The following is a 72,089-nucleotide window of genomic DNA, read 5'->3' on the forward strand; positions in this document are numbered from 1 at the left end:
CTTCTTCATGGCTGCATAAAATTCCGTTGGGTAGAGATACCACATTTTCTTAATCCATTCGTCAGTGCTGGGGCATCTTGGCTGTTTTCATAACTTGGCTATTGTGAATAGTGCTGCAATAAACATGGGTGTGCAGGTGCCTCTGGAGTAACCTGTGTCACAGTCTTTTGGGTATATCCCCAAGAGTGGTATTGCTGGATCAAATGGTAGATCAATGTCTAGCTTTTTATGTAGCCTCCTGTGTCACAGTCTTTTGGGTATATCCCCAAGAGTGGTATTGCTGGATCAAATGGTAGATCAATGTCTAACTTTTTAAGTAGCCTCCAAATTTTTTTTCCAGAGTGGTTGTACTCGTTTACATTCCCACCAACAGTGTAAGAGGGTTCCTTTTTCCCCTCATCCTTGCCAACACCTGTTGTTGGTGTTTTTTTTAACAAAGAAAGCCAGCATCAGACACAAATGTCAAGTTCATGCAATGGTTATTAGATTTAATTTGATAATGTTTTATTTCTCTTGAATTTATATTTTATATTAACTTCTATTTCATGATTAATGATAATGGCTTCAAATTCACATTAAGAACATAATAGTTTCCTCAGCATGCTTTGATTTAAAGAAAATATATGTAAATAATGGTATGGGTTTTTTCAAGGTTATATGAAAGTAATAATGGTGTTTTTTTTTTTTTTTTTTTTTCCTTTTTTTTTCCGGTGCTGGGGACCGAACTCAGGGCCTTACACTTGCCAGGCAAGCGCTCTTCCACTGAGCTAAATCTCCAACCCCGTAATAATGGTGTTAAATGAAGTTTGAAAATTAGTACTTTATTCCAAAGAGTTGTTATCTGTAATCCTATAATTTACATTTATGTAATTTTGTGTGTGTGTATGTTTTAATGACAGACAGAATTCTATTGTGCTCCCAATATTTCCTGATGTACATGCTCTGTACCATTCTTTTCCCTTGATTGGAGGAGAAACCTGGGACTCTCATAGGATATTACAGAATATCATAGGGATTTTTTTCAGATGGAATTAATATCTTAATATCACTTGACTTTTAGTCAATCAAAATGAAGATTATCCTGGGTGAGCCTGACCTAACCAAGTTATTCCATAAAAGTGACAAGCAATAGCAGCAAATGCTTTCTTGCTGGCCTAGCAGAAGTAGACAACTACATTGTACAAGGAGAGAGCCATAAGGCACAAACCTAAGAGTAACATCTATGGTCTGAAAGCAGTCTATAACCAACAGCTAGCAAAAATACACAGGCCTAAGTCACACAGTCACAAGGAAAAGAATTTTGCCAGCAACCAGTGATGCTGGAAGAGGACTCTGAGTTCCAGGTAAGATTGCAGCCACTGGAGATTCCAAGATGGTGGCTAGAGGGAAGAAGCAGAAAGCGTGCCTCCTAAAGTAAAATCTTGGAGAGACACTGGAGACACACCTTATAGGCAAAACCACCAAGAAGAGGCAAAACTTTGACCCCTCCACACCTCCAGCCTGCTCAGAGCATCTCCACTTCACGTTAAACAGAGAAACCAGGAGGGCCGGCACCCAGATGGCTTGGGAAGACGCAGACCACAAGGTGAGCTAAGCAGTATGTGGTACTCCCACAGACAACCCTGAGCCAGATCAGCATAGCCCCTGGACAGACCGACCTCCACCCAGGGTAAAAAGAGAAACTGAGTAATAAGCAATAAGAACAATAAAGACACATAGCAAAGAGGGTGGGGTGCCCTGAGCGCCAAAGGGGGGGGAGGAGAATCCCTCACAGAACTGTAAATAAACAAGGTGGGCCTGGCTGGAGAGGGCAGGAGCAGGGGCACGCGCCCAGCAACCAGGAGTGGGAAAGCTTGTAAAAGCAGTGTGGGAGGAAAACTCCACAGGAGAGGGGGGAAGACCCACTTCCCAGTGAGCTGTAAATAAACACGCCAGCGTGAGAAAGTGGGTGCAGTGTCACCTCCCCTAGTGTGCTTGGAAAGGGGAAAGCTTGTAACAGAGGTTCTCGCACAGGAGAACTCTGAGTAAACAAAGCCTGCAGGGCCAGGTGAGTGCTAAGCTCACCACTGAGATCTGCATAAATAACGCCTCCAGCAACAGGAGGCTGACAGCAGTGGGCAGGCAAGCCACAGCCAAAGATAGGCATTCACAGAACTGTCTCCAGACTCTTTTTTTTTCTTTTCTTTTCTCTCTCCCTACCTTTGATGAGACAACAACTGAACTACGCATGCATGCTTTAAAACTTACTGAAAATGTATTGCATTTGAACTTGGGACACTTTGTGGGATTTTTTTTTTGAGTGGTTTTGTTTTATTTTATTTTCCCCTTTTGATAAGACAACTACAGAACATCTGAGGCACCATCTCCAGGACTGGAGGCTGAGGGACGAACACCAGAATTATTAAGACTGAAACTTTATTGCATTTGAACTTGGAGGTTTTTTATATATTTTTTTCATTTATTTATTTTTTATTTTTTTTATTTTTTATTTTTTATTTTCAATCCTCTCTCTGTCTCTCTAATGCCTTTTCAGCTTATGGTTGATTAGTACACTGTCTCTCCCTGTTTATATCTTTGAAACTTTTTTTGTTTGTTTCTTTGTTTTGTTTTTTCCTACTTGTTTATTTGTTTTTCCCTTTTCCTTTAACTTCTTTGCTTTCCATCTCCTCTCACCCTTCCACCCCAGCAGCACAGCAGCTAAAAGATAGCATAGATAAATGGGACTTCATAAAAGTAAAAAGCTTCTGGTCAACAAAATAAATGGTCTCTAACTGAAGAGAACACCCACAGAGTGGGAGAAAATATTTGCCAGCTACACATCAGACAAAGGAATAATAACCAGAATATATAGGGAACTTAAAAACTAAATTCTCCCAAAACTAATGAACCAATAAAGAAATGGACAAGTGAACTAAACAGAACTTTCTCAAAAGAAGAAATTCAAATGGCCAAAAAGCACATGAAAAAATGCTCACCATCTCTAGCAATAAAGGAAATGCAAATTAAAACCACACTAAGATTCCACCTCACCCCTGTTAGAATAGCCATCATTAGCAACACCACCACCAACAGGTGTTGGTGAGGATGCGGGGAAAAAGGAACCCTCTTACACTGTTGGTGGGAATGTAGACTAGTACAACCACTCTGGAAAAAAATTTGGAGGCTACTTAAAAAGCTAGACATTGATCTACCATTTGATCCAGCAATACTACTCTTAGGGATATACCCAAAAGACTGTGACACAGGTTACTCCAGAGGCACCTGCACACCCATGTTTATTGCGGCACTATTCACAATAGCCAAGTTATGGAAACAGCCAAGATGCCCCACCACTGACGAATGGATTAAGAAAATGTGGTATCTATACACAATGGAATTTTATGCAGCCATGAAGAAGAACGAAATGTTATCATTCACTGGTAAATGGATGGAATTGGAGAACATCATTCTGAGTGAGGTTAGCCTGGCCCAAAAGACCAAAAATCGTATGTTCTCCCTCATATGTGGACATTAGATCAAGGGCAAACACAAGAAGGGGATTGGACTTTGATCACAAGAGAAAAGCAAGTGCACACAAGGGAGATATGAGGATAGGTAAAACACCTAAAAAATTAGCTAGCATTTGTTGCCCTCAACACAGAGAAACTAAAGCAGATGCCTTAAAAGCAACTGAGGCCAATAGGAGAAGGGGACCAGGAACTAGAGAAAAGGTTAGATCAAAAAGAATTAACCGCCCTGGCATGATTCCGCCCTGGCATGATTCCATCCTGCACGTCTGTTCTCGAGAACAGTAGTCGATTATCTCTGTCCTCCTTCTCTCCCCACCTGAGAGTGTGGTACCGCCCCATGGAAGATTCGATGGACATGGACATGAGCCCCCTGAGGCCCCAGAACTACCTTTTCAGTTGTGAACTAAAGGCTGACAAAGATTATCACTTTAAGGTGGATAATGATGAAAATGAGCACCAGTTATCCCTGAGAATGGTCAGTTTAGGCGCTGGTGCCAAGGATGAGCTGCACATCACGGAAGCAGAGGCAATGAATTATGAGGGCAGTCCAATTAAAGTGACATTAGCAACCCTGAAAATGTCTGTACAGCCAACGGTTTCCCTTGAGGGCTTTGAAATTACACCACCTGTGTTCTTGAGGTTGAAGTGTGGTTCAGGGCCTGTGCATATCAGCGGCCAGCACTTAGTAGCTGTGGAGGAAGACGCAGAGTCAGAAGATGAGGAGGAAGAAGATGTGAAACTCTTGAGTGTGTCTGGGAAGCAGTCAGCCCCTGGAGATGGTAGCAAGGTTCCACAGAAAGTAAAACTTGCTGCTGATGAAGATGACAACGAAGAGGATGAAGATGATGACGATGAGGAGGATGACGATGACGATGATTTTGAGGAGGATGAAGCTGAAGAGAAGGCTCTGGTAAAGAAATGTATACGAGATACTCCAGCCAAAAATGCACAAAAATCAAACCAGAATGGAAAAGACTCAAAACCACCAACACCAAGATCAAAAGGTCAAGAATCCTTCAAAAAACAGGAAAAAACTCCTAAAACACCAAAAGGACCTAGTTCTGTAGAAGACATTAAAGCAAAAATGCAAGCAAGTATAGAAAAAGGTGGCTCTCTTCCCAAGGTGGAAGCCAAGTTCATCAACTATGCCAAGAACTGCTTCCGGATGATGGACCAGCAGGCTATTCAAGATCTCTGGCAGTGGAAGAAGTCTCTTTAAGAAAAAATAGTTGAAACAGTTTGTTGAAATTCCGTCTTATTTCACTTATGTAAGAGTTGATATCTGGTTGTCCTTTTTATAATGCAAAGTGAGAACTTTCCTCCCGTGTTTGATAAATGTTGTCCAGGTTCCATTGCCAAGAATGTGTTGTCCAAAATGCTTGTTTAGTTTAAAAGATGGAGCCTCCACCCTTGCTCGGTGTAAGTGTGTATGGAATGTTATGCTAGGACGTAGTGGTGGTCAGACATGGAGATGGTGGGAGACCAATACGTGTGAAATAAACTCCATATTTTAATTAAGCAAAAAAAAAAAAAAAAGAATTAACCTAGAAGATAACATACATGCACAGGAAATTAATGTGAGTCAACTCCCTGTATAGCTATCCTTATCTTAACTAGCAAAAACCCTTGTTCCTTCCTATTATTGCTTATACTCTCTCTTCAACAAAATTAGAGATAAGGGCAAAATACTTTCTGCTGGGTATCAAGGAGGTGGGAGGGAGGGGGAGGGGGTGGGGTGGATGGTAAGGGAGGGGGTGGGGGCAGGGGGGAGAAATGACCCAAGCATTGTATGCACATATGAATAATAAAAAAATAAAAAATAAAAAAAAAAGAAGACCTAGAAGGTAACACACATGCATAGGAAATTAATGTGAGTCAACTCCCTGTATAGCTACCCTTATCTCAACTAGCAAAAACCCTTGTTTCTTCCTATTATTGCTTATACGCTCTCTTCAACAAAATTAGAGATCAGGGCAAAATAGTTTTTGCTGGGTATGGAGGGGGTGGGGGGGAGAGGGAGGGGGTGGGGTGGATGGTAAGGGAGTGGGTGGGAGCAGGGGGGAGAAATGACCTAAGCATTTTATGCACATATGAATAAAAAAATAAAAATTAAAAAAAAAAGATTGCAGTCACCTGTACCCTCATCAGTCTTCAGCCTGAAGAGACTCTCAGCAGAGGAATTTGAGAATTTGGGAAATTTTGTAAGAGGATTTGGCAGACTTGATTGAAAGAAAGCATTAAGGGATTATAACACTTCTTCAGATTCTACAGAACCTATACTACCTATATCATTTAGCCTTACTAACCTAGGTGACTACCAACAGAAACTATTCATCACTCATGTGGCAAATAGAAACCACAGAACTTTTGCTTTTCCATTTTTAGTAGTGTAATATTCATTGTACAGGGGGAATTCACTGTGACGATTGTACATTGATTAGATCACCTCCATCATCTCCTTCCCAGGCCCCCTCCCTGCCCCACTTAAAGCAATTTCAAAAGGTTTCATTGTTCTATTTTGCACATGTATATGAAGCCCATCAACCATATTCCTTCACCTTCATCTCCTTCATTCACACTCCCCCGCCCACAAGTACCCCCAACATTGTACAAATATCATTATAAACAAATTTATATGTAGAACATGTTTGTATAGTGTAACTAGTCTATGGAACTTTGGGTAGTTGGGAAAGGAAGAGAGGATAGTCAACGATATCAAAATACATTACACCTGTGCAGGTAGAGGAACTCACAGAACTTTTAAAGGAGTATCAGGAGTCTTTCAGTCCAGAGCTTTCCTCCACTTCACTGTGCACACAACTCCCTGGATTATTTTATGAACACAGAGACTCTGGATCATAGACTGGGTTGAGGCCTGAGATTCTACATACCCACTAGGGCCCCAGATAATGCCAGTACTTCTAATATGAGTAGTAAGTATCAAAACTGTTCCCCTTTTTCCTAATAGAACTTAAAGCAACAGCAAAAGGTTTTCTACCTAGGTTAGGAGAACTATCAAGGTGATACGATCTCCTTCCCATTGTCCAGCATAGCCAAAGCTCACATTCTATTCACGGTCCACTTAGAAAGTTGGAAGACGTTGGGATTTAGCCTTGAAAGAATTTAGATAACAAGACTGAATTTCACAGGCAACTCCTTGGACACAGGGTGGGTCACCATGAGCAACCGGAAGTCTTGTTGAAAGATACACCCAAGATTTGCAGCCTAGTCTAAGCTCTACTCAGACTTCTGAGGCTGTGAAAATTAGTTGGAAGTCTCCACACTTATTACAAGATTCCTGGTATTTCCTGTTTCCAGTCCGGCTGGCAATATCACAAGCATGGCCTCTCTCGTGGTCTGTCATATTTCCACTTAACCCATCCCAGCTAGAATCAAGAAGTGGCAGGCAAAAGATGCACAGTTCAAAACAAACATTGTGGGAGATTTCATTTATGTCACCTCCAAAGAGGTTTCATTTGGTTTCAATTACATAATAAATTCATGAACCTGGTTTTCATTCTTCTCCCTCCTTCTCACCTTTTAACATTTTGGTTTCATAATATTGAGTTTAATTCTAAATCCAGAGACTAGAATTTGGGAGGATTCTATAGATTATCTGTTTGGTCCATTTGCGGTAACCAACCACACTTGTATACAAACAAACTCATGGATTTGACAGAAGTTTGGAATAAACTGACATCTCCAAAGAAAATGTATAGCCTTATTGATTAGTGAGAAAGCTTTCTGTCTCCTGCTGGCTGAGGAGAAGCTGAAAAGAGCTGGAGAAGGAGAAATCTTGGCAAATTCAGGAAAGAAGGAAATTATGGTTAATGAAGAGGTTGAAGATTTAGACTACAAAGATAATAAACTTCTTGGGCAGCCAGACAAACCATTGAATCTAGGAGCTGATTCAAGTAGTGGAGATGTATCCAGACTGAAAGAAGAAAAATAGGAAAAGTTATCTTCAGAGAATAACAAAACCACACCCAATCACAAAGATTACAAAATATTTCATTGTTGAGGCCTAGATAACCCATATTTCTTGTTGAAGTCAGTGAAGAATTTAGCATTATACTTATAGAGACTAGACTTATTAAATGGGTGGATTTTGTGGTAAGGAGAGAGTCGAAGGATGAAAAGGTACTACTTTTAGAATTTGTGGAAGGTGCAGGGTAGTGTTCCCCTACAATAGACCAACTTTGGACGGCAACAGCCAGGAATTCAGGGACCAGAATCCTCCACCAGACATACTTCTCCTCATTGCATCTCTCAGATTTGGAAATAACTTTTAATACCTTCCTACCAAGATAGGGCTATTCCTTGATGCCTATTCCTGTAAAGTCTCTCCTTTGATTCTGAAATAACTGTGTCACTATTCACCAAACCCACCATCCATACCCAGTTTCTAGGCATGGCTCAGGACAGCAGCCCCCAAAGGGTCCTATAACTGAGGGATATATGGAAGGGAGAGTTTAGGATGAATTTTCCCAAAATAGCCACACTGTTCTCTGTAACAATCCCACTTCTAATGCAGAAGAAGTAGATACACACAAATACATAATACACATATACCTTCTACAAAAGATTGACAGCAGTGTATATGGCATTTTTTAAATGCATAAGTGTGTGTGTGTGTGTGTGTGTGTGTGTGTGTCCTCATCAGTATATGTTCACTTCTGTGAGCACCTAAGACAGATGTGGCTGAAAGCATTGGTGGCACACAGAAGAAATGATAATAGTACCAGGAAAGATCAGACATTGAAACAGGAGATACAGAGCACAGAGGAGGTGGGTTGGTGGCTCTAAAGACCAGTTAGAGTGACTAAACTCCCATTGTAGATGGAATGTCTAACACTTGAGAGTGACAGCCCAGATTCTTGGCTATAAATTTCTCAAATGACAATCAAAATGCATTTTAAATTCTGTGTTTTATTTGCATAAATAAAAATTCCATTGACAACATCTACTTCAGTTCCCTGAAGAAGGTCCCTATTTTCCACCCATTTGCCAATATGCCCCTCTGCAATGTGTCCCATCCTGCTCTCTAAAGGGGACTTTCCCTCTTCCAGCATCACATTAGCCTGCCTCTACCTGAACAAAGTAGGGGAGGAAGGGAGAAGAAATAAAATCACTCAGAGAATTCACAGGCCCTGGCCTCTACTTCATTTTTGTTCCATATCTCTGTTTAACTTCAGTACTGTATATTACTATATTTGCCTATTTTCTCAAAGTTCCACCTTCTAAGCCCAGAATGTTTTCACATGAAATGAAGGACAGTTTCAAGGACATTACATAGCCTCTGAAGGTCAAAGATGACACTGGTTTCTAACACAGCCACCTGAGCCTATAGTTAAGCCTTGAAGAAAGGGTGAGAGTAACACCCCAGAGCTGAAGCCCTGTTCCTAGAACCCACACAGCTCCCACAAAGAATCCATTTTATCCACATGAGCCAATGTCTTTACTCCTCGAAACACAGTTGGTGACAAGTGTAGTCTACTCACCCCTAGGATCAAGCCTTCAAGGGCCTGCTTGGCTCTCAATTCTACTTAGAACTAACACAGTACTTTGTATCTTCAAAGAGCTATGCAGACATTAACCAATTATTTTGTTCTTGGCCCAACGCCGGGTTACACTATCAAGATTTGACAAACTCTTTGTACTCTCTGTAGTTCTGTAGGAATGTAGGTTTGTCTATTTCCATCAAAATTGAAGCCAAGCCGAGACCTTCAGCCGAAGGAAGCCTTAATGATTTAATATTTAATACAAACATCCTGTTCTCATAAACTGATCCTCTTTAACAGAAAAAAAAAATGTCATTAGAACACAGCTGAGAAAAAAGGGAAAAGGTTATAAACTTTGAAAAGAGAAAAATAGCTAATGTTTGGAGCTTTTAAAGTGTATTCAACAGACAGACCGTTCGTTGTGCAGCTGTGGTAACTCGGGGGCCAGATCTCACATTGTCTCCTTTCATCTGCTCATTGGTGCCTGTTATTCAAGGTTTACATTTGTTTATGCTCTCCATGATGTGCAGATATTTGCTTTCCCTTTTGAATTTCCTCCCTCTGGCTTCCCTTCCACAACTTCCTTGCCTTTCAGGCATGGAGCTGATGAAGAGTGAGAGAGAAATTAGTTCTAGAAAATAAAGCTGTCTGCTTAAAACAAGATCAGGCGCTATGTAGGAAGCTGCAATCTGAACCTCCCCAGCATACCCTTTTCCAAGCCTAATCACTGACCCAAGGGGACCACCCTCTCGCAAGCCCTTCTACACTGCCTTCTCTATGAGTCATGCTTCAGAGCTGGCCCTCCATGATGGAAATCAAGGCAGTTGGCTATGAATGCCAGAATTTCACTGTGGCAAAAATATCTCCACTTTTCGTCAGACTTCTGAGTATTAGACAACTGGAGAACAACCAAGACCCACCAAATACTGTTTGTCATCTGGTCTTGATTTAAAGGCCAACCACATGGCATTTGCACTTCTCCTTGACTGACAAGTTCCATCAGAGACCAGCCCTGGCTTTCTCATCCTACTTGTCCATGGGACTTTTTTCTATAAGTATAATTTTGGCATTAAAAATGTTCATAAATATTCTACCAGGAAATGGAGCTATATGGTTATCCCTAAAACATAAGAGATCAACCCCCCAAAATTATCAAAACAGAAAAAAATGGAGACAACTTGGGCTTCAAATGGCATTAGCCATCGAGAAGTCATTATTTCATGGTGGGCACTTGGTGATTAGTTTCCACTGTAAGGTTAAGTACTGTTAATCGCTGACATTTAACAAAGAATAAAAGAAAAGAACAGAGGTTTATAAGAATCCCAGAAAAATTTCCCTCCCACAGATTCCCATATCCAGGATTCCATTTAACAATGTATTAAAATCATATTCTCACTTAAGGGCTTGACTTTGCAACCCCAGTTTTCAGTGATTTCTTTCTTCTTAAATCCTTGTGTTATGTAATATCTGTTTATGAATTATATACACCTATAGTATTCATGTCATTTTCCTTATAGTGTTATGTTACTACATTGTGAATGAATATGTTTTATCTTTATGTTTTCTTGGGAAATACAGAACCTGAGACAAGATGTGGACCTAGGCAGTTGATTTGAGAAATGGCCCTATAACTAGGAGTGCAGTAACAAAAAGAATGAAACAGGGAAAAGTAAAAGCTAAACTAAGGGTACATTATCAAGGTCACTGCTATAGACACTAAGGTTCAGTTCCACAGGGCACACTAAAAAGCAGACAAGTGCCTCCTGAAATTTGTCCAATTGTGAGGTGCAAGACTGGAGTATTTATTCACCAGTTGGCATTCCCCCACTGATTGAGCATCACTCCCAGAGGTGTTGATGCCCCCAGTCCTCTGAGTGGCTCTCACAAGCCAAACAAGCTCACATAGATTGGCAAAATCTATGTGATTTTTGGCAAAGTAGAGAAAGGCACACAGCATACCCTTGAAGCAAGATGCTGGTAGCTAGAGTTAAGTGTTTAATCCATGGAACTGTCTGCCTCATGTGGGCCATGAGTCTCTGATGCCAATGCCAGAAGCATTTGTTCTGTGTCTTAACACACCAACCCTGACTGCAAGTTTTTCAGGACTGGAGCCACGCAAGGCACCTAGAACCATGCCAGACAATCAGAAGGAGGTGAAATAAATATTTCTGATAGAAACAAATTCAAAAGCAATTAACCATATATCCCCCAAAGCCTCTTTTCACTTCTTGCATCATTCTTTCTCTTAATTTCACATTGTGATCCTCCTAATTTTTTATATATAAATAACAAAAAAGATATTATAGAAAAGCATTAGAATTTATAGCGCAAAGTCCTGGGTTTTGAGTTTTGGGATGGCTTTAAATTGACATTAGGAAAGTCAAAAGCCTCTCTGAGCTTTTGATTGCAAAACTTATGTTTTCCATATGAGGTTGATATAAAAATGAGCATGTGTATGTGAAGCACTTGGAAACAGAGGAAGTCAGTGCACATGTATGGCACATTCCTCCTCTCATCCTTATGGCAACTGCTTTCTAAGTATTGGCTCTTCCAGTTTAAAAGTGCTGAGCATTTCTAATAGACAGAAAGTCACAGAACATAGAGAAGTGACATAGTTTGGTCAGAGTCCCTAGCTTGCTAATGAACTCTGAGCCATTTCACAAGTTCTGGTGTTAATATACATCTTCTTAGAATATTAGATCTTATCAATCCTCATTTCAGAAAATACTATCATACAAAGAACCCCAAATCAGCCACTCTTCTCAGAACCTTTTCTTGTTTCCCTAAGCCATTTTTTTATATAAATCCAATGCGTCAGTCACCAACTACAAGTTCTTATGTAACAAACCATTAAAAATTCAGTGACTAAAACAATAATGACTATTTTAAAAGGATATTTAATTGATGGTAGATGGATGATACATGATAAAAAACAAACAATATACTATTTATGTTTATATATGGATATATAGTTATTTACTGAAAAATTCTTTCAATTTTTCTGTATGTATATGAGAATTTTTTTCATTACAAAAGGTTGAAAGTAAAACCTAAGCATTTATTTATTTCATAACTACATAGGTTCCTTCTCTCTTTGATGACCCAGATTTACCTTGCTTGGGTTTGCTTATGTATCTGCCCTATTGCATGGTGGACCCACTGGGGAACTGGGTGGTATATAATGGTACTTGGGAAGGCTCTCCTCTGTGTTTTCATTCATCTACAATCTAGTGGGGGGTTGTTCACATGATATCACAGGAATCCCAAAGGACAAGGCAAAATATGCAAGATTTCTTGAGTTCTTGGCTTAGAAATGCCATACTATCGCTTTTATCAAACTATTGGTTAAAGCAACCCATGAGGCCAGTTGGATTTAAGGGCTGGGAAATAAACAGGAAGGATGAAAATTTGGAGCCATCTTTGAAACCTATTCTATTGGTCACAATCTATTCTATATCCGTTCTGCTGGCTGCTAATCATTGTTCCCAAGAAGCAATAGTGCCTGTACAGAATCACAAGCTCATTCAATTTAAATCACTCACCAGCATTTACATGCCTGGGACTTTGAGAGTCTAGAAGTCCTCAAATCCCAGAGGAGAGAAATGGAATTTTAAGGACTATACAACAGTCCCCCCCTTATCCAGTTTCACTTTCCACAGTTTCAGTTACCCACAGTCAACCATTTATACTGAAATAGGGAAGACAGAGCAAGCCCCTCTTACATGTGTTTTCACTTTCTACAGTTTGAGTTACCTGTGGCCAATAGCAGCTTGAAATAGTCAATGGAAAATTTCAGAAATAAACAATTTTTACATTTTAAACAACTTTACTACAGTATACTTGCATAATTGCTCTAGCTTATTATTATTTATTTTCATAATCTTCTACTATGCCTACTGTACAAATTACACTTCATTTCCAGGGACTTCTTGAAGAACACACCATTTCCCCATTTCCCTTCACCTACTTCTCAGGGGCTATATTTTGTATACTAAGAACAGGCAATGGCCCCTTTTTTCCCAGAACATAGGTTTTCCCCTCTACCCTGAAGAGGTTTCAGGATTTGTTGAGCTGGACATCTGTTGTTTCCTGGTCTTCTCATGTTCAGAAGAATTAGGCTGATATACACAGTACAGTCTTGGATCAGAGAATAAACTGACTTTTTGTACTGAGTCCTACAAACATGCCTCGGTTGAAGGCTACAACATCATTAGCATCACACTCACAGACAACCACCAAGAGATGAAAACTGTGCCTGCAAACACAACACTTAGAATACTAGAAAACCTAGTAAGCAGGCTTTGCCTCTTCAAAGCTGAGCCATGTGGAGGCTCTTTCGACAACCTTATGTTACCAGTCTCAGTAAAGAGAAGCAGACAGTGAGAACTGCTTCCTAATAAGGACTGTGGGGTTATTTGTAAGCAAGCTGTGGACCCAAGTCTTTCTCATTAGCCACTTACCAAACTCAAAGACTATGGGATTCATCATTTTTAATTGGCCCTTTCATTACATCATTAGTACCACCCTACTGCTACAACACAGAAAGAGCAGAAAGGTAGACTTTTATGGTGTTTACTGATCATGTTATTTGATTAAGGCTGACAACGAGGCCTGTCTAGCATTCTTAAGAGCTGAGCAGAGTGAGAACCAGGCGTTAGGAGGGTGGGAGGTTAGACATCAGGGGAAAGAAAAGGCTTGAAGCTCAGCATCAATGACATCACAGACTCTTTACCCCATTCTGATTAGAATGAAAGATGTTGGTAAGGCCTACACTAGAATATCCTTAGTTTAAATATATAAAAAGTAATAGAAATACAGTGGAGGGGAGGACTGGGAAGTGAAATATTTGCAACAATGATTCATTTTACATCAAATCATAGGTCAGATGTTGCCAGAGATTCAAATCATACCCACCCCAAGGATAAACCTGACACCTCTGCCCACTGCTTCTCTATTTAGACTAAAAGAGCAGATGCCTTTGCAGCAATTTCCTGAACTGTACACATACCTTGGTTTCTTCACTTGCATGATGGGGGACTAAAGCCAGGTCCTTTTTCAGATGTCTTCTGTTGCTAGCATTCTGGGATCCCTGGCACATATCTAGCACTTGGCTTCTCCATGCAAAGGCCACCCAACCATGTTTCCCAGTGCTATAAGGCCCAACAATAATCCTGGAATGTTGGCAATATTCTAAACTGACCAAGGAGAAAACTGAGGCTTACATGAGGAAGGAGACCTGCCAGAGTCTCTGCTACTCATGGTCAGGTGCAAGGATGAGCAGCACAGGCAGACCCAGCTCCACCCACATCTACTAAGTCAGAATCTGCATTTAAGCAAAACCACTAGGTGACTCCTACCCATGCTAAAGTTTTAAGTCTCAGTGTCCTTGATCACAAAGCCACTAAATATCAACCCTCTGACATTGAATCCTGTACTTTTTCTTCCCATTCCTCATCCAAGAAATTGGCCACTGTTTAGCTCTGCTTATCAACCATGGTTCAGGGTACAAGCAAATCTTGAATACCCTTTGAAATCTCTCTTTGGGTGCTCTTTAAACACATCGTGTGCTACTAGCATAATTCCCTGGATGGCGAGCACTGTGCTCCACCCTGTAGTAATTATTATTTAATCTAAAATGGCAGCATTGCCAGTGGCCTTGAAAGTAAAAAAACATCTTTTCAAATAACATTAAGAATAAGAAGGATACGACCTAAACATGAAATCTAAAAGAGAAACAGAAAGCTTTTTTTTTTTTTTTTGGTCTGAGTAAAGATGTTTTTAAAAACAACCTCTTTTGTTGGTGATGGAGTAGCAAGGAGCCACTTTGGGCACCAGGAAAGGTGTTCCTTATGGAGAATTGGCCTCAGCTTGTCTCTCGATTCTTTGGCTTAGAAAACATCAGAGGGGACCTCCACTTTGCTTGAACAGTAATGGTCTGGAGACCCCCAGGCAGACCAACCCCCCATTAGTTGGGTTGCTCTGGAGTAATAAACACTGTGCTCTCTCAATCTGTTTTTCAAGATGAATTGTATATAAAGCATGTGTGGGGCGGGAGATGATAGCACGCTTGAGGCTTTCAGCAATCGATGTTTACAGACTATAATGGAAACCACAAGTTTCTTCTTTAACTCAAGTCAGTATACATTCCTTCAACCCACAGGCAAATGGGAGCAGGGAGGGCAGCTGGGAGGGGCTCTCAATGAATCATCATTTCACATTTTTTTGAACAGCCTAATGAACATCTAGAAATGCCATATTAGCCAGCAAAAATACACTTTTTTCCCCTCCAAATTCACCAATGACCTTATTTGGATGTGGCATCTCTTGGGCATCAACTTTAAGTGACTTCTGTTAATATCTAATGCCTCTACTACAGAGTTAAAAACAAAAATATTGAAAGTCCCCACAACTAACTTGAAGTTAATAACCTCCCCTCATTTTGCCCCAAGTTTGAGAGGGGAAAACATTATTTCTCCTAGGTTCCATTAATCCTCTGGAAAGCCCCAACCCAGGGTGCTTGGAAAAGAAGACAGAATTCTCAGATCTGCAAGGCAGCAATCTCAGCCAAGATTCATGGTGCTAACAGACAGATGGTAAATGAAACTGGGTTCTAAAGCCACAGCTGTATGCCTCTGGGTCTCTCAGATCTATGTGTGTGATCACTGCAATTTTTCAGATCATCTAACATAGCAGTCTCTGTGTGATCTTGGCAATTTTGGCATTCCTGACCCTCTTTTATAGTGTATGTTCAGGGGCCATGTGCGTAATGTGGGTAAAATCACAGGAAATGTGTATGTGCTTTGTGCATACATATTTTAATACTACACTAAGAAAGACATTAGCCTTTCAATAACTTGTTGATAATTGGAAAGGGAGAAACTGAGTTTTTTCCAAGATTTGTCTGAGCCCCAAGTAAACTATGTTTTGTCTTTTTGCTCTTCTATCTCCACTTCTCCTTCATACTATAACACATATGCTGATTCCCAAGCCAACTACAAGATCTAAATGATACCACTTGTCCTTGAGACCAAAATTTGCATCTTTCAGATAAATTGCCAATTCTGTATATGATTAAAGAAAAGAGATTTCTAGAGTCACCCCATCTCATAAGAATTCTGTGAGACTTTCTTAAATTTACAAAATATAAAATGCAATCATAACCACGCCTTGGTATCAGAGGAGGATTTGTTCCAGGAACCCCTTCAGGATTCCAAATCCCACAGATGCTCTAGTCCTTTATAGAAAATGGTGTGGTAATTGCATATCACTGCTCTTATTCTTCAAGCCAACTCTAGATTATTTATAATGCCTAATACAATGTAAATGTAATGTAAATAGTGGTTATACTATATCAAGGAATAATGACCCCAAAAAAGTCTGTCCATGTTCAATACAGATGCAATTTTATTTCCCAATAGGTTAATTGGACTACATATATACCATTTCTGGAAGGATGGCAGAGTACATGAGCTTGAGATCTCATGGATATTTATTTCCCTACAGATTAGCTTTAAAAACACTGCTATTTCCGAGTAGAAATTCATTTCAGGATTAAATCATACCTTCTGTAGAAATTATAGCAATTGAGAAAAATATTCCTGTTATACAACTCTGTATGGATTAAATTGAGGTCCAGCTCAAAACATTCTGGATCTCTTTTGATAAATTCTGATAACATATCCATGAGTTTTAATTATAATAATAATTTGTAATAACACCCTATTGCACTAGTGTGCAGAGGTAACATTTCCTGAGCATTTACGATACAATAGCTGCCCCACACATGTCAATGTCATTGCTAAGCCATAGGAGCATGATGGACCCAAAATTTGGTTTGATGGTAAGAATGACAATGCCCACACATACCAAGAGGTATAAACAAGTCTGCTATTCACAGTATGAAGCTTTAGCGAGAGAGCAGGACAGTTCCTCCAGCTGATCTGAAGTTGGTTTGAGAAAGCAGGGAAAGGATCTGGCTCAGTGTTGGGACAGGCAGGGTCAGGGTTTCCATGGGCAGGCAGGTCTTGTGTGGTTATCCTCTCCTATTAGCAATGAAAGAAGGAACACAGGCTTTCTTAACAACTTTCTTAGATGTGAAGCACAAAGAAAACAGGGTGTGATGAAACATAAAAGTCATCATCACTCAAACATTGAAGAATGGAATAAGGAGCTAGAGGAGTGGCTCAAGCAGTAAGAGAGTCTGCTTAGTAGGCATGAGTCCCTGAGTTCAAGCCACAGTGCAGCCAAAACAAAAAAAATGGAGTGAGATTAATGCAATCATCTCATTAAGTCTGCATGATGTTCCTCTAAGGTAGATTAGTAGTTCACAGAAAAGGAAACCAAAGCTTAGCAAGGTTAAAGTACTGCCAAGATTATAAAGGCAACACATTGGAGGCTGAATCTATTGACTTAAGTACTCACTGCTATATGACATCCTTTTACCTGGGGTACAAGGCACACATTTGGACCACACTCCAACCCAAAAAAGTCAGCAGGTTTATTATGCTGATACAAAAGCTTGGCAATTATGGCCTGGATCAGACAAATAAGAGTAAATAAAAATGGCAGATGGAAAAAGCACCCAGGCTCTTCTATTGATAAACTGCAGTTCCTCTGAGTCAATTAGGACGTTTTAGGTTGCCAGTAGCAAAATGTCTTAAACAATAAGGAATTGTATTATGAACTAACAGGAAGTGCAGAGATAAGGCAGGATCCAGGATGGTAGATCCAATTGATTCATCAAGGTTCTCAAAACTCTAAGTCCTCTTCAGATTTTCATTATGCCAACTTGGTCTGGTTTCACTCAAAGACTAGTAGCAATATGGAAACAAGTTTCACATTCACACATGACAACATCAAAAGGAGGAAAAGAAAATCTCTAAGAGAGAAAAAAATCTTTTTTCAAGAAGCCCTCCAGCAAATTTCCTTCCTGTTTTACTGCTCATTTCTGGACCAATCATTGAACAAATGCCTGAGATCAATGCTAAATCATGACAGACATTTGCTCTTGGGACTGAGAAGAAAAGAGACAACAAACATTGAAAATTCACTCAAAACTAGGATCGTAGGCTCTACTTGGCTCTGAGATATTGGTAGCCAGTGCTGCCAGATTTCCAGTAAATGCTGGCAACAAATTTAATTTCTAAACGTATTCTGTAGACCAACACTCTTTTGCCCAAACAGAACAGGTCTATCAATTAAAAGTAGTCTTTGGCTTTCCAGTATACAAACTCTGAGCAAACTAATCAGGCTTTCCAATTCAGAAGGCCTAACATAACAACTGGAAATCTGCATCTCTAACAAGTTCCTAGTTGATGCTGGATGCTGTTGGTCTATAGACCACACTAGGAGCAGCACTCCCCTACTCTATGTGGGTTTTCTTCACTCTGTTGAATGACGAGAAGGTCAACTGTTTTGCACTGCTAGTTGGAAGAGTCTGACCTCTCCTTCCATTGAGCATGCTACATGCCTCCTGACACATCTCTTCCCCTCCTCCACCCTTAGTGCTTTGTTGGAAGCAATTTAGTTTTCAGGTTGATTCCTGGGTATACACCAGAAGGAATCAAATTCAGCATACAATAGAGACACTTGCACATCTGTGTTTATCAGGGCAGTATTCTCAATAGCCAAGTTATGGAATCAGCCTAAGTGTCCATCAACAGATGAATGGATAAAGAAAATATATATATACACAATGGAGTATTATTTAGCCATAAATAAACAAAATTGTGTCATTTGCAGGAAAATGGATACAATTGGAGATGATCATTTTAAACAAACTAAACCAAACATAAAAAGACAAATATCACATATTTTCTCTTATATGTGTAATCTAGATCCAAAAAAAAAAAAAGAGGAGGTTGGAGGAGTGGCTCAAGTAGTAGAGTGCCTGCCTAGCAAGCATGAGGCCCTGTGTTCAAATCCCTGTACCACCCAAAAAAATATCTAAAAGAAAGAGGATGTGAAAGTAGAAGGGGGTCTATTTGGGGGTGGGGAACAAGAGGGAGGGGAGAAGAGTACTAAAGAGGGTGATGGGGAAGAATATGATCAAAGTATACTGAATACATATATGAAAACTGTCATAGTGAAACCCATTATTTTGTATAATTAATAAATAAGATAAAAATAAAATAAAAAATAAAATTTTAGGTTGGCCTCTTGTTTCCAAATAAAATGAAATAAAATGAAACACACCATGATATAGGAAGGCAGAAAGAACTTCAAACAAGCTGGCTCATTATTTCACTCCACACACCAGGGAAGGGCACAAACAAATAAACACAATATTGCTCGTGGGAAGTCAGTGAGTGCAGGCCAGGCCTGGTTTTTGCCAAGCAGTGACCTCCTCCCATAAATTAAATGCCCAGGGCCTCACAGTCTCATCTGGTCCTGATTTTCAATCGGCAGTAAATTGACATAATGTGTTTTTTTTTTTCACTTTCATTATAGCTTGTTTTCATCTAGTTTATATTTCCAAATGTACTAGTTTTCAAGCCTGAACTGTCATATTAGAACACACACACACACACACGCACACACACACACAGACAACCTAAGAAAATGTAGGATAACTGACACAAAGGCACCAGGAAGGGAGCCTACCCCTTGCCTTTCAAGAACTCCTTGGAGATTTCCTGTTCTCTGAGCTAACCATATTGGTAGCCACCACATGTGTAGCTGGGGTAGAAAGGGAACATGAAGGGGCAGGCCCAAAATGCCTTTTTACCCCTTCCTTTGTGGGATGGCATTCTGAGCAGGGAGAGAACAGAATGAAGAAATCCCTAGAAATTTCTGCAAACTACACACCCTGAGCCATTCCAGCAAGTGCACAGGGGAACATTAAGGGAGTGGGAGGCTGGGCAAAGGTGTCACCAATCTTATAGCAGTGATTTATAAGCCTGCCAGATGATAGAGAAAAGGGCCAGTGAGAGTGGAAGCCCATGTTTCATGCCAGGAAAGAATAGCCAATAACCCTTCCCTTTGACTAAGTCTCTAAAGCATTAGTCAGCAAAGGGAATGAACACAACTGGGAATGAGCAATGACCATTATTCCCAACACTAACCCTGAGATACACGGACCCCCTGCCCCCACAGGGTGAACCTTGTGGTCTTCTGTCAGGCCTCCAGCAGCACCACTGTCAGAGCATCAGAGCTTAATCCTTGGGCAGGTGCCTCCCTTCTCTCAGTTCTATGTCTTTCCTCCCCATTGTAGGGGTAGGACACTGGATATGGGAACAGGGGTGCTGTAAACTAAGGCGGTTCCAGACAGCCCTTAAGTCTGGAAGAAAATATTATGGTGAATTTGAGTTCATTGATAATGCAACATCCATTTTCTGCAGAGCCTGTGCACAGTTCAAAGATGGGTTTATTTTCCTTTATATAAATAATTCAGAATATAAATTCAAACATGCTTTTCCTCCAAGTTTAACTTTTCATATAGCAGCATAAAAAATAAATATTTGAAGTATTGGCCTTCCCAGTATTCCTCTGAATTCTTGTTCTTCAGGCCTCATCCCAAGGCTCACTCTTTCTTCTTCTCTCCATTTTTTTTCTCTCATGGTCCTTCCCATTCTGAGTGTCAGCCCTCTCTCTTCTGAGGGTGATTTAAATATTTCTTTTCTACTTTCTTCTGAAGCTTCTGTTCCTATCTGGTATCAAGTTCAGAAGTCAAAACCTTTTCCCTGATTACCATCTCTTAGTAAATGCCTTTGGTAGTCTGAACATCTTCCTTTCCTTGATCATCTCCACTTTCATACATGTGCACACAGGCATTTGCACACATGCACAACACATACACACACACACACACACACACACCTGTGCCTTTCCACAATCTCTTCCTTGCTCCCTCCTTTCCTGCTTTCTCAACTTTCAGAAACTCAGGGCAATACATGTCATACAGAGTAGTCCTAAATATCATGTTAAAGAAGTTCGTTTCATCACAAAATTAGGAGAAAGAAAAAGAATACATCTAGAATATGAGTTCTTGGGGCTGGGTGTGGTGGCACACACCAGTAATCTTAGTTACTCAGGAGGATTGTGGTTCAAGGCCACATGGGCAAAAACTTAGTGAGACTTCCTCTCAATAAGTAAGATGGGTGTGGTAACTCATGCCTGTGGTCCCAGCTCTGCTGGAGGCATAGGTAGGATGATCATGGTTCCAGGCCAGTGCCTGGCAAAGAACATGAGATCATACCTGAAAAATATCTACGGTTATTAAGGCTGAAAAGGTGGCTCAAGTGGTAGAATGCCTGACTAGCAAGCACAAGGCCCTGAGTTCAAACTCCTGATGCCACCAGAAAAAAAAAAAAAGTTGTGAGATCTTCATAATAGGGAGTAAAACTAAGTTTCCAGACTTTGTCGGATACAGTGTTGAAAAGGAACTATCTCATGCACTCCCCCTAATTCATAGCAACCACATCATGCCCATTGAGGATTTGGAGAAGCTGATGTCACTGTGGTGCAGTAAGAACCCAACCACAGCAGCCAGACTCCAGGACCTCTGTTTTAAGAACATGTTCTATTAACTCCTTCCCCCATCAATAATTCATGAAAGGAGCAGATAAACTTTCTTCCAGAGCCAAGGATAAGATTCCTAAGCTACAACTCCTTGTGACCTGAGAACTGTTTGGAATAGGCTGCATAGGTGCTTGTTCTATTGGGAATTGAGTCATCCGTCTCCTGACAGGACAGTCATTCTTGGCTGCATTCAGATCTGGAGCTCTGAAGAGTCCTGTGTCCAGGTCACACCCCAGTTAAACTGTATACAAAGGTAAGAGGAGGGGGCAGGAATGGCACAGAACGAATATTTATCATTTAAAATCTCCCCCAGTGATTCCCAGGTGCTGCCAAGATTGAGAAGCAGGAAAAGAGTGAAATGTCAGACAACCCTAGGTAAATTAAAAGAGCCCCTTTATTATGACTGGCAGAGCTTTCCAACGTTCCTGAAATCATGATGTTAACTGATCAAAACCATGCTGTTTCTCTATGCCAGCTAGGGAGAAACCTGCCCAACAGCATCCAATATGGCAGACAGCTATAAAGAAAATGGTTTTGAACTTGGAATTGAAAAGACGCAGGCTTGGGTCCTATCTTAATCTGTTTTGAGTTGTTGTAAAGAAATACCATAACCTGCATGACTTACCAATAAGAGAAATTTATTTCTCACAGTTTGGGGGCTAGGAAACCCAAGGCCGAGGCATTAGCTGATTCAGTGTCTGGTGAGGGCTTCCTTTCCCACTCATAGATGGTGCCTTTTTATGTGTCCTTACAGGGTAGAAGGAGCAAGAGGGCATTAATCCCACTCATGTGGGATCTGCCCTCCTGATTATCACTTCACAAAGGCCCCACTTCCTAACACCATCACATCCATGATTAGGTTTCAACATTTTAATTCGAGGGAATGGCAATATACACACTCAGACAACAGCAGGTTCCACCAACTTGTCATATGTTATCTGTGGGACTTTTAAAAAATTACAGCAACATATACCTAACACAGGACTTGCCACCTTAAACATTCATTAACTTCCATTAAATTCACATTAGTGTGATAAGATGATCACTGTCCACCTATAGACCCTTTTCATTCTACAAAGTTGAAATTCTACACCCATTAAATAACTCCCTATTCACGTTCTCTCTAACCCCTGGCAACCATCGTTCTACTTCCTGTCCCTATGAGTTTGACTAAGTGGAATCATGTGGCCTTTGACCTTTTGTATCTGGTTTATTTCACTTAGCATGGTGTCCCCAAGTTGTAGCAGATACTGTAGCATATGACAAATCTCCTTGTTAAAGACTGCAGAATATTCTGTTGTATATGTGAACTACATTTTGTTAACACATTAAAGGGCACAGTTTGCTTTCAGCTTTACACTATTGTGAATAATGCCACAATTATGAATATGGGTATACAAATATCTCTTTTTAAGACCCTATTTCTATTTATTTTATGTATATATCCAAAAGTAGAATTGCTGGTTCAATAGTTGTACTTAAATTAGTACTTAGTATTATAAACAACCCTTTATACATTTGTGTACATCTATTTCCTCATCTATAAAATTCATGCTTATAAAACATAGTAAGGTTCCTACCTATAAGAAATAATTCTATTCACTACCATAAAATAAACAAGCAATTGAAGTTTTCTATTTCTTTAAAGATTTTATCTCGCAAGGTCTGATCATCTCACTAGATGCTGAGACCATTTGCACCAAGAAACAAAATGAGTCTATCTGGGAGCCTGAGAATGACGAATACAGAGGAAGATACACATGTTTTATCTTTGAAGAAAAAAAAAAAACTGATCCTGGAATTTAAGCTGCATGAGAAAATTGTCAGTCCCAACTATATGGAGTTGGCGTTAGCAATAATTCATGCCACAACCTAATTAAAGGTTTCAAATATCCAAGAAAAATAAGGTTATCAAACCTATTCCAAACTTACACATAAACATGTATGTGCCATGTTGCTATATGCACTATAAGTTTATTCTGTGGTGCAACTTTGAAAATTTTTGAGACAACCTCTAGCTATATAAATCCACAAATTCTGCAAGCCCCAAATCACTATGTAACCCAAAAAGAAGGGCTGGGGCCACGGCTCAAATGGCAGAGAGCCTGCCTAGCAAGTATGAAGCCCTAAGTTCAAATGCTGGTACTGCCAAAAAAATAAAATCCAAAAAGAAATCAAGAACTCTAGAAATTTCATGTACACCCAATTGCCAGGATGATTATTTTCTAAAGCAACAAGGAAGGGAGGTAAACTGTAAGGTGTAAGAAATACAAATGACAGTAGACAGAATTCTACATTCAGGCACCTTTTGAGAGAAAAATTATCAAACAGAAAAGTATTCAGACAATATAACAAACACCCATGATTTAATCTTTTCTTTTTGTTTTTTTATTAATCTTACTGAAGTATAATTTATAGCCAACAAAACATACACATTTGATAAATGTGTACACCTGTGTAACACCCACCCCCATGAGATATAAAATATTTCCATCACTTCAGAAAATTCCCTCATGTTCAGCCCACTCCGGACCCCAGGAAAACACTGTTCTAATTTCAGTCACATAAATTTTGCATGTTCAAGAAATATAGTTAAAGGTATCTGCAGAATATACAACTTTTTGTGTGGCTATATAAGAAATAAACTGTTTTCCCGAATGATTGCCCAGTTTCACACTCTTACCAGCAGTGTATGAGACATCTAATTGTTCTAAGTGTTTATTAAAACTTGGCACTGTCAATCTTTAAAAATGTGTCATTCCAGTGTGTGTGTGTGTGTGTGTGTGTGCAGTGATACCTTAATAAGCTTTTAATTTGCATTTCCTTCATGACTAATAATATTGAACATCTTTTCATGGACTTACTGGATAACTTAGTCAGCTTCGGCTACCATAACAAAATGCCATAGTCCAACTGAATGACATAACAGAATTTTATTTTTCACAATTGGGAGGCTAGAAGTTCAACATCAGGGTCTTGACCATGGTCAGGAACTGGTGAAGGCTTTCATTCTGGTTTGCAGTTGGCCACCTTCTTTCTTGCTGTGTCTGCACAATAAAGAAAGAAACGGGGGGGGGGGCGGGGGGAGAGAGAGCACGAGAGTGCTCTTTACAGGGGCACTAATCTCATCAGACCAAGGCCCCATCCCCTTGATTTCCTCTAACTTTAATTACCTCTTCAAAGCCCCATCTCTAAATGCAGTCACATTGGGGTTAAGGTAGTCACATATGAATTTTTTTGTAGGTTGCTGTGGCTTTAAAAAATTATTAGCATAAATTAATTATATGAAGGGGTTTAATCATATTTACAACATGCATATAATGTCCTTTGATCAAATTCACCTCATCTATATTGCTCTTTCTTAACCACTCTCCCTCCTCCATGCTCCCTCCTCCATGCTCCCTCTTCCACCCTCCTTTTTTAAGTTTTTGGTGGTTTTCACTGTGCTATTTTCATACATACATATAATATACTTCTATATTATTTACCACTAGTCAACCTCTCCTTTTCCCTTCCTCCCACCTGTTGGTTCCCCCCATCCAAATAGTCCCCCCTTTACAACCATGACATCTTCTTTTTCAAATTCCACATAGGAGCAAAAATTTGATATTTGTTTTCTCAGCTTGCCTTTTCTCAATTAACATGATGATCTCTAATTCAATCCATTTTCCTTGAAAATTGAAAATGACATCATCTCATTCTACTTTATGACTGAATCCATTGCATATGCGTACCACATTTTCTTTATTCAGTCATTGGTTGTTGGGCACTTAGGTTGGTTCCATAGCTTAGCTGTTGTAAATCGTGCTGCTATAAACATGGATGTGTATGTATCCCTATTGCATGCTGACGCAGATTCCTTCAGATTTAAGAGTGGTATAGCAGGACCATATGGTAGCTCTATTTTTAGTTTCTTCAGGAACCTCCATACTGATTTCCATAGTGGCTACACTAATTTACATTCCCTCTGAACCAACGGTGTACAAGGGTTCCTTTCCACCCCAACTCCACTTCACATCCTCACCAGAATTTACTGCTTTTGTTGTCTTGATGACAGCCGTTCTGACTGGGATGAGATGGAATCTCAGTGTTCTTTTGATTTGCATTTCCTTTATGGCTGCGGATGTTGAATGTTTCTTCATGTATTTATTGGCCATTTGTACTTCTTCTTTGAGAACTATCTGTCTAGTTCATTTGCTCATTTATTAATTGGGGGTTTTTGATATTTAATTTTTTGATTCTTTATATATTCTAGAAGTAGTTCCTTGTTCAATGAATAGCTTGCAAAATTTTCTGCCATTCTGTGGATTAACTCTTGATCTTGAAAATTGTTTCCTTTTTAATTTGATGCAATCCCATTTGTCAATCCTTGCCTTTATATCCTGAGCAATTAGAGTCCTATTTAGAAAGTAATTGCATATGCCTATATGTCGAAATGTTTTACCTATGTTTTCATATAGCAACTTAAAATTTTCAGGTCTTGGACTGGAGGCATGAAGCAATAGAGCCCTGCTTTGCAAGCATGAAGCCCTGAGTTCAAATCCCAGTACTAGCAAAAAATAGTTTCATGCCTTACATTTTGATCTTTGATCCATTTTATATTGACTTTTGTAAAGTGAGAGTTAATGATCTGGTCTCAGTCTTCTACATGTGGATATTCACTTTAACCAGCACCATTTGTAGAAGAAACTGTCTTTTCTCCAATGTATTAAGTGCCCCATATATACAGTTAAAGATGTTAAATATCAAAATTTACCCAATTACTCCAAAAGACTAGAACTACTTATGTTAAGGGGAAAAACCGAGACTGGGGCACCTACAAAAAATAAGAACTTTACAAGGACAAAGTCCTTATTTTTCATAGGTACCTGTCTCTGGTAGCAGTGGTAGTTGTTGCTGATGCTCCCAAGTTACCACTGAAATCCACTTGTCCTACCCCAAGGGATCCTACAAAGAATTCCCATTCAGACAGAGCCTTCTGCCTTTCCTTTTCCCATCTCAGGTCATTCTTTGGCTGTAGGAGAATGCTTGTCAACCTAAGGCAGGCTAGAAAACCTCAGATGGAAAGTAACCAACTCAGGAACAACCTGAGGTACCTGAGTTGGTAAATAAATAAATGGTGGAGTTGCCTCATCCTGCAAGGGACAATTTTCAGTTGTATTTTCCATGTTAGGTGACCCAGATGGTCCCTAGAAGGATTGAGTCCTATGGAAGTAAACTGTTTCTACAAAACTGCTTTTGGTTGTCTTTCCTTCCCTCTCTTATTTTCCCCACTCCCTCAATGTGTTTCCTGGGATCTGCTCACAAATAATCTGCTTGCACCCAAATTAATATCTGAGGATCTGTGTTTGAGTCAAGACACACTAAAAAGATACTGACATCAAAAATGCAATGCTTTTAGCACATATGAGTGTTCTCAGTGAAAGATGACCCTCTCCAGAGAGACAAGCAGGGGAAGGAGAGACACAACTTATTCTAAATGAAGAGCACAGGTTAGAAATAAAGACAGTCACTCGTAGCAGATTTTGTTCTTAAATTCCCCATGGCACCACACTCATAGGGTTCAAAAGAGATTTCTTAGCCAAGTGTTACAAAGCTCTTGGCGAAACACCTTGCTCCAGGTAGTCATCTCATGAAAGAGTGGAACGATATCTGGGCCATGTCTGCTTTCCCTATGAGAAGCCAGTCACAAGCCACAGCACAAAAGACACCATCCCAAACACAACAGTTTGGCAATGCACAGGGTTTTCTTTGAAAGGGTTGTACAAATACATTTTTCTCTCTTGGGAACTTCAAGAGAAGATAATTATTCTTTCTGCCTAATAATATATGTTAAAAATGTTCAAATGTGGCTTTCCATGGAATTCTGACAAATGTTTTTAGGTACCAGCTCCAGCTTTATTGAATTTTATATGGCCTGCTGAGTCTATTATAAAACACACTTTCATATAGAATGAATTGCTAAAGGGGCTAAAATCTATGCCTTTATATTAAACACCAAATTTCAAAAAGTCTTCAGGGTTAGAGGCTTTGGCCCCTCTGACTTGTCACATGGTGAGATAGATAGCCACTGAAAAGGAATCGGCCTCCTGGAATACTGTACACTTTTCTAAGATTTTACTACCACCATGAAACAAAATAAAGAAAAACATCACCTTCAGAAAATGCAATATACGTGACAAGAAGGCTGCTTTCAGATAAACCATATATTTTATTACTACCAGGGCATACAATATCTTGACCGCTACATTTCATGGCCTTTCTGTTTTTATGAGTGCATGCCAACAATCAGTAATGAGCACAAAGGCTGTGCGAAATGCTGCATTTGTTAGAGTGTTTGTGTTGGCTTCCTTAAAATCGGCTGATTTCCAAATCTCCTTCTCTACCCCACCTTAGTTATATTTATACTGTTGTGCAGAACAAACCTGAGCCCATATTTAAATATGAAATGCTTTGTGGCCGTTCGGGCAAATCTCTTTATCGGGGTCTCGCACATTAACGCCCTTCACAATTGACCCAGAGGCCGATTGTTTAACATAACATTTCCACAGACTGTTTCCACAAAGTCACGGCCTTGTTTTTACTTTTCTTAGCTTTCCTGGACAATCAAAAGGAAGTGGAATAGAGCCGGCTTGCTGAAAGCTGGAGCTGCTCCGGTGTCTACTCCTACCTTCTTTCTTGGTTTTTGTTTTCTGCTTCTTTTTCTTTTTCCTTCCCCTCACCCCTATCATTTTTTTGTGTAGTTTTGAGCCAGGCAATGCAGCTATAATCTTTCAATCCTTGTGTCTGCTGCTTTTTGCCCCTTGGCTCAAAATTAATGTGAAGACTGACTATGACCAGTCTCATGAAGCCAAACTGCCACCTCAACTTCAGCAGAATTGGGTTCTCTGTTAATTCACAACAGGAATGAAATTCATGCAAAGGGCTAAGTGTGTATGTTATAGGGGACGTGGAGACAAAAGTCTTTCTTGATGTATAGGAACATTTAGCTTAGGAAATGTGAATTTTCTCCTCTGTCCTTAACTTGGGAATTGTTTTAACTTAGAGATCACAGGGTCCACATTACTTTCCTCACTTTCCATTTTCTTCCCTGGAAGAGAAATGTTGCAACCCATGCAAACTAAGGCAGACAGACTGAAGTGCCCAAGGCACTTTCTTTGAAAGAAAGTTCCCAAAAGGTTCTACAGCCAGTGACTTAGTCTTTCAAAACTGCAGTTTTCTCTTCTATAAGCTAGACACTGACTTATATTTACTGAGTGCTTATCGTAGCTACTAGAAACACTTGACATACATACAACAGAAAGTAGTAACGTCTATCTCAGATGATGGTTGTGAAGACTTAATAAATGATTCCATGTAAAGTCCAGAGCTCAAGCCTGACGAGAAGTAAATATGCACAAATGTCAGTCACCATCATCATGAATTATGAATCATGGTAATATTTAAACTGTCTTAGACTAGGTATGGTGGTACAGGCCTATAATTCCAACACTCAGGAAACTGAGGCAGGAGGATCATGAGTTTGAGGCCAATCAAGGCTACAGAGCAAGACCTTGTATCTAAAAAAGAAAAAGTCTTGGGACTGACAATGTCTCTGAATGGTTAATATAGTAATCAAGAGGCCAGATTTTGGAGGCAAATATACCTGCAAGAAAATTTTTACTCTACAATTTTCACATGTGATCTTTGACAAGTTATTTACACTGTTGAAGTTTAAGTATCCCCATCTGTAAAATGGAAATAATAAACTTTCTACCTCAGGCCAGGTACCAGTGGCTCATCCTGTAATTCTAGCTAGCTGGGTGGCTGAGATCAGGAGGATCTCATGATCTGAGGCCAGCCTGGCCAAATAGTTTGAGAGACCCCCCCCATATCAACCAATTGCTAGGTGCAGTGGTGCATACCTGTCATCCCAGGCTACACAGGATGAGAATATCATGGTTCCAGGCCAACCCAGGCCAAAAAAAAAGTTTTTGAGGCCCCATCTCAATGGAAAAAAAACTGAGCATTCAGGAAGTGTAAAATAAGATCATGGTCCAAGATGGCCTGGACCCTGAACAAAAGTGAGAACTTACCTTTAAAATAACCAGAGAAAATCAGCTAAATGAATGAATCATAAATAAATAATATCTATTCAAAGGGTTGCTATGAGGATTGTGATTATATTTGTACACCATAAAAATAAAAATTATTTTCATCATTCATTGGCTTAATTATAAGCTCATTCCTTATTCCTCATAAATCTTTTGAAGTATTATCAAGTCACAAATGAATTTTAGAGAAAGCCAATCAGACAAACAGCCTGAGATTAACATTCTTGGGACAAAGTTGGATGCTACACTAATCAATGTAAGAAATCTTTACAGTTATAACAAACAGCCCCCACCCCTAGTAGCTTAACACTACACATGGTTATCTACTCTTCATGTCATAGTCCAAGGCAAGTCCGGTCATCAAGCACCTGGGAACACCTGTCAGTAGACGGCCATATTTAAAGACTTCCAGATCCTTTGCTGGATTATCCTCATCCATCCAATAGGAAAGAAAAGAGAGAATATTGGAGAGCATGGAAGACACTTCAGAGCCAGTTCCAGACATTACTATTCCTTTGGCTAGAATCCAGTTACCTGTCACCCCTACTTGAAGGAAATATCTTCCTGGGCCCAGAAGTCAGAGTATCACAGAGCACTGTGTCTACCTTGAGTGGAAAGGAAGAGCTTATTTTAGATCAGCTCAATTTAATCAAAAGACAATAACTACAAACTTCAGTGAAAATGAATTTCTCAGACTGGATATTTCAACCTTACCAGAGATGACCATACATTTGGATCAAGCTAGGACAATTCTGAGAGTGAGAAAAGGTTGTTAAATAAAATATTAATTTTGAAATATTTTTAATCAACATGTCGATTTTAATTTATTGATAAAACTATAAACTAGTTCTGGTTGAAACTATTTTTGAAAAATACTATATTTAAAATTAACATATGCACACATATTTTTAATTAACAGTTATTATCTGAACATTAAAAATAACATAAAACTATTTTCCTTGGTGTAGATTTATATCCTTTGATCAGTTTCTTCACCAAATTGATCTTTAATGCCATATTAATTGTATTTTCCTAAAGAGTATCTTATATAGTATTATCTCATTATTTTTACTGTTTTTGCAAAATGCTTGAAATCTTTCTCAACGTTACATGAGCAAAGTACATGAAAATTTTTTTATCCTTTTAGAAAGAAAATCCCTTTATCTGTCAAACTTTTAGTAAATTCTGCTATATGAAGGATAGATAATCTCTCAGGCTGTTTTAACAAAATAACACAGACTAAGTGATTTAAACACAAAATTGTGTATCTCAGAGTTCTTGAGGTAGGAAGCAGAAGATTAAGGAACAGCTGATTTAGTTCGGGTGGCAGTTCACTCCCTGGCCTGCAGACAGCCACCTCCTCATGCATGCTTATGTGGAGTGAGCATAGAAGAAGCAATCACAAGCTCCTTGCTGTTTTTTTCTTATAAGGATACTAGTCCTATTGAATCAGGACCCCATCCTTAGGAACTCATTTAATTTAATTAACTACAAAATGCCCTATCTCCTAATATAGTCAAATTGTGGGCTAGATCTTCTACATATAAATTGGGAGCAGTGGAGGGGGAGGAGGAGGGCCAATTCAGTTGACAGCAAAGGGCATAAAAATTGAAATATGTAAATATTTCAACCTAAGTATTTTAACACATACTGACATTTTGCCTCTCTTCAGGGTATTTTTCGTAAGCAAATATTTTTACAAGCACTTCTCCAAAAAACTTAATCTTACTTATGATACTTTTGAATGTTTTGCCAAACTTAGATGATATAGACTTATGGATTTTCTAAATCTTATTTTATTTTGGTATATAAAACACTACTTTATTCCATTAAAAATCTATTGGTAGATTCTTCCCGCAAATTGTGATTTTTCTTACATAATTATTGAGTTTCAAACAGAAACCCTGTACCCTATATAAGCTACCATTATTTAGCAGAAACAATGGGTAGAAATGACCTGGTATGCCTTTCTGTCTGCAAGCTTTGATGTCAATAACCTCGGATCCCTAAAAGATTCATGTGCTGAGCTTTTCTTAACACTCTGCTCCTGGAACCCTTAGTAAGATCTTTTAAAGATTCCTAAATGATTTTGAAAAAGACACAACCAAACTTTGAAAAGTCATTTCCAAAAATTATTTCATTCTTGTCAGAATGAACTTTCAAAATCTTTACTTAAATTCCATGAACTAGGTGAGGGACAAAAACAAAAAAATCAAAACAATAATGGAACCACTTCAACTGACCTCCTTTGAAGCATGTCTTGGAAGCATCATGCCAGCTGCCCCATGGGGACCTCAGCACAACCAGCAGTGGCAGGGCCTTGAGTACTCCCAGCACTGCATCCAAAGGGAGTTAGCCTACAGTAGCCACTCCTGCCTGAAAGCACTGTTCACGCTGCCCTTGAAAGAGACATATTTGTATATCTAGAAAGCGTTAGGGGGAAAAATGGGTCATCTCCCTTGTGTTTCAGATTTGACTACTTGTTGAAGTAAGAATTTGTTTTATTCTACATGCCTCTCACTCAGTGCTAGACAAGACTAGGGGAGAACTGAAAGTACAAAATAGTATAATGAAGAGGTACTTCAAGTCCATCCCAGATCATTTTACTACAAATATTGACCATAATTCTTTACTTAATGGAAAGAGTTGGTGATAAATGCTAACCCAGATGGATGACAGAGCAACAGATGGAAATGGAGACTGCTTCAAATAAACAAGTACATTCCATTTATGCCACTACCCCACTTTTGTGCCCCTTCATGGTTACAAATTCCTTGGAGCTTTCCCCATGAAGATCAAGTAATGTATCCATCATCAGGTGCTCCAAGTGGAATCTACTTAGCAAACAAAATGCTGACCAGTCACTGCCTTCATCTAGAGCCTGCCATCTCCCAAATTCCAAGGGGAGGTCAAAGGACATAGCACAAACAGGCTTAAATCCATCAGAGCTCTAATCTGGAAGAAAAGAGGCAGAGGGAGTACACACTTAGAACTTAAGAAGCATGAGGGTTTGGGGGTGGCAGCAGGGATGGGGTTGGAGTACATTAGCTCTTAGAACCACTGATGGTTCTGAGGACTTTGATGGTTCAGTCACACCATTTTTCCCTACCTACAGTCTACTTATGGTTTGGGATTCCAAGGTGAGCAAAAACACCACAAACCCATTCACCAAAACTTAGTTTTAAAAACCAGGAAATACACTTCCTGCATACGACCCCAACAACTCAAAACAGCAAGTTTCAGGACAAACTAATGAAATCCAGTTTTATACCCAAGATAGAAAACCCCAATATTACTTATTTAAAGAGCTGTAATTCTGTCCCTAAAGTATCTCCTCTGGCAGCTTTTAGGGCTAGATCATTGTCTGCATTTAATTAAGACATTTCTTACATTTAAATCTGTCACCAGGAAACCAGCAGATTATACCAAATCATTCATTTACTCCACTATTCATTCAATACATATTCACCAAACACCTTTAGAAACAAATGCTACCTCAGGCTCCATAAAGCCACAGTATTTTCCAGAAAGGAAGTGTGCTAAAGAACAGCATAAGTAGCAACTAATCAGAATGACATCCCCCTTCAATCCATAAAAGAGGATGAAGATGATAAACACAGTGGAGCCACCCCAATCCTTACCCACTGAAAACAGCCCTGAAGTAATCTTAATCTCTGAGAATGGAGACGATACATCTTCTTAGTAACTGATGAATGCTCCTAATATGCTACAGAAGGAGCAAAAGTAAGTTGAACTTTAAATTTTCTCCTGCACTATTTTCAGAAGAATCAAAAGGCAGACTTATCTTAAATATGTATATCTCTCTTTCAGTTCACTGTGAACTCAAGGTGAAAACCAGAGAAGTTACTAGATGCTAACTACATATAAATAAAGTAATGTATCTTACTTTCCTAATGTCTACTCCTACAAGCTTGTAAGTATTACTAAACCCACTTTACAAATAGGAACATCATTTTGTGGGAGTTTCTGTGTTTTTCTGAAAACACAGTTAGCTAAGGGCGCTAGGTTTCAAAACCAGATCTGCCTAACTCAGATCTTCCCTTCATTCTAATTCCTAATTCCCTCTTAGGAGGAGGACAATCAGCCTTCCCTTACCAAGGAGTAGGCTTACCATCCAAGAAAGTTTTGATGAATTGCAGACATGGACACAATTCTTCTCTATCTCATCCCATATTCATTCCACTTTGCAATACGGGTTTTGAAGCTCTTCTCATTAAGAAGTGGATTTTATTTCCTGATCTCTTAAATCTGGGCTATCTTTGAAACTTGCTTTAGTCAATATAATGCTGCAAAAGTGACTTTGTGAAAGTTCTAAGCACAGGCCTCAAGAGATCTTACACATACATACACTTTTCTTGGTTCCCTGCTCAGTTGTCACATGAATAAACTGTTGTTCACTTAATGGAAGATAAGAGAATACATGGAACAGAAATAAGTCATCCTAGTTGAGCTAACTAGGACTGACATGGCATCTGACAACAGATACACAAGTGAGCCTGCCTGGCCCAGATCTGCAGAAAAGTTCAGCTGAGCTCAGCCCAAATCATCAGTTCAAATGCTGTTGTGTTAAGTCACAAGTTTTAGGACAGTTTTTCGTTTGTTTGCTTGTTTTCCATGGCAAAATCTAACCCATAGACAAGAATGGAAAAAACTTATGATAAATAGTTGAGGTTTTTAAAACTTAACTTGTTTTTGATCAACAAATAATAATCATTTATAGGGTACAATGTGATGTTCTAGGGTATAATGTGGAAAAATTCAACCATGCTAATTAACACATTCATCACCTCACAAGCTTACCATCTGTGTGTGTGTGTGTGTGTGTGTGTGTGTGTGTGTGTGTGTGGTGAGAATGTTAAAAACACATTATTCTAGGTTCTTTGTGTGCATGATACTGGAGTTTAAACTCATGACCTCACACTTGCTAGGCTGGTGCTCTACCACTTGAGCCACACCCCTATCCCTTTTTGCTTTACTTATTTTTCAGACAGAGTCTTAAATTTTTGCCTGCACTGGCCTCAAAGCATAATTCTCATGATCACTGCCTCCCATATAAGTGAGATTATAGGCATAAGCCACAGCACCCAGTCCCCATTTCAGAAATTTTAAAATATGCATACATTATTCTTAACAGTAGTCATGCAGTGCAACACATCACTACAAATTATTCCTCCAGTATAAGTGAAACTTAGCATTCAAGATAATGTTTTAGATTACCTCTTGTCACCTGGATCCCTGGGTCTTCCCTTATTCTTGTCCTTTCTGAATCTGGTTCTCTAATAGCATCTTGGATACTTTGAGCCACCTGTATCCTTATGACAAGTTCCTTTTGTTTCAGAGTCTCTGTCTAAATTATCTGAAGGCTTTGGTCCAAACTACATTTTTCTGATGAAAAACTGTTGCCAGAAAGGAATGCTAGTCATCTGCTTAGAATCTTGCAAACACTAACAGGCAGAAGCCAGGACCAGAACCTAGAAAACCTAACATAGAGTACAGGATCATTATCATCCTGCAAGATCATCTTCTTGGTCATTTCATAAATTAATCCAGTGTTAATAAAGTAAAAAAGGTCACTTGCTGGAAAAAGCAATGCCTCAATCTCAGTGCTTTAACATCATAATGTTTTAATTCTAGTGCATGCTTGTCACTGGCCAATTATGTTTTTTCTGGTGGGATGTTCTGCAATGTGCTCATTGAGGGATCTTCTAAATTGTGATTCTCTTCTTCTCTAGGTCCTAGCAGCCCTCATCATTCAGCCAGCACCTGGGAAACAGGAAAAGAGATGCACACAATAGGATTTTATAAGGCAGGCCTAGAAGTACACCAATCATTTTTGCTCACATTCCACTGAACAGAGCACAGGCACATGACCACATCAAGCTACAAGGAAAATATAACCCAGCTGTGCCCCAACAATGAAGTAAGAGCAAGAATATCTGCAAATCTTTGCCACAGACTCTTTGTGATTTTATATAGAATCAAACCATTGAGATTAAGCCCTTTCTACTTCTTTAAAAAAAATCACTCCATATCAAACAGCAACCAATATAAGAATACAACTATAGTTTATTTATTCTTAAACAAAAGACAATGAAAAATACTGTCCATGCATTAGAATGCCCAGCCCTAGGCATGGTGGTACACATCTATAATCTCAGCTGCTTGGGAGATGGAGACAGGAGTCCATGAGTTTGAGACCAGCCCAGGCAAAGTAAGTGAGATCCTGTCTCTAAATAATTAATACCAAAAGAGATGGGGACATGGATCAAGAGATAGAGTGCTTTGGGCTGGCAGAGTGGCTCAAGAAGTAGAGTGCCTCTTTAGCAAGTGTGAGGCCCTGAGTTCAAACCCCAGTACTGAAAAAAGAAAAAAGCAAGAAAGAAAGAGATTGATTGCCTAGCATGTGTGAGGCCTTAAGTTCAATTCTACCACAAGAATATCCAGAAACTGAAATGACTATATTTGCTTCATCTCACTAAGGAGAAAACCTTCTCAAGACAGGAAACCCAGCTCAGAATGCGCTATTGTCTCACCACAATATTCTATACTATTTTCATTCCTTCCCCCAAAATAAGTGGGATTAGGTGCCAGAGATTCTACAAGTAATAGTTGCATTCTTTTTTTGGTCTGACAAATAGCAACTATAACAGTTCATTAACCATTAGATTACTCTTACAATGTTGACATAACTTTAGAATCACATTTAGGAAAAAAAACATCCCCTACTTTTCCCTCCCTAATGGATTTCTTTTTCCCTTCCAATTTCATCAAAGTCCTCAGGAAAAATAGACTTATAACAGTATCAAATTAATGGATGAATTGAGCCTACATTTTTCTTTTCCCATGATGCAGTCTAAAAGACTACCCAGAAAAATGGACCCATCCATCCACATTCCAAGACACGCTCCAGTTACCCAATCATAGCAGAGCACTGCCAGCACACAGAGACCATGATTTGGGCTAGAGTTCAGCTAATTTCAATGTATCCTTGTTACTTAGTTGATACGGAAACTCAGACCAGCCACTAAGCAGCCAATGGACATCTCCAAGGAAACTATCCAGAGGGCACTGTGGCATATTCCTAGATAAAAGTTCAACACCCCGAACCACAGAGCATGTCTCTTAACAGCTGAGATTACAAAACAAAGCTTGGAATGCATATACTCTCATTCACTGTTTTCACATTTCTCTGTTATTCCAAATGTTTGGCTACTTTTTCTTTTTCCCTCCACCCTTAGCTCTTTCTTAAGGACAGAGAAGAAATCTAATTCTTATTAAATGACTGGTTTTCAAAATATGCTAAGCATTTGGAAATTTATTAGAAACAGTTTTAGTTTCTCATTACTCTAAAGCAAATCATTATTGATTTACAACAGACAGCTCATCTGATATCCTTCAAGCAGTCATAAAATATAGTCTGAGCATTGAAAGTAGTTGATGTCTTCCTGGCAATCACAACTAAACTCAACCAATGACAGCCCCTTGCAGCTGGATGAAAAATAGCCCAATCTCACTGTGTGTTCTGCTTACTTTTGTGCATATTCAAATTACCTGTATTCATAAATGCTTATTTTCATACTGGATTCATTTATCAGAAAGATCTCTAGACACCCCATTCACACTAGTGATTTTCAAAGTGGAAAAGAACATTTGCTAGCATTACTATGTACTTACAGCTAGACTTGTTTTACTTAAAGTGAGAGATTTTACTATTCTTAAGCAATTCCGAGACAACAGGTTGAAGTTTTGTCATACACTTACTGTCTGAAGCATCAACTCTTTTTTTTTTCAGGCAAATGCTTTACATTTTCATAATATTTTCTTTAACATTTACTAGAAACTATATACAATAAATTTTTACTATATTTTACATAAGATAGCCACTACAGAAACTTACATAGTTAGAAGATGGATGGTTAAGGACAGTCCAATCCTGTCAGCTACTTCCTTATAAAGTTAAGAGCTCCTAGGGAAAGGGGTTCAGAGTCCCAATTAAGTGGGGGTGAGGAAAGGCTAAAATGTAGGCCTTTAGATAGGGAAACCAGACACTGGGGCCACCAATATCTCAAGAGCATCATTCATAAACACAGTCCCTACCTAATCATTTATGTGGCTTCCTACCCATGACTTAGGAAATCCTATTATAAGAATGCTTCTTTCACACAGTTCCAAATATTCACCCAATCTCAGAGACAGATATTACTTCTTTATCTCTCTCTTCCTTGTGAAGAAGCCCACAACTCTTAGGCACTGGGTCCATTCCCCCAAAATCTGGTTTTATGTTTTGCTATAGGACTTTATATCCAGAGCTCCCTGTTTAGTGAGAGATGATCAGAGACACTTGTCTGAAGAATGGGAAATTCAAATCCACCAAAGTCGAATGGTCCCCAAACAAGCTGTGTCAACTGACAGAAGTAGATTCTGGTTTCCCATTTGCAGTAGCCAATCCACTTTGAGGCAATGGTGTACAGGCTTTCTCAGAATTTCAAGATCCGTGGGATCTGTACCCATCTCCAGTCATCTGCAACTGGCCCAAGATATCCACTGGGCCTTCAGCAATTTCTTTCATTGAATGATCTTCAAGGGTTACAGAAGGATCAAAAAGCAAGGGTGATGGAGGGCATTGCATACCGTCACCCACAACATCCAAGTCCTGCTCAGGCTTATATATCTGAGGAGGCAACTGGAAATGCAGTGGACAGCAGGGATCCTCAGAGTGGCTTACAGGAACTGGTTTGTTGCACGGTACCTCTTCAGATCCCTGGCAGCATTTGAAGAGAACCTGATTCGTATCCTGACAAATATGGGTAAGGCAGTGTCTGGTCATTGGAAGAGACTGATTGGAACAACAAACATCATCCACAAAGGCCAAGCACCTCTGACTGGAACATGTGGTATGGGCCTGTTGGGCAGCACCATCTGTAGCCAGCATTCTATGTTCCTTCAATTGTCTGCGTAGTAAGGTCTCCACTCCATAGCGCTGGCGGTATTGCTGGAGATGTTTTAATCGCTTTAAGTTCTCTTGTTCTTTGGCCAAAAGACCTTCTGGGCCAGTAAGAAGACTACTACCTAGAGCTTCATGTTCCACTTTTCAATTATGTAAGTATCAGCGTTTCTTCTCCTTAAACAAATGCTGAAGTCATTTAAACTGATCAATGTATAAAGACTGCAAACAAATTAGCTTCTCACACATAATCAAGGCCACTTCTTCAGCTGTATAGACACCAGCATGTCCAGAATTCGGCTGGCTTCGCTATGGCTACTTTCTGGAGTCTGAGAGCCCAGCCCTGTCTTAGCATATGAGCTCAGCTGGCACAAAAGTGTTTCACCCATAGGCCCTGGGTTGGTCTTCTTCATTTGAGCATGAAGTGCTAGGGCATTCCTACGGGTGTGTTCAGCACAGAAGGATAACCCATCTTTCTTCTCTGGCAGCACTGGGACATCTTTTTCCATTCTTCATCGATCTATAACTACACTGTTTGAAGGGTGCATTCTTGTCTTCAAGGATATGCTTAATGCAAAACTCCTGCCCCTCCAGACAAGGCTGCGAGCATGGGCGATGAGTGAAGGAACAAGACAGGAGCTCCTGAGACCTGGACACTGGGGTGTTCCTCCCCTTATTGGTTGGCAAGACGTGAATCCGAATCCTATTCATACCAAAACCTCCACCGCGCTGCTAGCCTTGAAGCATCAACTCTTGAACTGCCAGGTTTAAGTCCTAGCTCTGCCTCAGTCTTCTTCCCTGCAAAACAGGAAATGTCAAGAGTACCTACACAGGGTCATGATAAAGTGCTAATTACATAGAAAATTCTCTATTAATACAAGCTGTTGGCATAAGACCAAGACTCCAAAGAGTTGAATATTAAAACTCTGCCCTCTGCCTCCCTACTAAAGAGGGTTACACTAGACTAGCTTAATTTCTTCCTTTTCCCTGGTTCTCCCAGAAAGCTTGGGCCTTCTCGTATGTATAGTTGGGGCTTATGTGTTACAAAATTAATATAAACAAGCAGAGGAGAAAATAAAAAAGAAAAAGTACAGATTAAGACAGTTTTAAGAGTTTTAAATAAGAAGACCTGAGGAGAAAGGCACTATTCCGAAGTGGGAGAAAATGTGTTATTGTTGAAAGGTAAAAGGAAAGCAGAAATTATATTCTTATGACATTCTTATGTTCTTCATAGTATTCAAGAAATGCAAATAAAGAACTTGATTATTTTCCAAATTCTTTTTGTCCTCCCAACTTTACTGAAGTATAATACAAAGATTATATATATTTACAGTGTAAACACGATGCTTTGATATATGTATACATTGTGAAGTAATTAGTACAACCAAGCTAATTAATATATCTGCAGTCTCACATTTTATGTGTATATTGAAAGCATTTAAGATCTACTGTCTTAGCAAGTTGCATCTATTTACAATCTTATTAACTATAACCACTATGCTATAAAATAGATATCAGAATTTTTTCATCCTGCATAATTGAAGCTTTGTACCCTTGAATCATCATCTCCCCATTTCTCCAACCCCACAGCTGATAGCAACCACCATTCTACTCTCCACTTCAGTGAATTAGACTGTTTTAGAATTTGTATAAATGAGATCATGCAATATTTTTCTTTCTGAGCCTGCCTTATATCACTTAGTGTTCTCCAGGATACTATATGTTGTGATAAATTTCTTTTGTCGTTAACTTTGAACTCATTGTGTGTGTGTGTATGTGTGTGTGTGTATGTGTGTGTGTGTGTGTGTGTGTGTGTAAACACCCATACACAATAGAATTTATATACCACATTTAATTTATCCATTCATCTATCAGTGGGCACTTAGACTGATTCTATATCTTGGCCTTTGTCAATGGCCAAATTTCTTTTTGAATGCTGAAGTGTGTGTGCGCACATGTGTTTGTGTGTATGTATGTGTGTGTTTTTGAGTGGCTCTGTGTGTGTGTATAACTGTTAACCTAGTTGGTTTGTATCACTTGGATTATGGAATTAGTCACTAATACTACCACTTTTACTAGTCTGTGTGTTGAAGTTCTGCTTTAAACTTGCTGCCCTATCCATAATAGTTACTAGCATCTGCTTTCAGTTTCTACAATGAGTTCATGGTAATTCTCCAACTGTTTCTGTTCCCGCTGATGTTTTTATTTTAGTTTGCACTTGAGATAATCAATGTCACAGCATCCAATCTACACTGGGAAAAAGATTTTTCCATAGATACTGGGTTGAGGGCATGGCTCAAGGGGTGAGTGACTGTCTAGAAAGCATGAGGCCCTGAGTTCAAACCCCAGTTCCACCAAAAAAGAAAAAAAGAAATGGGGATAGGAGGGTATAAAGGAGAATCATGGAGGAAATGAATTTAACTAAGATATATTGAAAGCACTTTTGTAAATGTCACAATATATCCCTAGTACAACAATAATGTGATAATAAAAAATATTTTTTAAAAAACCTTGCAGAGGGAGATGGGGATGAGCTCCAGTTGGTCTAGCATGCATAAGGCCCTGAATTCCATCCCAGCACTAGGAAAAGCAAAACAAGACAAACAAAATATAGGTTTAATTTGCAAATAAACTAGTTCCTCAGTCAATTAAAACACCATAAAATGACTTGCTCTATAAATGACAGCTTTGGGGTGAAAAATTAAAGTTTTTATCATCTGACCCTCACTTACTCAGTTTGCTCATCCTACACTCAAATGATACCTTCCAAGAGTCTTTCCACTAAAATATTCTTTCCTCATTAGATCCAAAGTAGACAAATGGCAGGTAACAAAATTAGGATATATCAGGTTTCTATTATAGGCATTTCACCTTTAAGAACATGGAAATATTTGAGGACATAGATCTTTGGTACAGTACTTATCTAATGTGTATAAGGCCTTTGGTTCAATCCTCAGCATGGCTACTTACATATTTTTAATATATTAATTTATCACATTAGATAAATTAGATTTCCATATGTAGAGAGAGATATACATATATATATGGACATCTCATTTAATGTGATAAATATTAATTTAATATGATAAAGCCATTAACAACTCCAGAGCGTCTTGCTGCATCTTAGTACCAGTCTTCTCTAAGATTAATTACTGATCAACCCGTATTAAACACTTTAGTGCTTTGTGCTTTAAATATTCAACAAGAATTGTAATAGGCATAACTGGTCAGACTCATCTACTAGGGGAAAAACAAAAAGATTATTATAAGTCAGAAATAGCAGTTGTTATAAACATGATATGTGCTAGTTTTTCTTTCATAAAAGGACAAAGTATGAGAGATTTTGGTGGCAGTGTCTACATATTATATTAAGCATCTTGGGATGGCAGATAAAAATTGTTTATTATTGAGCCCTTGAATGTAATCTTACGGCATTTCAGGGGTTTTGTGTGTGTGTGTGTGTCTGTGTGTGTGTCTGTGTGTGTGTGTGTGTGTGTGTGTTTGGCACTGGGGCTTAAACTCAGTACACTTTGAGCCACTCCACCAGCCCTTTTTTGTGATGGGTTTTTTTCAAGATACAGTCTTGAAAATTATTTGTCTGGGCTGGCTTTGAACCACAATCCTCTGATCTCTTCCTCCTGAGTAGCTAGGATTACAGACATAAGCCATCAGTGCCCAGCCAGGGTTCATTTGTTTTTAAGACAAGGTCTCACTATACTGCTCAGGCTGGCCTTAAACTTGAGATTCTTCTGCTGTATTATGGAGTGTACCACTATGCCTGGCTCAGCATTTAATCTTTTTTTTTTTTTTTTTTTTTTTTTTTTTTTTTCATTTTTCTTTTATTATTCATATGTGCATACAAGGCTTGGTTCATTTCTCCCCCCTGCCCCCACCCCCTCCCTTACCACCCACTCCGCCCCCTCCCGCTCCCCCCCTCAATACCCAGCAGAAACTATTTTGCCCTTATCTCTAATTTTGTTGTAGAGAGAGTATAAGCAATAATAGGAAGGAACAAGGGGTTTTGTTGGTTGAGATAAGGATAGCTATACAGGGCATTGACTCACATTGATTTCCTGTGTGTGGGTGTTACCTTCTAGGTTAATTCTTTTTGATCTAACCTTTTCTCTAGTTCCTGGTCCCCTTTTCCTATTGGCCTCATTTGCTTTAAGGTATCTGCTTTAGTTTCTCTGCATTAAGGGCAACAAATGCTAGCTAGTTTTTTAGGTGTCTTACCTATCCTCACCCCTCCCTTGTGTGCTCTCGCTTTTATCATGTGCTCATAGTCCAATCCCCTTGTTGTGTTTGCCCTTGATCTAATGTCCACATATGAGGGAGAACATACGATTTTTGGTCTTTTGAGCCAGGCTAACCTCACTCAGAATGATGTTCTCCAATTCCATCCATTTACCAGCGAATGATAACATTTCGTTCTTCTTCATGGCTGCATAAAATTCCATTGTGTATAGATACCACATTTTCTTAATCCATTCGTCAGTGCTGGGACATCTTGGCTGTTTCCATAACTTGGCTATTGTGAATAGTGCCGCAATAAACATGGATGTGCAGGTGCCTCTGGAGTAACAGTCTTTTGGGTATATCCCCAAGAGTGGTATTGCTGGATCAAATGGCAGATCGATGTCCATCTTTTTAAGTAGCCTCCAAATTTTTTTCCAGAGTGGTTGTACTAGTCTACATTCCCACCAACAGTGTAAAAGGGTTCCTTTTTCCCCGCATCCTCGCCAACACCTGTTGTTGGTGGTGTTGCTGATGATGGCTATTCTAACAGGGGTGAGGTGGAATCTTAGTGTGGTTTTAATTTCAGCATTTAATCTTAAAGGTAAAAGAAAAAGAAAGAGAGAAGCCACTACAAATCTCTGAAGGAAATTACAGTGGAAAATTCATTATTTTCCACTTGGAAACTGTTTGAAAAACTTTTTTAAAAATATTCCTTTTACAATGACAATGGTTTAGGCCATAATATAGACATGTTTCAAGCCAAATGCATTTGTTTCTATCTTTAGATGGAGAAGAGTGGAGACAAAGAGAAAAAAAAAATCCTATTTTTGCTAAATTACTTATGCCAAGCTTCACTTTCTCCTTTCCAGAGTCTCCTCCATCTTCCTGGGATATCTAAACACTCTCTCTTGACTAAACTATCTAATACCACCCAATAAAATATATTCAATACCTTGGAAGTATCTTTGGTCATGTAATTCCATAGTCATATTCCTAGATTCTATATCACAATTCATTTAAGTTGGACTTAGTGCTCAGCATGAGCTCACAAAGATATCCCTGAGAGTGATCAAGGATGACTTCATTCTGTAAGGATGAACTCACCAGTTTATTACTATCTGCATAGGGGAATCCCACTTCAATGGCAAACAGAACCTCAAGGTCAAAAGAAATCCTAAGAAATCAAGCACCTGTAAAATGCAAAAATAATTCATTGCATGGATGAGTGCTGAGCAGAGAATTGAAATTGTCTGTTTGGCTGCTATTGTCATGGAAAAATAAGAAAAGGGGCATCACTTTCTGGATATTATGCAATCCCTAGGATGACATACCAAAAGGAAAGCAATGTATACAAGAATATATATGGCAGACTAATGAAAAGTTCCAAGTTCTAATCTTGACATGATATATTAAATACGATCAGATCCATTAAATATAACAATCTATCTTTGTATATATTTACAATTCTATTACCACTTTTATTTTTATTTAAACTATGCTCAATTGCTCTCCTCTTATACCATTTCTAGGAAAATTTTGTTAAATTATTTTTGTATCATAGTCTATCATTTTATTGTCTACTATGTACACTCTATTTTTATTTTTAGATTTACAAAATTTGGAAAAATGATTCCATTTTTGCTAAACTGCATTTTTCATTACAAAGTTTTTCCCTCTATAATTTTTCTTCCAAAAGTCATACTTTAGCTATTATCATAAAAAATCACATCATTTACTGCCATCCTCTGATGTTACTGTATTTCCTTGGATTCAGTTGAGAAGGGCAACTGGATCTTCCATGCCCAGTCTTGGAAAATAGTGCAGAATAAAACTCTTAAGGACTTTGTTCTGGAAAAGTATTTAATAGCCTTCAAGGTAGTCAAAGGGAAATAACTGCACATTGGGTTCAGGACTCTTCTGTGCTTCCTAAAAGTTGCCCTGGTAAGCTGCATATTGAAATGGAATAAAAAATAAGGTAGGCAATAAAAATACAGCATTCAAGAGAGCAAGTGCTATGGTGATGTCAGAATATAGCTGCCTCAAATAGGAATTAGCATAAAATTCTAGATATGTAGAAAATTCAGCCTTGGAGTAGGTAGAGGATTATGAAGTTGCAGTAAGAAAAAATAATTGTCAAAAGAAAAAAATGTGATACAATGGGGAGTAGGGCACTAGGAAAATTGTTTATGGGTGTAACCACAAATAGCAGATGGACAAAGTTAGGTGGTGCCCAGAAATAAAGTGAAGCCTTTATTAGCAGACTTACTGATATATAGATCTCATTATTATGTAAGACTCAAGGAATTTCTTCCATGATCCACACCCTTCTTGACAATGAACCCAGTACCTGGTTAAGATGTGGGTCTTTTTAGGTTCTTTGGACTGACAAGCATGCCATGGTAGAGAAAGCTGTGTTGTGTTAGAAGCTTAGCCACTAACTCCCAGTTCCTGACATCTTCCCTGCAATGGAAATTAAAATAGAATAAATGTTCTTTTAGTAATTATTTTGATAGGGAAACTGGGCATCAGCCCATAAAACTTTGCTGAGGTCTAAACAAAGGTCAGAAGTAGAACCAACACCCTGCCCTCAATGAACTTTCTCTAAATGATGACTTCTGGAGGTAGAAAGAAAATTTTGAAGTCAAATCAAAGGATTCCAAATGGTTAGAGGAGCTATAAACATATGTTCCTATCTCATGAGCTCTTAGGAAATCAGTAGGCCTTGTTTATTATTTGTTACTCTATGTAATAACTTGTTCAGCTCATCTGTGATTTAAAACATGTCATTCACAGAGCATACAAAGGCAACCATTACAAAAACTCCTAATTACTTACAGAACCAGATAAATGAGTCCATCCAATTTTAATCTCTGTAATAGAAACATATTTTGACACAAAGACATTAAATCTGAATATCTCTGGGATCTGCATGGCTGGTCTCAGTTTGAGCAAAGACATAACCACATGTATCATGTTAAGATTGTCTGATTTTGAGGGTTTTTTGTTTTTGTTTTTTGTTTTTTAACGTAAGAGAAATAGCGTGAGGTTAGAGCAGAGCTATGTTCTCCTCCTCATCTATATCCCAAGGCTCTTGGAGGGTGGAGTTATATAAATTATGAAAGCTGCAATTGAAAAGGCTTGACTTTCCCAAGAAAATTCCAGAATGCAACATAGCAATATATATTTGTTCAGAAAAGAAGTAAGCAATGAAATTTGAGACACTTAGGACTTCAGAGAAAACAGGCAGGACTGCACCAGAGCAGAGCAGTGAAGTACTATAAGCTTATCTTCTTTTTGTTCCCATCCTTTCTTTTAGCTTTCATTCCTAGAAAGCAACTGGCACTCATTGACCCTCTTCAAAGATCTTAGACAAAAACGGCTCAATGCCCCTGAGCTTTTCAGAAATGTGTCTGTGGATGTCTTAGGTCAGACCCCTGGAAGCAGAGCCTCAGATGGCAATTCTTATGAAATAATACATTGAAGGAATTCTCTAAGGAAAAACGTGCAAGGAAGCAAGGAGAGCAAAGTAGGAGAGAGAAAAGTTAGCAAAATTGCACTTTCAGCCTGATCCTAGAGAATGAATGGTACTCCATAGCACAGCAGGTCTCCCTTATTGGAGGAGGGAACTACTGAGAGCATTAAACAGCTAGGGGTTGAGTGCACCAACTCAATGGAGATCTGGGTGAGGAACCTATCACATCTGCCATAGTGGGTATGGGGAGGGAAGGACAGTGTATAAGATTGGAGCATTCTCCAAGACAATTAATTTTTCTCAACAATCAAGGTGTTGTGATTTGTTGTTATTTTTTTCCTGTTGGCAAAAAATAAAATACTTTTCCTTTACCTTAGAAAAACTCATGTATTTTTGATAATTGTTTCAAAAAGAGGAACGTGGAGAATATTATCTTAAGTAAAGTTAGCCAGGTTCAGAAAACAAAAGCTGTATGTTTTCTCTCATATAGACCCAATACAAACACAAGCAATCTTACGAAAAACAGGTCATGCTAAAGGGAGGTCACTAACAGGAGAGGGAGGGTAAAAAAGGAAGTTAAGAAGATGATACAGTTGATATACTTTCTCTGCAAGAATGAATGTAGAATTTTTAAACCTGTTGAAATCACCATAAGAAGGGGACTAAGATAGAAAGGAGAAGAATAGAAGAGATGAACCAATTCAGGTTATAATACAAATATTCATGGAAATGTCACAGTGAAACTCCCTGTATCTTAAACAAACAAAAAAATGTCTTTTTCAAAAATGGAGAACAGGAAGGTAAAATAGGTCCTGTCTGGGAGTTGGTATCAGTGGAGGAGATATAAGGAAAGGGTGTAGAAGGGTGAATATGGTGGTAATGTTATGTACTCATTTACAAAAATAGAAAAATGAGACCTGTTGACACTATTCCAGGAATGGGGGAGGGGGAGTAAAGGAGAATGATGGAGAGGATGAATTTAACTATGAAATATTGCAAGAAATTTTGTAAATGTCACAATGTGCCCCCACTATAACAATAACATGATAGTTTTTTTTCTTTTTTTAAAGGAATATGCCTTAAATAGAACCAGTAGGAATTGTTCCTGGGATTTTTATACAGAAATATTATTTTAAAAGTTATCAACTTTTTGAAGTGATCGCTAGTTGTAAACCTACACCTTTTTTATTTGCTTAAGAACAAAGCTGACCCAGAAGAACCAGAGCTGAGAAACAACTGGATATAGGGGTGCCTGAAACAAGACACAACAACACTGAACCCCCCAGGTGCCTTGCAGCTAATTTTAGCTAAAAGAACACTGAGCACTAAAGTCACCCATTGACTGCAGGGTTAAATGTAAACGCTCTGTTAAAAAAAAAAAGTAGCATGGCCCTCCACTAACCCCCACAAATCCTGCACCTATCAATTCTCTTCCAATCCCAATCCATATCCTAAACATACTACATAGCTCTGCATTCTCCAACTTCAAATGGTGTCAATTCATGCCACCAGACCTTTGAAAAGGCTATTCTCATATGATCTGCCCTTCAAACCTCTGCTAGACCACTCTCTCCACTGCACAACTTTTTGATGGTCACACACTCCTTCAAGGCAATTTTTCTCTGCATTCCTCCCCCAACCACTCTGCTTTGTTGGACTGTGCAACAATAACTGTCTGAACTGAGTGCCTCTCCACCAGATTCTAAGCATCTTCCAGGGGAAGTTGCTTCCTTTTTGTATCAAAAACCTGAAGCAAAATGCCATGTATTCAGCAGGAGTTCAATAATTGTTTCAGAAAGAAATGAAAGGGAGGAAGGGAGGAAAAGGAGAGAGGGAGGGAAGAGAGACAGAGAGAGAGAAGGAGAGAAGAAATATTATTTTAAAATTCCAAAATACATCTTCACATGCAGAACTGAGCAATGAGGGATATATTTGGGAGTAAGGATTTTTCCTTTCCCCTCACAAATCATATGCTTTAAATACTTGTCTCATCTACTTATGAATTAGACTATGCCTTCCCAACAAAAATTTTGTATTAGTTTCATTTCTACCACATACTAAATCTATAAGACCAGCACCTAAAACTTGATGTCATTCTCTCAAAAGCTCAGGATATATTGCATTCCACTAAAGTTGACAAAATCACATATCATAAAGGACAAGGTCATAAACTGCTTAGCTTGACACTGAAGTTCTCTCTCTCTCTCTCTTTCAGCTGTACTTACAACTTGAGCCCCTCCACTAGCCCTTTTTTGTGTAGGTTTTTTCAAGATAGAGTCTCATGAACTATTTGTCTGGGTTGGCTTTGAACCACTATCCTCCTGATCTCTGCCTCCTGAGTAGCTAGGGTTACAGGTGTGAGCCACTGGCACCCATCTCCTTTACAGTCTTGCCTGATACTTAAATGAGCTAATCTTCAGTTTTCTTGTCTATGAAATTTAAAAATGACATAGCTTTCCTTATAATGTTGCTATGAGAAAGTAAATAAGATGACAGTGAGGACTTAAATGCTATATTGACATTACTGCTATCTTTATTACTAACATCCCTATGTGTTATGCCCAAAAGACTGTAAGTCCATTCCTGCCTCACTCCCCTTTCCCCACCAATATCTGTCCCAGTTATTACTCCCCTCATCTCCTATCCATATGCCTAAACCAGCCTTCAGGGCTGGCAATGTAGCTCAGTGATAGAGCACTTGCCTAGCATGCATAAGGTCCAGGGTTCAAGTATCACAAATAAATTAAAAAATTAAAATGAGGCTGAGGATATAGTTCAGTGGTAGAGTGTCTGCTGGCATATGCAAAGCTCTGGGTTCAACCTCCAGCATTGCAAAAAAAAAAATTAATAGCCAGATATGTATACCCAGTGCCTGTAATTCCAGCACTCAAGGCCGAGACAAGAGGATTACAAGTTCCATGCCAGCCTTGGCTACATAGCAAGACACTGTCTCAAAAATATGCATAAATAAAATAAAATAAATAAAGTTACGCATGGTGGCTCATGCCTAAAATCCCAGCTATTTGGGAGGTAGGGATCTGGAGGGTCACAGTTTGAGACCAACCCAGGCAAAAAGTTAGTGAGACCTCTCAATCAATAAGCCAGGCATGGTAGTATGAATCTGTGAATCCCAGCTATGTGGAAGGCCACTGGCCCAAGACAAAACTGTTAAACCCTACCTGAAAATTTAACTAAAACAAAAAAGGGGTATTGCTCAAGAGGTACAGTGCCTGTCTAGCAAGCACCAGGCCCTGAGTTCAAACCCCAGTATCATAAATAAATAAATAAATATTTTAATACCATGCCTAAGAACCACCTCCTTCAAGTACCTTCTTGGCAATCAGCATGACTTCAAATAAAGGTCTTCTTAGAGAACTAAAAGGACTGAACTTTAAGTGTGCTGTCAATGCAAAATAAGAATAATTTTATTAGTGAATTGAAGATAAAAAAAATTGCCTCTCATCTAAAAGTCCTTTCTGCTCAGGTCCTATATATTGTATCAGGTCCTATCTGTTACTGGTCTATGCATTTTTCACCATTGACATCTAATTCATAATATGATAGATCAACTTTTTTTCCAAAAGCAAATCCACCAAGGAATTTGAAAAGCTAATTCCACCCCCTCACCATGGACTCTAATTGATTATAAAGGATTCCCAAAAGGTTATGAAAGCCGTGGGGAAGTTCAGAAAACTTTGCTTGCAAAAGTCACCTCAGTATATTCTAAGTCTTTAGACAGGAAAATCATGATGAGTCCTGATTAACTAAGTGGTTAACAATTACCACAGTTCCCCTGTTCCTCGGCCATTCTTAAGTGGGTTTTCCTATAAATCTTACCTTCCCCCAAGTTAAATGAGAAAGTTGTGGTGCTCAAGTCATTGTGTGACAAATCCCTTCCATTCACACTGGGAAATGTTAATCATCTGCCAGAGTTCTGTGATTCTTTTCTACACTCCTGGGAGAGGGGAATCTCACAGTGACAAGTGACTGTGAGGTGTGTCCCACGCTAACCCTTTTCTGTCCCATCGCTTCCTCTCACCTTTGGAGTAACAGGAGTGTCAGGAGCTGTGAAAGAGATATTCCAGGTCCTGAAAGTTCAAGTCAAGGCACACTGGGAAGCATTTGCTGAAACCTTCCAAACATTCTTGATGTTGCTAAATGCCTTGGCTCTGGAAATCATGGAATACCAGGAGGACATCCATATGGCAATGTTCTGTGCAATCCAAAGCTTCTAAGCAAGCTGCTTTGGGTGAGAACAGAATTTGATTTGTGAGAGTAAGCTGGGTGGTCCCTCTGACTCTGATCTTTGCTACTTCTCCTACTGAGAGATAGAACTCATTGACTTGATGCTCAAATTCCAAATAACTGCTTGGTTTCCAAATACTACCAAATGGAACTTGGTAGGAAATATTTAAGAACTAGATTAGTCACGGATGCTTCTATTTTTAGTAGATGATACTCGTGATCATAATGACCACTTATTGGCCTATCTATTGAACATTTATAATACACGAGTCATTTTTATGGAGAACTCTAGGCATTTCCTCTTTAATCCTTTCCCCACAATATTATCCTACATGAAAGTCTAAATGATCTTTTCAAAACACAATTCTGACTATATCAACCTCTTTTCTCTTTGTCCCTTTTTGTGGTTTTTTTTTTTTTTTTTTTAGCAGTACAGGGGTTTGAACTCAGGACTAGGCAGGCACTCTACTGTTTGAGCCACACCTACAGCCCTTTTTCACTCTAGTTATTCTGGAGATAGGGTCTTGCTTTTCTGCCTGGCCTGGACATGATCTTCCTACTTTATGCTTCTGGCTACAGCTGGGATGACAGGCATGTGCCACACATTTTTTCTGTTGAGGGGTCTCACTAACTTTTTTCTTTTTTTTGACCCAGCCTAGCCTAGAACCACGACCTTCCAATCTCAGCCTCCCACATAATTTGGGAAGAAAGGCACACACCATAGCACTCAGCTATTGGTTGAGATGGGATCTTGCAAACTTTTTGCCCAGGCTGCTCTTGAACTGTAATCCTCCAAATCTCAGGCTCTCACATAGGATTATAGTCATGAGCTACCAGTGCCTAGCATGTCAACCTCTTTAGCTATCTTTATAGACTCCCATTATTATTCACACATTTAAAATGCTAATTACCCTGATTTGGTCACTATATATAGTATGTATATATGTATTAAATTATCATAAGGCATCCCATAAGTACAAATATTATGTCAATTTAAAATTTAAAAATCAAAAAGATTAATGAGAACAATAATAGAACTAGTACTTAATGTGTGCTTACTATGTGTACCAAACATAATGCTATAAGTTTGAGGTAGATTAATTTGATTTAATCCTTATTAAAACTCTGAATTAAGTACTATAATTATTGACTCCCCATCTCACTGATGAAGAAGTCAAGGCTCAAATTTTAGTAATTTTCCAAAGGATACACAAGGCAAATAATAGAAACCACTCACTTGAATCCAGAAAATCTGAGTCCAGAGTCATCATTCATAACCACAAATCATTGTGGTGAGCCTCTAAGGATAAATACCTAAAGAGATGGCCTATAAGGCAGACCACATAGTTTATCATCCAAACCAGGACACTTTTGAGAATGAAATGAAATGCTCTGAAAAATTATAGTAGATTCCAGAGGCAAATTGGAACATTTCCAAACATACCAAGACTTATAGTTATAAGGCTCTACTGATTTGTCTACCTATCTTGTCAAGCCCACCACATACACTACCCCATTCATTCTCTGGATGCTGCACCCTACTCCTTTTCTTTCTGTTCCTTCAACATGCCATGCTGTCTTTGGTTATATTATTATTTCTGTACAAAATGTTCTCCCCAACCTACTCCCTCACTCTCTTATGCTGAGCAACTGTATGTATTCATCTTTCAGCCCCTGCTTATAGAGGTTCTCCTGGATAACATGGAAAACTTTTGTATGCAATTTGATTTTGGTTAACATCAGTCTCCTCACTCTGTATGTTCCTCATGAACAGTAAGTAGATTTGTTCTTCTTCTTCCTAGTTACCCCTGACCTAGCACAGGTTAGATGCTTAAAAAAAGGTTTGTCAAAGAAAAAGGAAGGGAAAGAGGAAGGAACATGAAATAAAAGACACTTGGTTTTGTCCAGATCCCACAGATATAAGTTTATTCATTAATTCATTCAACAAATATATGTCAAATGCTTCTATTGCGGGTAAAATTCTAGGTGTTGCAGACTTGGCTGAATGAGACAGAAAAAATTTTCTCAGAGTGTACTTATTATCTGGAAAATAACCAATAAACACATTAACAAAAAAAGCAAGACAATTTCAGATGGTTCAGAAAGCCATAAAACATAAAATATGGTAATGTGACAGAAACACACTTGGGGGTAGATTTAAGTTTGGTAACTATCCTGGTCTAAGTGTCCCCGAAAATTCATATGTTGAAAAATAATCCCCATTTTGGTAGTATTAGGAGATGGGGCACTTGGGAAAGTGATTACAGATTAATGTCTTATAAAAGGACTGAAGGGAACTAACTTAGGCCTTTCCATTATGTGAGAACACAGTGTTCTTCCATACTGGAGGACACAGCAACAAGGTGTTATCTTAAAAGCAGAGACCAGGGTCCTCTATAGATACCAAATCTTGATCTTGGACTTCCATTCTATAGGAAGAACTATAAGGAAATAGATTTCAATTCTTCATAAATATGTGGTCTCAGGTTTTAGTCTGAGTATTAGTGGAAGTATTTGTCTCATTTGTGCCATTAAAGCAGCACAAAATAGACAAATCCAGTAGCCAAGAGTAGTCCTCCAGGAAGATGACATATGTGATATACTTAAGTGATTGGAAAAGCATGACAAGTTCTTCCAAAGAACATCAGGCAGAAGGAAATCTTGTGCCAAGTGGGACAGAAAGGATAGACCATAAAAGATGGAAGAGAGGGAGGTTGAGGAGATGCAGAAGTCACTTCATATAATATTCTTAAGCAATGCCAAGAAGTAAATGCTTTATTTTATATGCAATGCAAAGAATTGGGTTTTAAAGAGCACAGTGAGTTGACTTAATTAATGGTTTGTGGGGTTTTTTTCCCTAACTACCATTCTGGTGTCTGAATTGAAGACAGATTGGAAGAGGGCAATGGCAAAAGTTAGGAAAGAATTGTAGTACTACAGGCAAGAGTTGCACAGAGAACAAAAAAGTATTTTCTAGAGATGGTTCTCAAGGGTTAATGAATGCATGAGTCACTGGAAAGCTTGCTAAAGAAGAGATTATAATTCTGCAGGTCTACCAACTATAATTCTGCAGGTCTGGGATAGGCATGAGATTCTAACCAATTTTCAGGCAATACTAATGTTGCTGATCTGAAGACCACGATTGAGAAAGAAAAATCTGTAGAACTTGCTGATACATTGCACTTGATAAGCAATGGTTTTTGCCCTCTTCCCCACTTATGATCATGGCATTTACTGAGGTGGAAGTTTTATCACCACCCCTGCTTTATAAATTACCTTACTGCTGTCTGGCAGGGTTGGAATAATTTTAGGAGGGTTGTACAGCAATTCACTTTGACAAAATGGCAAAATATGATGGTATTATGACATTGTAACATGGTTTTGGCCTGGTAGAAAAATAACACATAATCTGAGATGATTCCACGCTCTTAGAAATAAAACAATCATTTCATGATGATATGCACACATTGCCTAACACTTGGTTTTAAAAGGTGGTTTATGAATGGAATTTTACTCAGCCACAAAGAAGAATGAAATTTTGTCATTCGCAAGTAAATGGATGAAAATGGAGAACATCATCTTAAGCGAAGTTAGTCAGGCTCAGAAGGCCAAAAATCACATGTTCTTCCTCATATGCAGATTATAGACCCAAAACAAATGCACTAATATTATTGGACATGGGTCACACACTAAGGGGAGAACACATACAGGAAGAATAGGGAAAGGGAAGGAAACCTAAAACTTGAAGTGTTTGATGTGCCCACCTAGAGGAGCAAATAAAGTAATCTTAAACTGACGGAGGCCACTATGGGAAGGGGACCTGGATGTAGTGAAAAGGTCTGGCAGAGATGAATCTATGTGGATTGCAATACACAAGTGCACGGAAGCAATGCTAGGAATCTCTCTGTATACCTATCTTTATCTCAAACTAGTAAAAATGCTATGTCTTTCTTATTATCTCTTATGTTTTCTCTTTAACAAAATTGGAAAAGAGGGAACAAGTTCTGCCTGGAAGTGAGGAGGTTGAAGGGAAACAGATCGAGTGGGGGGCAAGGGTGAGAGGTGGCCCAAACAATGTATGCACATATGAATAAATGAGTAAATAATAAAAAGTTGGTTTATGGATCATTCTTTCCCCAAGGACATCAGGTACCCTTAAAAGGTATTTTTAAAAAAATTGGGTCATTGTACAGCTGAAGTACATGAGAAAAAAGAAATTATTCTTATACTTTTGCACCTTCTATCCAAGTTGTTCACTTGTCCCTGACAAGTCCAAAGTCTATATTCTTGGCAGAGCTTGCTTACCTCAATTCTTTATCTTTAGACTTTATCTTGCTTTCTAAAAAATGAACTCTGGCCACAGAACAGTACTCAGCAATAGCTAGTTGTTCATAAGTGAAGCCTTTTTCTATTTATGAATCTGAAAGCTATCCTAGAATTCTCTGCCTTATTCAAAGATGTTGTACAAAGCCAACTAAAAATCATCTGGCCCCAGTTGGGCATCATAAACTGAATCTGACTTTATAGGTTGTAGGACTTCACTGGTTACTCCCAGAAATGGAAAAATATGACTGGTCCAAGACTCACTACATTCTTCAGGTTGTTTTTGTGCCCCTTCTCATGTCTATCAGGAGCTATTCATCTTTGCATAGCTCACACCTGGTGATGAGACATGCAAACATACTTGCTCCCTGAAAGTGGTGTTTCCAATAAGCCCATAGTCTTTCTAACTTTGAGGGGCATTATAAACTGGAAAATATGGTTTCCTGGCTAGAAGACTTATAAAAATTCCCATAAGACCCTTTGGACATCAACTAGCTCTTACCAAAGAACATTACACAAGCAAATCAGAAACATATGGATTAAGTTCTCCCTGAATTAAATGTGGGCTTCACATAAAGTAGTAGGGGTATGGAGTGTATGTGGGCAAAAGTATGACAAAACAATTTGGAATATTTGTTAAATCAAAACCATTTGAAAAATCTATTTTTAGAAATAACAAAAATGCTACTTATATTTCAGCTTATCCTGTTTTGAAACATTAAGTTTGTTCTAGTTTAAAGACTTGGTCTTTGATCTTGTTTTTCAACAGTGACCTAATACATCAGACAGAAAATACAGTTTTCTGGTTATTTTTTATATAATTTCTTGTGTTCCATTTACCAAGTCTGATGAAGGACAGTGGTCTGTAGGTATTATCTCTCCTCAGGAATAAAGTCTAGGAAGCCTTTTCTATGAGCATAATCTAGTGCCTTCTCCACTGGACTGGGAGAAGAGTAAGGAAAAGGCAACATTTATTTAGCAATTGGGAAACAGATCTGCATCTAACATTTGTAGTCTTAGTACCTGCAATGGAATATGGAGGAAAAAAAGACATGGTCTCTACTTACTTCTTGATTCATTTTAACAGTGATTGCAGTAAAACAAACTAAAAAGTAACCTTGATAACTCTCCTTTCATAGAGGCAAGGTCAATTTCAACTTACATTCTTTTTTAAAAATGCTGCTTTGTCACATTGCCAAGGACAAAGGAAGGTTGAGTTCAACTGTATATCTTTTAAAATCCTGGGAATCTTTTAACATGGAAAGAAAATTCTCTCAGTATTACCATCTAAGAAGTCTGAATTCAATGCTTGCTATGATTCTGAAGTTTGAAAATAGTGGGCAGTCCTTTAATCCTGATCTTTCTCTTGCTTACTCCAGTAATTTGCTTAGCAAACCTTTCTTTTTTTTTTTTTTAATAAATTTTCACTTTATTGAAAACAAAACATGAAAGACATTTTTGGAAAACAAAAAAAAAACAATGGTCATTTCATTTCTTAAATGATTTTCTAGTACTTGTTCATAAGTCAACATGCTCTTTTTTTTTTCATTTTTCTTTTATTACTCATATGTGCATTTTTTTTTCATTTTTCTTTTATTATTCATATGTGCATACAAGGCTTGGTTCATTTCTCCCCCCCTGCCCCCACCCCCCCTTACCACCCAATCCACCCCCTCCCGCTCCCCCCCCTCAATACCCAACAGAAACTATTTTGCCCTTATCTCTAATTTTGTTGTAGAGAGATTATAAGCAATAATAGGAAGGAACAAGGGGTTTTGCTGGTTGAGATAAGGATAGCTATACAGGGCATTGACTCACATTGATTTCCTGTGCGTGGGTGTTACCTTCTAGGTTAATTCTTTTTGATCTAACCTTTTCTCTAGTACCTGTTCCCCTTTTCCTATTGGCCTCAGTTGCTTTAAGGTATCTGCTTTAGTTTCTCTGTGTTAAGGGCAACAAATCCTAGCTAGTTTTTTAGGTGTCTTACCTATCCTCACCCCTTCCTTGTGTGCTCTCGCATTTATCATGTGCTCATAGTCCAATCCCCTTGTTGTGTTTGCCCTTGATCTAATGTCCACATATGAGGGAGAACATACGATTTTTGGTCTTTTGGGCCAGGCTAACCTCACTCAGAATGATGTTCTCCAATTCCATCCATTTACCAGTGAATGATAACATTTCGTTCTTCTTCATGGCTGCATAAAATTCCATTGTGTATAGATACCACATTTTCTTAATCCATTCGTCAGTGGTGGGGCATCTTGGCTGTTTCCATAACTTGGCTATTGTGAATAGTGCCGCAATAAACATGGATTTGCAGGTGCCTCTGGAGTAACAGTCTTTTGGGTATATCCCCAAGAGTGGTATTGCTGGATCAAATGGCAGATCGATGTCCAGCTTTTTAAGTAGCCTCCAAATTTTTTTCCAGAGTGGTTGTACTAGTCTACATTCCCACCAACAGTGTAAGAGGGTTCCTTTTTCCCCGCATCCTCGCCAACACCTGTTGGTGATGGTGTTGCTGATGATGGCTATTCTAACAGGGGTGAGGTGGAATCTTAGTGTGGTTGTAATTTGCATTTCCTTTATTGCTAGAGATGGTGAGCATTTTTTCATGTGTTTTCTGGCCATTTGAATTTCTTCTTTTGAGAAAGTTCTGTTTAGTTCACGTGCCCATTTCTTTATTGCTTCATTAGTTTTGGGAGAATTTAGTTTTCTAATTTCCCTAATATATTCTGGCTATCAGTCCTTTGTCTGATGTATAGTTGGCAAATATTTTCTCCCACTCTGTGGGTGTTCTCTTCAGTTTAGAGACCATTTCTTTTGATGAACAGAAGCTTTTTAGCTTTATGAGGTCCCATTTATCTATGCTATCTCTTAGTTGCTGTGCTGCTGGGGTTTCATTGAGAAAGTTCTTACCTATACCTACTAACTCCAGAGTATTTCCTACTCTTTCCTGTATCAACTTAAGAGTTTTTGGTCTGATATTAAGATCCTTGATCCATTTTGAGTTAATCTTGGTGTAGGGTGATATACATGGATCTAGTTTCAGTTTTTTGCAGACTGCTAACCAGTTTTCCCAGCAGTTTTTGTTGAAGAGGCTGCTATTTCTCCATCGTATATTTTTAGCTCCTTTGTCAAAGATAAGTTGCTTATAGTTGTGTGGCTTCATATCTGGGTCCTCTATTCTGTTCCACTGGTCTTCATGTCTGTTTTTGTGCCAGTACCATGCTGTTTTTATCGTTATTGCTTTGTAATATAGTTTGAAGTCAGGTATTGTGATACCTCCTGCATTGTTCTTTTGACTGAGTATTGCCTTGGCTATTCGTGGCCTCTTGTGTTTCCATATAAATTTCACAGTAGATTTTTCAATCTCTTTAATGAATGTCATTGGAATTTTGATGGGAATTGCATTAAACATGTAGATTACTTTTGGGAGTATCGACATTTTTACTATGTTGATTCTACCAATCCATGAGCATGGGAGATCTCTCCACTTTCTATAGTCTTCCTCAATCTCTTTCTTCAGAAGTGTATAGTTTTCCTTGTAGAGGTCTTTCACATCTTTTGTTAGGTTTACACCTAGGTATTTGATTTTTTTTGAGGCTATTGTAAATGGAATTGTTTTCATACATTCTTTTTCAGTTTGCTCATTGTTAGTGTATAGAAATGCTAATGATTTTTCTATGTTGATTTTATATCCTGCTACCTTGCTATAGCTATTGATGATGGCTAGAAGCTTCTGAGTAGAGTTTTTTGGGTCTTTAAGGTATAGGATCATGTCATCTGCAAATAGGGATATTTTGACAGTTTCTTTACCTATTTGTATTCCTTTTATTCCTTCTTCTTGCCTAATTGCTCTGGCTAGGAATTCCAGTACTATGTTGAATAGGAGTGGAGATAATGGGCATCCTTGTCTGCTTCCTGATTTTAGAGGGAATGGTTTCAGTTTTTCTCCGTTAAGTATAATGCTGGCTGTAGGTTTGTCATATATAGCTTTTATAATGTTGAGGAACTTTCCTTCTATTCCTAGTTTTCTCAGAGCTTTTATCATGAAATGATGTTGAATCTTATCAAAGGCTTTTTCTGCATCTATTGAGATGATCAAGTGGTTTTTGTCTTTGCTTCTGTTAATGTGGTTTATTATGTTTATTGATTTTCGTATGTTGAACCACCCCTGCATCCCTGGGATGAAGCCTACTTGGTAGTGGTGAATAATCTTTTTGATGTGTTGCTGAATTCGATTTGCCATTATTTTGTTGAGGATTTTTGCATCAATGTTCATTAAGGAGATTGGCCTATAGTTCTCCTTTTTGGAGGTGTCTTTGCCTGGTTTTGGGATAAGTGTAATACTGGCTTCATAAAATGTGTTTGGCAGTTTTCCTTCCCTTTCTATTTCGTGAAACAGTTTAAGGAGGGTTGGTATCAGTTCTTCTTTAAAGGTCTGATAGAATTCAGCAGAGAATCCATCAGGTCCTGGACTTTTCTTTTTGGGGGAGACTCTTGATTGCTGCTTCAATTTCATTTTGTGTTATAGGTCTATTCAGGTGATTAATTTCCTCTTGGTTCAGTTTTGGATGATCATATGTATCTAGAAATCTGTCCATTTCTTTTAGATTTTCAAATTTATTTGAATATAGGTTCTCAAAGTAGTCTCTGATGATTTCCTGGACTTCCATGGTGTTTGTTGTTATCTCCCCTTTTGCATTCCTAATTCTACTAATTTGGGTTTTTTCTCTCCTCATTTTAGTCAGGTTTGCCAGGGGTCTATCAATCTTGTTTATTTTTTCAAAGAACCAACTTTTTGTTTCATTAATTCTTTGTATGGTTTTTTTGGTTTCTATTTCGTTGATTTCAGCTCTTATTTTTATTATTTCTCTCCTTCTATTTGTTTTGGGATTTGCTTGTTCTTGTTTTTCTAGGAGTTTGAGATGTATCATTAGGTCATTGATTTGGGATCTTTCAATCTTTTTAATATATGCACTCGTGGCTATAAACTTTCCTCTCAAGACTGCCTTAGCTGTGTCCCATAGGTTCCGGTAGGTTGTGTTTTCATTTTCATTGACTTTCAGGAACTTTTTAATTTCCTCTTTTATTGCATCGATGATCCATTCTTCATTAAGTAATGAGTTATTTAGTTTCCAGCTGTTTGCATGTTTTTTGTCTTTACTTTTGTTGTTGAGTTCTACTTTTACTGCATGTGGTCAGATAGTATGCACGGTATTATTTCTATTTTCTTATATTTGCTGAGGCTTGCTTTGTGCCCTAGGATATGATCTATTTTGGAGAAGGTTCCATGGGCTGCTGAGAAGAATGTATATTGTGTAGAGGTTGGATGAAATGTTCTGTAGACATCTACTAGGTCCACTTGATCTATTGCATATTTTAGATCTTGGATTTCTTTATTGAGTTTTTGTTTGGATGACCTATCTATTGATGATAATGGGGTGTTAAAGTCTCCCACAACCACTGTGTTGGCGTTTATATATGCTTTTAGGTCTTTCAGGGTATGTTTGATGAAATTGGGTGCGTTGACATTGGGTGCGTACAGATTGATGATTATTATTTCCTTTTGGTCTATTTCCCCTTTTATTAGTATGAAATGTCCTTCTTTATCTCGTTTGATCAATGTATGTTTGAAGTCTACTTTGTCAGAGATAAGTATTGCTGCTCCTGCTTGTTTTTGGGGGCCATTGGCTTGGTAAATCTTCTTCCAGCCTTTCATCCTAAGCATATGCTTATTTCTTTCGGTGAGATGGGTCTACTGTGAGCAATAAATTGTTGGATCTTCTTTTTTAATCCATTTTGTCAAACAGTGTCTTTTGATGGGTGAATTAAGTCCATTAACATTAAGCATTAGTACTGATAGGTATGTGGTGATTCCTGCCATTTAGTTGTCTTAGTTGTTTGAAGGTTTGATTGTGTGTACCTAACTTGATGTTACTCTCTACTGTCTTGCTTTTTCTTATCCTGTGGTTTGGTGCTGCCTGCCTTTTCATGGTTAAGTTGGGTGTCACTTTCTGTGTGCAGGATCTGACAAGTTGCCATCTTTCCCATCTTAATGCCAGGGAGTCATTTCTGTCATCAGGATACAAAGTCACTAAACTTACAAAGTTGGCTTTCCTCTGTCCATTAAACCCGCTTCTATACCTTCCTCATAACTCTCCCAAGTCTACCACAGGCCCATCTGCTTTCATACTGTTTTTCAGACACAGTGGGTTTCTGCCTATTTTAGAGATATGGCAATGGTCATTCCTTCTGTCTAATGTTGAAATCTCACATGTTTGCATGGCTTGCTCCTTCTCACCATCCCAATCTCTTTTCAACCTTCTGCTCATTTTTGACCAACCAAAGGTCATCCCACTAGGTCCATTCCTTACCTCAGTCATTCCATAACCTATTAAGCTATCTATTTTTCTGAGACAGTTATCAGTCTCCGAAGTTATCTTATTGCTACAGTTATCTTCTAGTTTATCTCTGTCTTCCCTAAGAACTGTTGCCTTCATGAAAATAAAACTTTATCTGACTTATTCATTACTCTACCCAAGTAAGGTCTCAATAAGATGACAAATGAACGAATAAGTGAATGAATGAAGAAATCATTTAATAATTACATGTTATCAGTGTCCTATCTAGATCTGTTTATTAGCTCTGTTCATCCACAACTATTGTATGCCCCTTAAGGTGAATACCCACAACACTCTCTGGAAGATTCTCTTGAGAAATGGGAGTCAACTAACCTCACCTAATTGGTGGATTAATCCATGGAAGGATTCAAAATTTCATGACATTTTTGGGAGATGGTGGAAAATAAGAGGTGGGGCCTACTTGGAGTACGTCAGTCACTGGGGGTACAGCTTTGAGGGGTAAATTTTGTCCCTGGCCCCTTTCTCCCCTCCTTTCTGGCCACCATGAGGAGAATAACTTTGTTCTACCACACTCTCCCACCACCATGATGTTCTGCCTCGCTACAGGCACATAGCAATAGAGCAAGCCAACCATACATTGAAACCTTTGAAATCATAAGAAAAAAAACTTTCCTATTTTTAAGTTGTTTTTTCAAGTACTTTGTAACAGTGATGAAAACTGACTAACACATACCATATACAAATACATACACCAACAACAGCATATGCATAAAGTTGTTAAAATACACTTTATCATCAAGCAATCAAGGTATCCTTGGTCCTTTTATATGTGTTATTTTCAACACTTTTGGATATTTAAAATTGTTTTAGTGGTAAAGAGAGATACTCATACTCTAAAAATAAGGTACCACTATTTTAGATAAATTCCTGAAGCCAAAAAAAAAAAAAATGGAAAACACTGTGTCTAGGAAATTAACCTAAGGACACCAGGTCAAACTCTAAGAAAAAGTTGCTTTCTCTGTCTCAAAATAGCTTTCTGTATCCTTGCTGCTAAACATTTTTTATTCATTTTTTTCATTACCTAAAATCCAATAAGTGAGAAATTCATTCAAACTAATGAGTGATATCATTGAAAAATACTAATGTAAAGTTCATGGACGAATGAACTATCCCTGCTTTAGTAAGAAATTATGAAGCCCCTGATTCAATAAGTAGTTGTTGAGAATCTACTATGTAAGAGGGATGCAAAGTTCTGTAAAAAACAGTTCTTCCCTTTAAGAACACATTTTTCTTATCATGTGACTAGAATAAGGTAGAGAAGTGAGGGAACAAAGCTTTTGAGATGTAAACAATCCTATAAAATTGGGAATAAGCAAGTCATAGGCAAAAAACTCTTGGAGATTGGGGAAGCTAGAACACTGAAAAAGCATAACAGGTGACAGTTTCCGGGAAATGAGTATGGTAAAAGAAAATTTGGTCTAGTCAGAAATGTTGCCTCGGTGTAGTTAAACTACAGGACAGGGTAAAAATGCTTTCCTGCTTCTTCCCATTGTATCGTGTGGCTCCTTGACTTTAAATTGAGGCAAATGCTATATCTGAGTCTCCTTGTATGCTAAATAAATGCTGCTGACTTATAAAATACTCTGATCACTTGCTTCCTTTACTTTTCCAAATGACAATAGTACTCTTCAGATCTACTCATTAGTATATATGGTAACATGAAATTCAACCTATAGAATATTAGGTCTTTGTCCACAGGTTTGTGGAGATATTATTCATTAAACATGAGCTATGATTTGGGATATAGACAAGCATTTTCCCCTATAAAGTCATATTTGTATTAGCTAATAAACACTCCTACATGCAAAACAGGAAGCCTTTCTTACCACATATCCCTCCCTGGTTTAAGATCCTATCTGGAGGTTTGAGGGGGCAAGTTAGACAGTTTATTCAGAAAGGGATGAGGGTTGGAAATCCAGGAGCCAAAAGCAATGCAGTGCACTGGGGACCTGAAGATATCTTAGTTACCTCTTCATTTCAAGGCAATCATACTTTGTTATCCCAAAGAAGGAACAATTGATTCTACCTGATGGAATCAGGGAAAGCTTTGGAAAATATAGCCAGTGTGCTGTCTAGTCCTTAACAAATAAATATATGGGAAAGGAAGTAAATGCATTCCATGGAGCCAAAAAGTCCTGTGCAATGGAAATTAAAATCAAGTTTGATCTAATTTGGGAACAGTAAGGTGATTAGTTAAGTTGAAAAGCAATGCATCACAATTTTTCCATGTTTAGGGCCAACGTGCTTTCATATATGTGTTTCTTATGATTTTATTAGTATATAATAGTTGTACAGGGGAATAACTTGTGATATTTACATGTGCACTTATAATATATCTTAGTTAGATTTACCCCCTCCATCATTGTCCCTCATCCCTCACCCCCATCTTAGAACAATTTCAACAATTTTTTCTATCTTCATATATGGATACAAAACACATCCACCACATACACAGTTCATTCTGCCTTTCCTTGTGTCCACCCCCTCCCACTACTACCCACCCCCAGAAAAGATTTATTTTTTCCTCCTGTCCTTCATTTTCTTAAGTATATATTGATAGTTCAAGGGGGGGTTGCCTTGATACTTCTGGTCTGCATATTTCATGCTTTTATCAAATTAACCGCCTCCCCTCTGTTATTTACTCATTCTCTATCACCATGCTCCACTAATATCCAATAGTTTACTGTACAGTGCATTATATTCATGTAGAGATGGGTGGTTTCAATATTTTTCATTCGCTAACGTTTCTTTCTCTCTCTCACCTCCTGTAGCCCCCTCAGTCAGGCAGAATTACTAACGTAATTTTGTTCTCTCTGTCACTAGATAGATAGACAGATAATGATTTTATATATATATAATCATTATATATATATGGTATTTGTTTCTATATATACATTTAGTGTATAGGTTTAGCTTCCACATATGAGTGAAAACGTGCGACCCTTTGATTTTTTGAGCATGGCTTACTTCACTTAACATGATGTTCTCCAGTACCATCCATTTACCTGCAAACAACATAATTTCATTCTTCTTTATGGCTGAATAAAACTCCATTGGGTATATAGACCACATTTTCTTAATCCATTGAGCAGTTGTGAGGCACCTGCTTTCAAAGCTTGGCTATTGTAAATAGTGCTGCAATAAACATAGGTGTGCAAGTGGTTCTATCATATCCTGGAGTATATTGTTTTGGATATATGCCTAGGAGTGGTATCACTGGATCATAAGGTTCTATCTTTAGTTTTTTGGGGGACCTCCATATTGTTTTCTATAGTGATTACACTAATTCACATTCCCACCAATAGTATGGAAGTGTTCCTTTTCCCCCACATTCTCGCCAGCATTTGTTGTTTGTGCCATTGATGATAGCCATTCTGACTGGGGTGATGTAGAACCTCAATGTACTTTTGATTTGCATTTCGTTTATGGGCAAGGATGTTAAACATTTCCTTTTCTTTATTGGTCACTTGTACTTCTTCTTTTGAGAATTGTCTATTCAGTTCATTTGCCCATTTATTCAGTGGATTGTTGATTCTTTGGGAGGTTAGTTTTTTTAAGCTCCCTGTATATTCTGGTTATTATTTCCTTGTCAGATGTATAGTTGGCAAAGATTTTCTCCCCTTCTGTAGGCTATCTTTTCAGCCTACAGAAGGCTATTTCCTTTGCTGTGCAGAAGCTTTTTAGTTTCAGGTAGTCACATTTGTCAGTACTTTCTCTAATTGCTGAACTATTGGGCATTCATAAAGTTATTACCTTTGTTTATGTGGTCCAATGTGTTCCTTATTTTTTCCTGGATTAATTTCACTGTTTCAGATCTTGCATTACAATCTAATCCACTTTGAATTGATGCTAGTATAAGATGAGAGACTGGGATCTAGTTTCAGTCTTCTACAGTTGGAAATCCAGTTTTCTCAGCACCATTTGTTGAAGAAGCTGTCTTTTCTCCAATGCATATTTTGGGGCAACTTTGTCGAAAATCAGATGGCTGTAGTTGCATGGGTTTGTGTGAGAGTCTTCTAGTCTATTCCATTGTTCTTCATGTCTGTTTGTGTGCCAGTTCCATGCTGTTTTTATTACTATAACTCTGTTGTATAGTTTGAAGTCCAACACTGCCCTTTTGGCTCAGGATTGCTTTGGCTATTCAAGGTCTTTTGTGCTTCCACACAAACTTCAAGATGGACTTCTCTACCTCAGTGAAGAATGTTATTGGAATTTCGATAGGGATTGACTTGAACATATATATTGCTTTTAGTAGTATAGACATTTTCACAATAATTGATTCTGCTGATCCATGAGCATGTTATGTCCTTCCATTTTCTGATGTTTTTGTTGATTTCTTTCTTTAGTGACCTGTAGTTTTCAATGTATAGTTTGGTCACCTACTTCATTAAATTTGTTTCTAGGTATTTCAATTTTCTTGAAGCTATTTTGAATGGTATTGTTTTCTTGATTTCTTTCTCAGACTATTATTATTTGTATATAGAAATGCTGCTAGCCATGTGGTTGGACTGGTACCATATGACAAGGGGAGACCACATATGGGTGATGTAGAAATAGGTAGAAAACCCAAAACATGGAAGTGTTTGATGTCCCCACTCCAGAGGAGCTAATACAGAAACCTTAAAGCAACAGAGGTTATCATGAAAAGGGGATCAGAAACCAGGGTAAAGATCAGTTAGAGATGAATCAACATGGGTCATAACATGTGTACACAAAAGCAATGCTAAGAATATTTCTGTATAGCTATCCTCAACTCAGCTAGCAAAAACACTTTGTCTTCCTTATTAGGCTTGTCTCTTTTCTTCAACAAAACTAGTAATAAAGGCAGAACATGACCTGCCTGGAACTGAGGGGGGAAGCCGGGAGAGGGTGGGAGGTGGGGCAGGGGGGAGAAATGACCCAAATATTGTATGCACATGTGAATAAATGAATAATAAATAAATAAATAAGAAATGCTGCTAGTTTTTATTTATTGATTTTGTATCCTGCTACTTTGCTGAAAGTGTTTATGATGTCTAAGAGTTTTTGGTTGGGTTTTTAGGGTTTTTCAGGAATAGGATCATATCATCAGCAAACAGGGACAATTTGACTTCTTCCTTCCCTATTTGAATCCCTTGTACTTATTTCTCCTGTCTTATTGCTCTGGCTAGGAATTCCAGCACTATGTTGAGTGAGAGTGAAGAAGAGAGTTGACACCCTTGCTTCATTCCTGATTTTAGAGGAAATGGTTTCATGTTTTTCCCCATCAAGTATGACATTGGCCATAGGTTTGCCATATATAGCTTTTATAATTTTGAGGAATGTGCCTTCTATTCCTAATTTCTTCAGAGCTTGTAACATGAAAGGATGTTGAATTTTGTCAAAGGCTTTTTCTGCATCTATTGATACGATGATGTGGTTTTTGTCATTGATTCTGTTTATGTGTTGTATTACATTTATTGATTTGCGAACGTTGTACCATCCTTGCATCCCTGAAATGAAACCTACTTAATCATGGTGTATGATCTTTTCAATGGGTTGTTGGATTCTGAATAATAAGAATTTTATTGAGGATTTTTGAGTCTATGTTCATTAAGGATATTGGTCTATAACTTTCTTTTTTTAATGTTGCTTTGGTATTCATAGAATGTATTTGGTAGTATTCCTTCCTTTTGTACTTTATGCAATAATTTGAGGAACACTGGTGTTAGCTCTTCTTTAAAAGTTTGATGTAATTCAGTAGTGAATTCATCAGGACCTGGGCTTTTCTTTGTTAGAAAATTCTTTATAACTGTTACAATCTCATTACTTGTTATATATCTGTTTAAATTTTTGATAACCTCTTGGTACAAGTTTAGGGTCTCATATGTGTTAAGAAATTTATCTATTTCTTCTTCATTTTCTAGTTTGCAGTAGTATAGGTTTTTCAAGTATTCCCATATCATCATCTGAATTTCATTGGTGTCATTGTAATATTCCCTTTTTCATCTCTGATTTTATTAATTCTGGTCATCTCCTTTCTCTTTTAGTTAATTTGGCTAGAGGTTTGTTAATCTTGTTTAGTTTTTCAAAGAGCCAGTCTTTTGTTTCATTTGTTGTATATATATATATATATATATATATATATATATTTTTTTTTTTTTTTTTTTTTTTTTTGTCTCCAATTCATTGACTTCTGCCCTGATTATTATAATCTCTTTCTGTCTGTTACTTTTTGGGTTTTGTTGCTCTTGTTTTTCTAGGAGTTTGAGATGTATTATCAGATTATTTATCTGAGGTCTCTTGAGTTTTCTGATGGGGTGCTCGTGGTTATAAACTTCTCTCTTAAGACTGCCTTTCCTGTATCCCACACGTTCTTGTAACTTGTGTTATCATTTTCATTTGATTCTACCAATTTCTTAATTTCTTTCCTAAAAGCCTCAATGACTCATTGCTTGTTCAAAAGTGTGTTGTTCAATCTCCATGAGTTGGATGGTTTTTTAGGTTTTCCTTGCTATTGATTTCTAATTTTGTTCCATTATAGTCTGTTAGGACAGAGTTAATTATTTCAATTTTTTTTTGCATTTGTTGGGGTTTGCTTTGTGAACTAGAATGCAGTCTATTTTGGAAAAAGTTCCATAGGCTACTGAGAGGAGGAATGTGTAATCTGCTATTGTAGGATGAAATACTCTATAAATGTCTGCTAAGTCCATTTTGCCGAAGATATTATTTAGTTCTAGGATATCTTTGTCAATTGCCTCCCTGGACATTCTGTCTATTAAAGAGAGTGGGGTGCTGAGAGCTCCCACAATTATTGTATCTAGTCCTATCTGTTCTTTTAAGCTCAGAAGTGTTTTATAAATGTAGGGACTCCAATGTTCAGAGCATATATATTTAGAATTGTTTTATCATCTTGCTGGATTGTTCCCTTTATTAATATGTAGTTTCCTTCTTCATCTCTTCTGATTTTTGAGTAAAATCTGCTTAGTCTGATTTGAGAATAGCTACTGCTACTTGTTTTCAGTTTCTGCATTCCTGGTAAATCTTTCCCCAACCTTTCACTTTTACTTTGTGTGTGTCTTTGGTTGTGAAGTGTGTTTCTTGTAGACAACAGATTATTGGATCTTGCTTTTTGATCCAATCTGATAATCTATGTCATTTAAAGGGAGAGTTAAGTCCATTTACATTTAGGGTTATGACTGAGAGGTACTTAATGTTTCCTGTGTTTCTATTAATTTTTTCCAGATTAACTCGCACGTTAATTGTTCTTTACATTTTGCTTTGTTCAACTTCGGGTTTTGCTGGTTTTCTCAGTTGATTATGCTTACCATTTTCTTAGCTTTTGTAAATTTGTCTATTCCCCTTGAGTTTTATTTTTTTTCCTAGTCTCCCATATTTGTGATTGTTTTTCATTCTGTTCCATGTGTACTATTCCTTTGAGTATTCTTTCCAATGCAGTTTGGTAGACATGAACTGCTTTAGCTTGTCCTTGTCATGGAAGGTCTTTATTTCTCTCTTGAGGTTGAAGAACAGTTTTGCTGGATAAAGTATTTTTCATGGGCAGTTATTCTGTTTTAGAGATTGCATTATATTGCTCCATGCTTTCCTGACTTTTAGGGTTTGTGCTGAGAGTTCTGAAGTGACTCTTAGGTGTTTACCTTTGTATGTCAGCTGGCAAAGCTTTTCTCTTGAAGCTTTCAGCATCCTTTCCTTTTTTTCTAGATTTGGCATTTTACTCATGATGTGTCATGAGGTTGTTCTTTTCTGATCATGTCCATTTGGAGTTTGAAATGCCTCTTGTACATTATTGTCCATACTACTACCCAGATTTGGAAACTTTCTGCTATGATTTCATTGAATAGATTTTCTATGCCTTTCATTTATTTTTCAGCTCCTTCTTCCAACCCGTGAATTCTTTTTTTTTTTTTTTGAAAGTAACAGTAAAGTTTATTATGAAACATTACACTTCCAACAGACTGAAAGCTGATTTTCTCTAGAGTGAGAGCAAGGGGATCAGGGTAAAGAGAGAGAGAAAATTTCTTGAACCCCACACTGGAAATGGGAACAAAAACTCAAAATAGTGGTCCCCATTTCTTAACTGTTATAATGAGGAACTGGGGAAATACCTGCATTCAAAGATATTGGGTCTGGGTGGCTGAGGTGGTTCTTAAAATAGGGAGGGGTCAGCCTCCCCAGTCACACCCACATCCATCCAAATCACAGAGACAGTAAATGTGCTTTAGACATTTCCTTTCATTATTCTCCACCCATCCAGGGGTCCTTCCAGCACCTTAACATCTCCAAGGGAAAGCAGAAGCAGCTAGCTCCTCTTTGTCTCCCTGTTCCTGTCACTTAGCATCTAAAAGGACATTGCAGAGGGCTAGCTGTTCTGGCTCTCCTGGTTCAAATGTCAGAGCCTGTCCCTTTAAATTTTATTAAAATAATATAATTTCTCTGTCTCCTCTTGTGGCCACTGCCTATGTCTAATTGCTTCCTATCACTCCTGATCTCTATCTCCTGAGTATCTAGGATTACAGGCATGAGCCACTAGTGCCCAACCCAATAAAAAATTTTATGTTTAATCTCTACCACTTAATGGACTTATGCATAGGTCTGTAGGTCTGTAATTGGGGTCGTTGTTACCTTTTCTTGTATAAGGGAATATTCTCTTACAGCATGGGATTTTTTTGTTTGTTTTTTCATTATTTCCAGCTAAGGTGTAGAGATTTGAGCAGAAGAATCTGGACCAAACTGTAAGGAAATATAGGCCCCAAAGTGACCACATGGAGAGGAGTGATCTGGCCAAGAGATTCTTTATTGCTGAGTGGGAGAGGGAGAGAGCAGAGAGCCAAGAGAGAGAGGGAGAGAGGGGCAGGGGCTTAAATACCCCTCAGTAGGACTCAGGATGATCTGATTGGTTAGGATCTTATGGTTCATGCTGATTGGAGGTTGGGGCAGAAGGAGGGTTCAAGCTAGACTTGAGGCAGGACCCTGACCCCGGAAAACAGGAGCTTAAGGGTGCAGTAAGAACTGAAACCTATTGGCGCCATTATTGCCAACATTCCTCCCTTTTTTGTTTGTTAAGGAAAGGGGGCATTGTGTTCGCTCTGGCTTCTTCAAGCTGGCAAGGGGCGGCGTAGGGGAAGTGAAGGTTAGTCGGCAAACAATGTTGGGGTGCTAAGCCTCATGATGGCGTACACCAGGCTCCAAAAATGAAGATTTCCTCTTCCCTGAAGTTGATGAAGGTCCCTTGTAGCCATAGGTCATAAAGAGTCTTGGGCCAATCCTCCGACCTCTGCATGGTGGGTATCAGCCAACTATCCTGGCATCAACCCGTGAATTCTTAAGTGTAGTCTTTTGATCATGTCCTAGAGTTCTTGTCTGTTGTATTAATGTGCATTAATTTTTTTTCTTTGTGATTGTTTGCCTGAAATAGCTCTTCAATCTTGTCCTCCATCTCTGATAGTCTTTCTTCTGTTTGATCTTGTCTATCCACTGTGGTTTGTACTTGATTTATTGAGGTTTTTATTTCTAAGATTTCAACTTGATTCTTTTTCATAATTTCTATTTCCTCACTCTCTTCCATAGTGCTAAGTTTCTTGTCTAGGTCTTGGATTCATTTCTTAACTTCATTTATCTGTTTATTTGAGTCCTCTTTAAGGTCTCTGATTGTTTTCAATAGTAGGCTTCTGAATTCTCCCTGACATTTCAGGCAATTCATTACCTTTGGACTCAAATGTTGAGTTGTTGTGGTAGAAGTTTGAAGGTGAAACTGATAGAACAATAATGTCACCAAGTGGCAGCACCACCCCTTGACAGAAATTCCTGCTGAGACCCACCCCTACCACAGACTACTGGGCATGCGCTAACTTCCTTAACCTTCCTCTTCTATAAAAGCCATGCCTGGCCCAGATTCGCTGCTGCGCCATCTTTTCCCCAGCAAGCCTGGCAGTTTGGGCCTGCCATTAAACTTTGCTCTATGGACGTGAGACTTTTCTCGTGAGCTTTCTTTGTAAGCAGCATTTTTCCTAACAGAAACATCACATTGTTTTTTCATATTTAAATTTCTATGCTATGCTTTGCATATCTATCGGTTTAATATTCCTTTTATTTCCTTAGGTGCATGAAAAGCCTACTGCAGAAGTGAGATAAACAATTCAGCAATAAATCAAGTATTTGGATAGGTAAGGAACAATTGATGCCTGAATCTGTCTCTCCAGTAAGGTTGTATAGGAACAAAAGTCTTATTTCTGGGAGGATGATCTGGGAGCTTAACACTGGTTGAAGGGTATAAGGATTGGAAATTGAGTATTGTATGGGTTGATTATGGGGAAGTGAAGGAAGATGATGGAAAGAAGGGGAGAGAGGTGTAGGATATAGTAGTATGAGAGGACTCTAGATATTAGTAACTGAGAAATAGAAAATGCAAGAGGAGAGAAACAGTCCAACAAGAACAAATTGACTGAGAGGAATAAAAAAGACCTAAAACAAAAGTAAGATAAGATCAACAACAAATAAACAGAACAAACCAATTTTAGAAAAACAAACAGAAAACATAAAACAACAATAACAACAACAATGAAAGCTTCTATTTTCTCTGTTCTTCTTGTCTTGGTTGTTAGGGAAACAACTTCAGAAAGGTGGAGTTGTGTTTCTAACTGGGGCCTCAGGGAGGGGTAGCTAAGACAGTCAATTCATAGGTGGGGGGGTTGAGACTTCCTGTTAAACTAGCAGAGCCACTCCTTCTGTGAAGGAGGGTCTGGTGACTTGAAAGGGCAGGTCTACCTGCTGCCTTCCCGACTTGGACCCAGTCCAAACCTCCCCCTCTCTATATCTGCCTCTG

General features: G+C 38.4%; 2 pseudogenes; one reads left to right on the forward strand and one right to left on the reverse strand.

Annotated features, from left to right (window-relative positions):
- The first annotated feature begins 3,733 nt into the window (after nt 1-3,733).
- Nucleotides 3,734-5,048, forward strand: LOC141423120 (nucleophosmin pseudogene; annotated as a pseudogene).
- A 19,436-nt stretch (nt 5,049-24,484) lies between these two features.
- On the reverse strand, nt 24,485-44,015 carry LOC141423367 (KAT8 regulatory NSL complex subunit 2 pseudogene; annotated as a pseudogene).
- Between the last annotated feature and the right edge of the window lie 28,074 nt (nt 44,016-72,089).

The sequence above is a fragment of the Castor canadensis genome, chromosome 5, assembly GCF_047511655.1.
Source record: "Castor canadensis chromosome 5, mCasCan1.hap1v2, whole genome shotgun sequence".
NCBI lineage: Eukaryota > Metazoa > Chordata > Mammalia > Rodentia > Castoridae > Castor > Castor canadensis.